Source organism: Lactuca sativa, chromosome 1 (genome assembly GCF_002870075.4).
Source record: "Lactuca sativa cultivar Salinas chromosome 1, Lsat_Salinas_v11, whole genome shotgun sequence".
Lineage (NCBI taxonomy): Eukaryota > Viridiplantae > Streptophyta > Magnoliopsida > Asterales > Asteraceae > Lactuca > Lactuca sativa.
In genome coordinates this window covers 3,464,146-3,536,234 of record NC_056623.2, presented here as the reverse complement: position 1 = coordinate 3,536,234, position 72,089 = coordinate 3,464,146, and the positions used below count along the sequence as shown (strand labels likewise).

The 72,089-nt window shown below is 39.4% G+C and overlaps 1 protein-coding gene across 1 annotated transcript; it reads right to left on the bottom strand.

Annotated features, from left to right (window-relative positions):
* Window positions 1–42,114: 42,114 nt before the first annotated feature.
* LOC111904699 (purine permease 3) lies at window positions 42,115–50,464 on the bottom strand. The gene is made up of 2 exons (XM_023900428.3): window positions 49,652–50,464; window positions 42,115–42,548 (listed from the first exon to the last, which is right to left on the bottom strand). Exons 1-2 carry the CDS (start codon window positions 50,411–50,413, stop codon window positions 42,198–42,200), a joined length of 1,113 nt encoding a protein of 370 aa, XP_023756196.1. The 5' UTR covers window positions 50,414–50,464; the 3' UTR covers window positions 42,115–42,197.
* Window positions 50,465–72,089: the final 21,625 nt, after the last annotated feature.

The following is a 72,089-nucleotide window of genomic DNA, read 5'->3' as shown; positions in this document are numbered from 1 at the left end:
CGCTCGATCTCAAATCGAGTATTCGGGCTGCATACTGCCACGTCGAAACTTCAGAAAATCATAACTTCATCATACGAAGTCAGATTTGGGCGTTCCTTTTACGCACGCTCTCGGTTTAACGAAATCTACGACTTTCGTTTAGATCGCTAAGGCTAAATATCGCTCTAACTTAAATTCATATTTTACGTCACTCGGCGTTGTGCCGGTTCCGTCGTGAAACTTCGACAGGTCATAACTTCTTCGTTATAACTCGGATTTTGGCATTCCTTATATCTCCGGAATCCTTGTTTCAACCACTACAACTTTATGCAAAGATATCGGGCTTATCTCACACTTTAATTTTGACGCTTATTTTATTCTTAATTTAATTACCTCACATAATTAAGCAAATAAACACATAACTCGCATAATACACAAATTCACTAATAATACATTTTATTATTTCAAATTGGGGTTACAATGGTTAACCTAGACTATTACATTGCTAAAAATGGCAATCCCAGAAACACGGGCGTTACAATTCTCTCCACCTTAGAATGATTCCGTCCCCGGAATCACACACCAGCAAACAAATGCGGATAGCGACTCATCATGTCACTCTCCGTCTCCCAAGTGAGATTCGGCCCATTCGTGTGTTTCCATTGGACAAGCACTAACTCAACCATCTTACGTCACAACTTCTTAGTCTTTCGGTCAACGATTGCCTCCGGTTCCTCAATCAAGCTCTTGTTCTCATCGATCCTCAACTCTGAAAGTGGAATTATGTCGGGAACTTCTCCCGTGAACTTCCTCAAGTAACACACATGAAAAGTGTTATGAATTCCATTCAGTTCTTCTGGTAGTTCGAGCTTGTAAGCTTGGTTCCCAATCTTCTTAAGAACTTTAAACGGTCCAATAAACCTTGGACTTAACTTTCCCCTTTTACCAAATCTTATAAGTCCCTTCTACGGCGAGACTTTAAGCAAAACCGAATCTCCAACTTCAAAAGTCATCGGTCTTCGCTTTTTGTCAGCATAGCTCTTTTGACGGTCCTGAGCTGCTAACATTCTTTCCCTAATTATCCTCAACTTTTCAGCCGTTTGATGGACTATCTCCGGTCCCATAAACTGCTTTTCCCCAGCCTCAAGCCAACAAGACGGCGTACGACACTTCTGTCCATACAATGCTTGATAAGGTGCCATCTTTATGCTCGAGTGAAAACTATTATTATAGGAAAATTCTACCAAAGGCAAATGTTCATCCCAATTACCTAGGAATTCCAAGGTACACGCTCTCAGCATATCTTCAAGTGTTTGTATCGTTCTTTCACTCTGACAATCAGTCTGCGGATGGTAAGTTGTACTTAAACACAACTTGGTACCCAATTCCTCTTGTAGACTTTTCCAAAATCGTGAGGTGAAACGACTATCACGATCCGACACAATTGTTAACGGAACACCGTGAAGCCTCACAATTTCCTTCACGTAAGAATTCGCAAGCTTTTCCATAGTCCATTTCTCCTTTGCTGCTATGAAATGCGCACTCTTAGTGAATCGATCGACGACTACCCAAATCATGTCGTGACCACTTTTTGTTCTGGGCAGTTTAGTGACAAAATCCATAGCAATGTCTTCCCACTTACCCATAGGCACAGGTAAAGGTTCTAAACTCCCGTATGGTTTCTGATGTTGTGCCTTGACTCTTGCACAGGTTACACACTCGGCCACATACTTCGCAATGTCGAGCTTCATCGTCGGCCACCAATAATAGGGTTTCAGGTCCCTATACATTTTTGTGCTACCGGGATGAATCGAGTACATGGTTTTGTGAGCTTCTTCCATCAGAAGATCCCTGACTCCTCCTGTCTTCGGTATCCAAATTCGATCTTGGAACACCTTTAGTCCGTGACTGTTTATGCCGAACACCAACGTTTTACCCAAACGTTCCTCCTTTCGGTCATTTTTCTCAGAAGCTTCGCTTTGAGCTTTCTTGATACTTTCCAAAATAGTCGAGACAACTTTAATTCTCAACGCTCTTGGCCTTTTCTTTTCAAGATTGACCTTCCGACTGAGAGCATCAGCAACAACATTGGCTTTACCGGGGTGGTAAAGTATCTCACAGTCGTAGTCCTTAAGTAATTCCAGCCAGCGTCGTTGCCTCATATTCAATTCTTTCTGACCAAAAAGATATTGGAGACTTTTATGATCAGTGAAAAGTTTGCACTTCGTGCCATAGAGGTAATGCCTCCATATTTTCAGAGCGAAAACTACCGCTGCCAACTCCAAATCATGATTCGGGTAATTCTTTTCATGCTCTTTCAGCTGTCGAGACGCATATGCTATCACCTTTTCTCTTTGGGTCAAAACACAACCCAATCCAACCCCAGACGCATCGCTATAAACAGCGAAGTCTTCAACTCCATCGGGTAGAGAAAGAATCGGTGCCTCACATAGCTTCTTCTTTAGCTTCTCGAATGCTTCTTTATGCTTATCACTCCAAGCATAAGTAGCTTCTTTTTGGGTCAAAGCCGTTAATGGACTAGCGATCGAAGAAAAGCCTTGGATAAACCTTCGGTAATATCCGGCTAATCCCAAAAAGCTTCGGATCTCCATGGGACTTTTCGGTTGTTCCCACTTCATTACAGCTTCAATCTTCGCTGGATCAACCATTATCCCTTCTTGGTTGACCACGTGACCCAAAAATTGGACTTCACGAATCCAAAAATCACATTTGGAGAACTTCGCATACAACTTCTCCTTCTTCAAGACTTCCAATACTTCTTGTAAGTGTCTGCCATGCTCCTCTTGGCTTTTTGAATAAATCAGAATGTCATCTATGAACACTATCACAGATTTATCAAGGAACGGATTACAAACCCTATTCATTAAATCCATGAATGCTGTTGGAGCATTGGTTAGTCCAAACGACATAACCAAGAACTCATAGTGTCCATATCGCGTTCTGAATGCAGTCTTCTCTATATCCTGCTCTCTTACCTTTAGCTGATGATATCCTGACCTCAGGTCTATCTTTGAAAAATAACTGGAACCTTGTAGTTGATCGAATAGGTCATCAATCCTTGGCAACGGATATCTATTCTTTATTGTTGCCTTATTCAGCTCTCGGTAATCAATGCACATCCTCATGCTTCCATCTTTCTTCTTTACGAATAACACCGGAGCTCCCCAGGGTGATGAACTAGGTCTAATGAAACCTTTGTCCAATAACTCCTGAAGTTGCATCATCAGCTCCTTCATCTCCGTTGGTGCTAATCGATAAGGTGCTTTTGCAATTGGCGTTGTTATGGGCAACAAGTCAATACGAAATTCTACTTGTCGATCGGGCGGTAATCCAGGAAGATCTTCGGGAAATACTTCCGGATAATCACACACAACAAGAATATTTTGCATCACCTTCTTTTCCTTTTTAGCGTCGATCACGAATGCTAAATATGATGTACACCCCTTGGTCAAACATTTTCTGGCTTTCATTAGAGAAATGATTCCAGAGTTTACTCTGCGTTTATCTCCGTACACCATAAACGATTCCTTCCCAGGCGGATTCACTTTCACTATTTTCTTCTTGCATAAAATTTCAGCATCATTGGCGCTAAGCCAATCCATTCCCAAAATGATGTCGAAACCGTTAAGTTCGATAGGCAATAATTCCTCGTGGAACTTATTCCCATTCAGATCAATTAAGATGTTTTTCATACGATGGCTAACAGGTACAAACTTGCCACTAGCAACTTCGACTAATAAAGCATTATCTAGTCTATCAACAGGCAAAGCTAGTTTTCTACCAAATTCATGCGATATAAAGGAGTAGTTGGCTCCAGAATCAAATAAAATTTGGGCAGGCAATTTGTTAACAAGAAAGGTACCTGAAGCGACATCAGCTTCATCTTTAGCAGCTTCCAGTGTCATCTGGAATGCTCTCGCCTTTGGCTTTGGCGGAATGTTGGGTCTTGCTGCTTCCTTCTTTTTCGGACAATCCCTTGAGATGTGCCCCTCTTCACCACAACCATAACAAACATTTTTGGTGAAGGTGCAGTCATTGGCATAATGCCCTGGCTTTCCACATTTGAAGCATGTGGTTTCCCCGCCACACTTCCCATAATGCTTCTTCTTGCACTTGTCACACCATTTCGCTTCTACCTTTCCTCCACTTCCCCTCGAACTAGACTTCGAGAATTTACTTTTCTTGCTGGACCCTGAAAATCCATCGATTTTCCTTTTCTCGCCAACCTCTGACCTTTCCAGACCTTTTTCCCTGATCTGGGTCTCAACATTTCTAGCAGCCCAGATGGCAGCTTTCAACGTGGTTGTTTGCTTAACCATTGGACCATAGTCCGCTGGTAGTCCAAGGGAAAACTTGTTGACCTTAGAGAGTTCTGTAGGCACCAAATATGGGATAAACTTCATCTTTTCCGTGAAACTTGTAGCGTATTCAGTAACGCTCAATTTCCCTTTCTTCAAATTCTGAAACTCATTACTGATTTCCAGAAGGTCCTGCTCGGAGCAGTATTGCAATTTTAGTTGTTCCACAAAGTCTTCCCAAGACATTTTGCTTGCTTCTCCCTTGGGCATAGAGTCAGCTAACAGCTTCCACCAACTCAACACGCCAGATTTTAGCAGAGGGATTGCAAGAGCGGTCTTCTGCCTGTTGCTGCATTCGCAACTTTCAAACATAGTCTCCATTTCGGAGACCCAGTCCATAACTTGCACCGGCGTCGGGCTTCCGGATAGACATGGTGGTTTGGATGCCATGAAATCCTTATACTTGCACCCACGACCATCATTTCCTCCATACTGATTATTGCGTCTAACCATTGGTTGTTCGTCTTGACCAATGATTCCACTAAAGTTTTCTCCTCCAGATTGCCCTCCATTTTCCTCGGGCTCTTCCGCTTGAATTGACGGTTCTTCACGATTTTGCCTAAGTAGGCGTCTTGTTTCTTCCATCTGACGATCCAACATCATTTGAATCATCATTTGTACACCAGCCATTGTTATCGGCTCGGGTGCATCAGCTACAACAGGTACTTGTTGAATTACAGGCGGTTGATTCCTGTTTTCATCAGCATTTCCAACTCCGCTTCTTGTTCTCACCATTTTTGATCTACACACCGAATAATTTCACCTTATTACTCCAAACGATTACATGCTAGTTCTAATGTCGCATACATACGCTTAGAATCCTAAACACATAAACCTTAAGATCCGGTTGGCAACAAACTGTAGATCCGAACAAATAATATCATATATGGCAACATATAACATTTAGCACATAAAAGCATTTTAGGCAACTTTCCTAAAATAAACTAGTGCTCGTGTCTAAAATTTATCAGACACACATCTCACAATCTCCACTTAGCATACTGAGTTTAAGTCTAGAAATCCTACAAATTCCTAGTTCGCTTAAACTAATGCTCTGATACCAACTGTGACATCCCCAAAATCTCGGCCAGAAAAGACCGTTTTCATTTATACTTTTTAAAACATTTTCAGAGTAAATCCATTTGATTTTTAAAAGAGATGCAGAATTTGTTCCCAAAAACAAAACATGATAAGATAGATATTTATCAAAACATTTCATATAGAAATATGATTTCGTTTCATAATCAAAAGTCGGGATGTCATGTTCCGATATAGATCACAAAGCATAAACGATGATATTACAAGTCGTTAAACAAATATATACATATGCAGACTTGTAAACAAAAATGACTTGATGATTCGCCCATCTTAAGCTCTTGCGCCACTTCCTGTAATACAATTAAACTGAGTGGGTCAGGCTTGGGAGCCTGGTGAGCATATAGGGTTTTCAAACCCACAATAATTATATTTAATTTCATCAATCAACAATAAACCCGATTACCCATTCCCGTTATCCTCACCTTACGTTCCTAAAAATAACGTCTATTATAAGGAACTTATTTCAGGATTTTTATCGGGACGGACATTACTGCAGAGGGGCTTCCTCAACAATAAGTGTCCTAAAGGCAACCATGTGGGGGATAGAGTACACCGGTGAACACGTCGTTCACAACACCTACAGGTAATGAGCCTGCTAGTGTTCCACATGACAGTCTAGAATAGTCCGTGGTCGTCATCCATACTCTGCTGAATGACTAGAATAACACCAATAACACCGAGGCCTCTCATCTGTTTATTTCACACCAATTATCCACTCATGTTCTACCCAACATATTAGTAGATAAAAATATACATTTTTATACATTGTTTAAAAAAAACCTGTATAGCATGCTTTAATCAATACATATTCCACATAACAAATGAGGCATATACACATAACACGTATTTCATAGAGAATATACATTCACACATATTACCACAAAATATATACACGTAGCACGTATTTTATATTAAATACTTCATAATATTGCGTTGGAGAGAAAATAACTACACACTCACTTGATCAGAAGATGATCCGACAGCACTACGGCTTATAGAAGTAGCGTCTCTCTGTAGATCTGGAAGATCTTCACAAAAACCGGCTCCTCGCGGGCAGGGCTTCGGCTCGGGAATAACGCTCTTCGGGATTCTCGGGGCTTCGGATCTCGCTTCGGGGCTCGGGAATAATACCGGGGCTTCGGGGTACAAACGGCACGCAAAACGAGGCAAAGGGCTAGAGAGAATGAGGGAATTTGCAAAAGAAAAGAAGCTGCTTCGGACCTCCTTTTATAGGCTGATCCTCGGGGTTACGCGGGGCGTAACTTCGGGGGTACGCGGGGCGTAATGCTTCGCAGATCGTCAGCGCTTACGTCACCGGGCCCTCTACGTCATCGCTTACGATTCACTACTCCGCAGAACTCGAGTGCCCTACGCTGTACGCGCTGCGTACTTCGGATAGACCGCCTCTCCTTCTCTTCGGATAATATCGGAGTTAAATTAAAATAAATATTAAATATTTATTAAACTTCAAAAATTCATATCTCCTTCATATGAACTCTGTTTTCGACGTTCTTTATATCCACGCGAAGGTGAGACTACGCTCTACAACTTTCGTTTAGACTCCGTCGGCTAATTTTGACTTTTATTTTTATTAATTATTTTTAGAAGGCTCGGACAGGAAAACTTCGTTATAAAATCATAACTTCTTCGTCCGATGTCCGTTCTCGCCTATCTTTTCATCGTTTCGCTACTAACAACGAGATCTTCGATTCTCATTTAGATTGTTTCGGCTAGAAATCGCTCGATCTCAAATCGAGTATTCGGGCTGCATACTGCCACGTCGAAACTTCAGAAAATCATAACTTCATCATACGAAGTCAGATTTGGGCGTTCCTTTTACGCACGCTCTCGGTTTAACGAAATCTACGACTTTCGTTTAGATCGCTAAGGCTAAATATCGCTCTAACTTAAATTCATACTTTACGTCACTCGGCGTTGTGCCGGTTCCGTCGTGAAACTTCGACAGGTCATAACTTCTTCGTTATAACTCGGATTTTGGCATTCCTTATATCTCCGGAATCCTTGTTTCAACCACTACAACTTTATGCAAAGATATCGGGCTTATCTCACACTTTAATTTTGACGCTTATTTTATTCTTAATTTAATTACCTCACATAATTAAGCAAATAAACACATAACTCGCATAATACACAAATTCACTAATAATACATTTTATTATTTCAAATTGGGGTTACAATGGTTAACCTAGACTATTACATTGCTAAAAATGGCAATCCCAGAAACACGGGTGTTACAAACCAATATCTTGGTGGTGATCACATGAACTTCGATTCGGTCTACTATAGTCCGTTTCAAGTTCAGAGTGACGAGGAGGATGATGCTCCAGTGACAAAGAAGCATCTCCGTGAGCTTAACGAGAAGGTTGATCTACTTCTCGCCTCCTCCACCAACCAGCAGTCATCTCTTTCTGAAGTTGCCCTTCAGAAGATTGTTGACGCCTTTTCAAGGGCTCAACATGATTCGGTGGCCTCAGCAACTGCTGCAATCGATGCCTCCACCCGAGCCTGTGAGGCTGCGACCGAAAAAGTCGATAAACTATTCTCCGACGCTTCCATCCTGATGAAGTCCCTGCAGGAAAGCGCCGACGCCACTAAGACAACTCTGGAACCGATTGTTCAACAATTGGCCAAGTTTGTCTCAACGGAGCTGTCTTCGTTCGCTACACTCCGACAACATCTCAGCGACGACAACTCGGCACTTCGTGCCTCCATCGATGCCCGCCTGGCAAAGCTACAAGAGGATCTTGCAGCTGAGAATTCTCTGATGGACGTTTTGGCGAGCAAGACTACCGCCCGCAAGATCAAGAGCTCGCAACTTTCCAATTCCCAACAACAATTGGAAGCTCTTCGATCCGAAAGGGAGGTGATAAGGACGTGTGTTTCGGATGTCCACGCAGCGTTATCAAACATCCTGGAAGCACACGACCCCATCCTAAACCATTCGGTGAGGCGTACCCTCGCTGAAAAACTCTCTCCGGCCATGGACCTTCTGAGCAAAATTGAAGGCCTACCGAGTTTCGTGTCCATTCCGAAACAAGGGGGAGATGAGAAGAAGGGATCGAAACCACCTCCTTCCTCCAAAGCTACTCACACAACCGAACCACCTCCAACTGGTCATGCTTCGGGTTCGGGTGTGAAGAACAAGGGCAAAAACATAGCTGAGGGAGGAGATGAAGATGAAGATGAAGACAAGGAGACCATTGCTGACATCTTAAAAAGAAAGAACGGTCGCAATGCTGAAGACGATGCCAGTCGTGTGGCGCGAGAGGCTGAAGAAGCCGAACGCAAGCAAAAAGAAGCCTACGATCTCCTTGAGAGCCGAAAGATGCTCTTCCCTGCCTGGACCATGGAACGTTTGATAAAAGAGGCCATAGAAACTCCAAGCATATTATGGCTCGAGCCGGTTATATCATTCGACTGCAACAACACTGTCGATTCGCAGTTTGATATGCCGCTGACTCGAAAGGCGTTCATCTTCCACGCCTTCTCTAACATTTTTGAAGTCCCGCATCCGAACGTCGAGCTTGACAGGGAGCTCATTGACTTCTACCTGGAGGCCGCTCGCCCTCAATATCTTACCTGGAGCGCCCAGAAGATAGTAAATGTTCGGGTGCTGAAGCCTTATGCCGTGGGGAGATTCACAAACGTCAAGTTCAAGCTCATTCGAGGATCTGCAAGAACTGCTCCCATTATCTCCCTGGCGGATCTGCCCAATCTAAATCCTCATGATTGGATTGTCTTATACAATATCCTTTTGACTGATGAAACCGAATATGGTCCCATCATAGACCATGTCAAAAGGATGTTGGCCTGCTATATCATGGAGGTTGCCCTAATGGATCAGGAGGTCGCCACAGTTTTCAAAAAGAAACCGAAGATCGCACCTGTGGGATCGGCCAGTGATCTAAATCAAATGCAAATGGGTAAGATTGATCCGAGGCGTAACTCAGTAATGTTCACCAGAGCCGAAGGACAGAAATGTCTCTTCGCTTTAGCTGACAAACACCTTTACACCACAGCTTGCTTGGAGCACGTCTTATCAATTATCAAGCGGTGTAAAGAGAATTCGGCTAATGACATCAAGTACTTCAATGATATGATCAATTGGTACATCCGGTTTAGACAGACCATCCTCTCCATAACCAAGTGTCTGTTTAACACCGTGAAGAAGAAGGTACCAGCTTCAGTTGCCGGCCCAAGTAAGAAGTAAAGGTCTCGCTCCAAATTGACGCAAAGGGGGAGATTGTTGGGCTGAAGTTTTATTTTGATGTTGCGTCTTTTGGGCTCGTTAGTTTAGCCATGTACACTCCGGTTTGGGCCTGTCCAACCGAGAGCCTTTTATGTATTGTATATAAGTTAATGCTTGCATGCATATTAGAAAAACAAGGAGATATAGGTTTACGATTATAGAGATTTACGAATAGCGATTCATCTAGAGCACTGCAGGTTTCTTAATCGTTTTGTAACCTATCAATCCTCTACAGTTGATGTTCTTAATCGAGCTCTTTTGAGGATTTTGTTTTAATCATTCGACTCGTTTGATTCAATCTTGTCTTGTTCTTTTTATTGCGTTCTTACTGTTTTTATATTCATACACTTGTTCAAGATCTAATCGATCTTCATAGATTAAAAGTTATTTTAATCCCATCAGTTCCGTTAGGGTATGTAGGCTATAAAACCCTCTTTATTTTCTGAATAATAGATGCAACAATTTTGAGTCAATAAACAAGCCTTCTTCTTCTTCTTTTCTCACATAACACACAAAGATATATTTTAGTGATTGTTGCTGCAGTGAAGTGCATATAAAGGGCCTGATATTCCAACAGATGATGCCATCAAAATTCACCAAGAAGCTGAATTTGATAACAACAATGAAGCTATACATATTCTACACATGAAGCCCCTGATATACTATGCAAAAATCATTCATCCCAAATTCATTTTTTCTCTCTGTTTTTGTTTTTCGTCTATTTCTGATTAATATGCTCAACTCCTTGGCCTCGATCAACCCGTGTTTAGTTCGGCCATGATGGCATAAATCATCAATTCTTTATACTAGTTTGGTAGTTTCAAGTTATATTTGCTTTTGGTTTCATTTGTATTTAGAGTTTTAGGTCTATTTTCGGTTCATTAAGATTCATTTTTTTGTTTGGATTTGGTAATCGGAAAATTGGTTGCCGAAATAAGATTCATTTTTTCTACGCTTAGCATACTGAACCCCTGAGTTGTACACACTGTGTACACTACACTACGTCCAACGTACAAACATATTAAGCACTTCTTCTATTAAGTGCATAATAATTGATGTTCGAACGTCCAACCTTTAGATCTGAGTCCATTATGACGTCCTAAGGCATAAAGTTGGCAACTTTATGCCTTTGCATGTTTTATATGCTCCCAACAACCCATTAAGACCTTTCCAAGAGTCTTAATCCATGCATGAGATCAAAACACCCCTCAAGACTCCATTTTTATTAGGCCTGACAATCGTGTCGTGTTCGGGTTGGCGTGTCGCGGATTGGCGGGTCAAAATATGCTAACCCAAACACGACCCATTTAAATATACAGGTCACGGGTTGGCAGGTTTGGAACATAAACCCATATATGACCCGCCAACCCATTTATTTATACGGGTTCACAGGTTGGCGGGTTCGTGGGTCAGATTTGGGTTCGTGGGTTAGATTCCTTAAATAAAATTGAAAATGAAACATGAATAAACTCTTGATGGTTGATGCAAACATATCTGAATTTTACACACTTAAGTCTTAAACATCCAAATGAAAATTAAAAACATTCATAGAAATATGTTCAAACTAAACATTAATAGAAACATAGATAATTCAAGTACTAAAGTAATAGCCACAATTCCCATTTTTTCTCCCAAAAAACAAAGTTAATTCTCCAACACCATTTAGATACCTGGTTTCGATCATAGAGTAACAGATGGGAGAGTGTGATTGTGGGAGACCGGGAGACTGGAAGTTTGGAAGAGGGAGATACGCTCCTACGCGATTTGATTTTGAGATTATTATTTTGGGCAAATAGGCAAAATGGTTACAGACATAGCCTTACAGGTTACGACTTAATGGTATATATTATATAATACTTATTAAATATTAATACTTGATAGTTGATACATGATAACATTTAAAAATAAAATAAATTTTTTATTAAAAATATAAACAGGTTGGCAGGTCAATCCATTTATTTTTGAGAAACCCATATATAACCCGTTTAATAAATGGGTTGGCGGGTTTGCGGGTCAGCGTGTTGGCGGGTTGAAAAACTCAACCGAAACCCATTTATTTCGTGTCGTGTCACGGGTCGTGTCGAGAATTGTCAGCCCTAATTTTTATGCTAAGAATGGACCAAAGGACTTTGGATCTATCCTCCCCAAGCTCTGTAGTTGCTCAAACTCTCAAGAGGTGGTCCAAGAACACAAAAAGGGACTAAAGAGAAAACCCTAGCTCTAGGAATGAAAATGATGACCAAGGTGAAAGCTTTTTACCTCCTCAAGCTTCTTAGGCTACTCAAAATGTAAGATCCAAAAGCTCTTCCTCGTTCAAGCTTTTCCTCCTCTTCCTTGTAGCTAACACACCAAATGGATGGAGTTTAAACACTCACAAGCTCACGAACACACTCTCTAACGATTTTAGGCTTTTAGGGATGTTGAGGGTGAAGGAGGCTGGTTAGGTTGAAGCTCAAATGAGATAAGGAGGCTTATATAGGTCTTAAGTCCAAAAATTAGGGTTTGAACCTTCGTCACGTACACCCCGTGTACACTTTGGTACACCCAACGTACATGCTAGCCCTCCGCGATCATCCATGCATGGTACACAAAGCGTACTCCTGAAGTACGCACAACGTACTTAAGGGAACATTATGTAATATTTATAATTTCAAGGGTTCCAAAGGTAATACCTGATTTGGAGTGTTACAACTCTCCCCACTTGAACTAGGCTTCATCCTCAAAGTCTGCAGATGCAAACAGATCGGGGTAATGCTCCCGCATCTCATCCTCTATTTCCCATGTCCATTCGGAGCCTCTTCAGTGCTGCCATTGCACCTTTACCAACTTCACCTCCTTGTTACGAAGAACCTTAGTCTTCCTGTCCAAAACCGGAACGGGTCTCTCAATGTAGTTCAGACTCTCATCAACCTGAATGTCGTCCAATGAAATAACTGCGGCCTCGTCAGTGACATACTTTCGAAGCTGAGACACATGGAAGGTGTTGTGAATCTGGCTAAGCTCGTCTGGCAGATCCAAATGGTAAGCTACCTTGCCCACCCATGCAGAAACGTTGAACGGACCAATGTATCAGGGCCCTTACTTGCCCCTCTTCCGAAACCTGATGACCCCTTTCCATGGCGACACTTTCGGTAAAACAAAGTCCCCCACCTAAAACTCAAGATCCGATCGAAGCTGGTCAACATAGCTTTTCTGATGGCTCTGTGCGACTTGTAGTCGGTCGCGTACCTGTTGAATCAAATCGGTGGTATTGAGCACCATCTTAGTGTTTCCCATAACTCGGTGTCCAACATCGCCCCAACAAACTGGGGTTCTGCACCTCCGACCATACAACATCTCAAACGGGGTCGGTCGATACTAGCATGATAACTATTGTTATATGAAAACTCTGCTAGTGAAAGGTATGTATCCCAACACCCACCAAAGTCCAGTACGCATGCCTGAAGCATATCCTTTAGTGTCTGGATCATCCTCTCACTTGGCTGTAACAACCCAATTTTTCAAATATATATTTTTTTTCATTTTTAATTCACCAAAACATTACCATAAAGTATGACATAACAATGACAATTGTTTTCAAAATCCATAACATTAACATTTGATTTCAAATTTTAGAGTGTCCCATCAGATCAAATGTCGAAGAGTGCATGTTATGCCATCAATCCTTGCCCTTTCCCTTAGCCTCAGATGTACCTGAAACAAATCAACAAACTGTAAGCTAATGCTTAATGAGTTCCCCAGAGCATACCCTATACAAGCCAAATAATCACATAATCCTTATTAGCTATAAAAGCTACATAAACCACATAAGCCATGCATACAACATATAGGGATGCCGTGGGCTCCCCCCAACGTCTTTATCCAGGATGCCATGGGCTCCTCACATGGTATTACACCTACGTGCCATGGGCTCCCCCATGGTCTTTAATAGGAAAGCCATGGGCTCCCCACATGGTCTTACATCCAAGTGCCATGGGCTCCCCATGGTCTTTAATAGAAAAGCCATGGGCTTCCCACATGGTCTTACATCCAAGTGACATGGGCTCCCCTATGGTCTTTAATAGGAAATCCATGGGCTTTCCACATGGTCTGACATCCAAGTGTCATAGGCTCTCCCATGGTCTTTCATACAAGTATACCACATATACAACTAGCATACCCCTAGCATATAACCAACTAACATGCCACATAACACTACATCAACTAGTGTACCACATTTCATAAAATGGGTCGACCTTGGTGCCTTAAACCCATTGGTATGGTAAGGAGACTCGCCTCAATGCACTGTAGCTGAATAAGTCCAAGCTCCGACTGTCAGCTCTGCCAACTCCCTAATCATAAACAATTCCTTAGTATGCAACTCAACCCTTCAGATCCTTAAAAGTCCAACATGGTCAACCATGGTCAAAGTCAAAGCCAACGGTCAAGGTCAACCATCCATGTTTCCCAACTCGTCGAGTACATCTAGCAACTCCTCTAGTTCCTTCGGTGTTCATAAAACTGGGGAAAACCCTAGCCAACTCGCTGAGTTATCTCATCAACTCGTCGAGTTGCTTAGCATCCAGAAACAGGGAAACCCATCCCAACTCGTTGAGTCGTTAGGGAAACTTGTCGAGTTTCCCCTGTCTTCATGCATTCAGTCCTTTCCAGTCGAATCTAAAGCTCCATACAACATATCCTTAACCATAGAGACGTCTAGAAGGGTAAAGTTTCTAACTATACCCCTAAAGACCATCTAATATGCCTTAAACTCAAAACCTAGCTTATTTCAGGAAGGTCTTGACTCATTAAGCTTTTAAACCCTCATCCCATCGACCCAAAACACAGATCTAATGTCCAAGGGTGGACAAATCACGTAAAGTTTCTAACTTTACGTCCATGCATGCGTGAAAGACTTTTCAAGATCCATTTTATCCTTCATTGTGGATATAATGCATGAATGGGGCATGGAGGCTATTAAAGTTTGCAACTTTAATCCTCTAGAGGTTTTATAGAGGCCAAATCTACACTCCTAACATATGGAAACCTCTTATCTTGGGATATCCAACCCAATGTTCTAAAACAGGCCCTAAACTACCAAAAGATGAGATCTAAAACACTACATGTCAAGGTTATGACTTTATACATTCAAAATGCAGCCCTTGATGTAGAGTTTCTGGATCCAAGATCACTTCTCCAAGATTTCTACTTTTCTCTCCAAGAATTCCTTCAAAAATCAAACCATAATACTCAAAACTTCAAGGAATAAGAGGGGGAGGCGGTTCTAAGGTTTCTCTGAGTAAGGAAGCTGGTAAGGAGGCCAACCCTAATGGTTAAGTTCTTTAAATAGGGTGCTAAACCCGGAAAATTAGGGTTTTCCTTTACAGTGCCTACTCGTCGAGTTGGGCCTTCCAACTCATCGAATAGACCCTGAGTCCCGCGTCCAATATTGATCTCTACACGTCGAGTTGGGCTCACCAGTTCGTCGAGTCCCAGTGCAAAATCCTAAAAACTTAAAAATAAATGATACCTGGAACAAGCATTACAAATCTCCCCCACTTGAATTAGACTTTTTCCTCGAAGTCCACTGATGCAAACAAATCCGGGTAGTGATCTTGCATATCCTCTTCCGGCTCCCATGTCCATTCAGAGCCTCTGCGGTGCTGTCATTTCACCTTCACTAACTTCACCTCCATATTCCAAAGAACCTTAGTCTTCTTATCCAAAATTGCAACGGGACTCTCAATGTAGTTCAAGCTCTCATCTATCTCAATGTCGTCCAAGGAAAAAATTATAGCCTCGTCTGTAACACACTTCTGAAGCTGAGACACATGGAAGGTGTTGTGTATATAGTTGGGCTCGTCTAGTAGATCCAAACGGTACGCCACCTTGCCCACCCGGGCTGAAATCTTGAACGGGCCAATATATCGGGGTCCTAACTTGCCCTTATTTCGGAGCCTGGTGACTCCCTTCCAGGGCGACATTTTCAGTAAAACAAAGCCGCGCCACCTGGAACTCAAGGTCTGATTGACATCGATCAACATAGCTTTTCTGACGGCTCTGTGCGACTCGTAGTCGGTCGCGCACCTACTAGTCAATTTGGTAGTCTTGAGCGCTACCTCGGTGCTCCCCATGACTCAGTGTCCAACCTCACCCCAGCAAACAGGGGTCCTACACCTCCGACCATACAACATCTTAAATGGAGGTCGGTCGATACTAGCATGATAACTATTGTTATATGAAAACTCTGGTAGTGGGAGCTATGTATCCAACTTCCTCTGAAATCCAACACGCATGCCCGAACCATATCCTCGAGTGTTTGGATCGTCCTCTCGCTCTGGCCATCTGTTTGGGGGTGATATGTAGTGTTGAAGTATAACTGTGTGCCCAGTTCCTCAGGGAACTTCCTCCAAAATCTAGAGTAAACCGAACATCCCGGTCCACAACCACTGGCACTGGCACCCCGTGCCTAACCACCACCTCTCGTACATAAATATCCGATAATTTCTTAGCGGAGATGCTCTTGGAGATCAGAATAAAGTGGACACTCTTCTTCAATCTATCCACAATAACCCATATGGCATCCACACCTCTCGTCGTCCTTGGTAACTTCGTGATGAAGTCCATGGTGACCTCTTCCCACTTCCACATAAGAATTGGTAACGGTTGAACCTTGCCATGAGGCCGTTGATATTCGGCCTCCACCTTCGTGCAGGTCAAGAACTACTCCACAAACCAGGTAATCTCCTGTTTCATGCAGGGCCACCAGTACCTCAACCTCATATCTCCATACATTTTTGTAGCTCCCGGATGTATAGAGAAGTTGGACTTATGTGCCTCCTCCAATATCTTCTGTCTCACCCCCAGTCATTAGTACCTACATCGGGCCACATTGTGTCAAGAGTCCCCGACCATCCCGTACAAACAAGGGAAACCGACCCCGAATCCGCTCTATCTTCCAGTTCTCTTTCTTCAAACCCTCCACTTGAGCCTTCTTGATCATATATAACAGTGGAGAGACCACCTTCATCCTCAAACAAACGTTCCTGATCGGAGAACCCGCCGCCTTGTGGCTCAAAGCATCGGTCACCATGTTGGCCTTCCCTATATGGTATATGTAACGCCCGTAGATCCAGGCTAGTCAATTTAGAGATAATAGATGTCGAAAACGAATTTTCGACAGAAGATTATTTAGAATGAAGAATCTTAACCAGTTTTTAGTATATGTTACAAAGTTTCCATACATATAAAGAACGCCGAAATCCGAGTTATAACGAAGAAGTTATGACCCGTCGAAGTTTCACGACGGAACCGGCATGGCGCAGGGAAGCATAAATAGTGAATTTACGATCGAGAGAGTTTTAGCCTTAGCGATATAAACGAAATCGTAGAGTATGTTAAACTAAGAACATCGATAAAAAGAACGCCCAAATCTGACTTCATATGAAGAAGTTATGATTTTTTGAAGTTTCGGATTAGCTGTGTACAGCCCGAAATTCGAATTTTAGATTGGTCGATTTTCAGCCAAAATAATCTAAACGATAAATGAAGATATCATTAATAGGAGTTAAACGATAAAAAGACAGTAAAAAACGGAGCTCGTATGCGAAAGTTATGGACGAAGCTTAGCCTCTACTTTTCGAGCGCGGCAAATTCGATACAGTTTTGTAAATCCGAGATAGATTGAGAATTAGCCAACAAGGTCTAAATGAAAGTTGTATTACTCGTAAATACCAACGCATGGATATAAATAACGTCGGAAACGGAGCTCGTATGCGAAAGATATGGAAGAAGCTTAGTCGCTAGTCTTCAAGCGCGATAAATTCGATACAGTTTTATAAATCCGAGATAGAATGAGAATTAGCCAACGGGGTCTAAATGAAAGTTGTAGTACTCGTAAATACCAACGCGTGGATATAAATAAAGTTGGAAACGGAGATCGTATGCGAGAGATATGGACGAAGCTTAGTCGCTACTCTTCGAGCGCGATAAATACGATACAGTTTTTGTAAATCCGAGATAGAAGGAGAATTAGCCGACGAGGTCTAAATGAAAGTTGTAGTCCTCGTAAATACCAACGCGTGGATATAAAGAACGTAGAAAACGGAGCTCGTACGCGGAAGATACGGACGAAACTTAGCGGCTACTTTACTATAAAATCCCTATAAATAAAGGGTGAACCCTTCATTATTTCTTCACACCATAAGCATTTCTTTCTCTCTCTAACTTCTCTCTAAGCTCCCTAAACCCCTCATGAGTCTAAGGAACCTACCTAGCACGAGAAGAAAGCGCCGGAGCGCCTGACGGCTCCGAGAAGAAAAGCTTTCGGCTCGGAAACGCTGCTCCAACGAAGCCCGGTTTTTAATAAAAACCCGTTGTAAGTGAGCTACGCCTATACTATATTTAATATAGCTTTTATTTAATTATAGTAACATTGTTAGGACCTTAAAATAATTATTTGGGCTATTATTATGAGTTATATTGAGTGTTATTTAACGCTTATATAATAGTAATAATAGTTAGACTATTAATTAGTCTCGGCGAATAATAGACTAAACTCGACTTGTAATAATACTAGGTTTCGTCGAAGGAAATTATTTTTTTAAAGAAGCGAAGCATTGTCTGAGTTCGGAATCACCACCGTTTCAAGTGAGTGCATAGTTACTTTCATCTTACACATAGATATGAAGTATTTTATATAAATTACGTGCTATGTGTGCATATTATCTGAATACTTGCTGTCTATGCTGGATGAACGATTTTATACATGTTTTAAATGATTTAAACTGTATATGTATTTTATATCTACGATAATGTTGGGGTAAAACATGGATAGATGTAATAGATGGAATATGAGAGGATGATGAGTTGAGAGGTGTTATACACCACGAGGTGAGGGTGAGAGGTGGACGATGTGAGAAGCCTTTTCCCAAACGATGGCCTCGTCATTCAGTAGAGTATGGATGACAACCACGGACTATTCTAGAAAGTCCAGTGGAACACTAGCAGGCTCACAACCTGTAGGTGTTGTGAACGATGTGTTCACCCGGTGTACTCTAAACCTAGGTGATCATGCAGACTTGATGCCTAAACCCTGGTGATCATGCAGACTTGATGCCTAAACCCTGGTGATCATGCAGACTTGATACCTAAACCCTGTTGATCATGCATACTTGATGCCTAAACCCTGGTGATCATGCAGACTTGATACCTAAACCTTGGTGATCATGCAGACTTGATGCCTAAACCCTGGCGACTATGCAGACTTAGTGCCCATTGTGTAAACCGTGGCAACGATGGACTTTGTGCCGATTCCTTAGGATGATCCTTAGGAATGAATGAACGAGGAATAGTTTATTCTTAGGGTAGATCCTTAAGACTAAAGAAGATAATGGGGATGGGTAATTGGGTTGTTTGTTTGATTGTTTAAACATAATAATTATATTATTGTGGGTTGAAAACCCTATGTACTCACCAGGTTTCCAAACCTGACCCACTCAGTTTATTTATATCACAGGTGTCGATATGAAGTTACATTACACTGAGAGATTAAGGAGATACAGATCACTAGTGTAAATCAATGTAAGTTCTGTTTATGCTTATGTTTCTGTATTGACGATGACATCCCAAATGTTTTTAAATGAATAAAATACGTTTCTTCGGAAATGCTTTGATAACGTATTTATCGTGTTTTTCTGGGAACAAATTCTGCAACATTTTTATTAAAAGAGGTACTCTGATTTTCATAAAGCATAAACACAATCGGTCTTTTATGGCCGTGAAAATGGGGATGTCACAGTATAAGATCTCGCAGTCATAATCTTTCAGTACATCCAGCCACCTCCTCTGTCGCATGTTGAGGTTCTGCTGATCCATCAAATACTTCAAACTCTTGTGATTAGTATAAATGGTGCACCGCACTCCATACAAATAATCCCTCTAGATTTTGAGGGCAAAGACAACCGCCCCCAATTCCAGGTCGTGAGTTGGGTAATTCGCCTCATGAGGTTTCAACTGCCTTGAGGCGTACGCGATCACATGTCCCCTCTGCATCAAAAGAACGCCTAACCATGTGATAGATGCATCACAATACACCACCAAATCATCCAATCCATCAGGTAGTGCCAAAATCGGGGCCTCACACAACCTCTATCTCAAGGTCTCGAAAGCCAACTGCTGATCCGGGCCTAACCAAAAAGTTACATTCATCTGGGCCCAATGAGTCAAAGGTACGACTATCTTGGAGAAAGCCTGGATGAATCTCCGATAGACGGTAGTACCCTGCTAAACCCAAGAAGCTACGTATCTCTGATGCATTCTTCGGCACTTCCCACCGCATCACTGCCTCAATCTTGGCTGGATCAACCAGAATACCCTCTTGGTTGATGATGTGCCCCAAAAACTGTACCTCTCGCAACCATAAATCATACTTCGAGAACTTGGCATAAAGCCTTTTCATCCTCAGCGTCTCCAATACCTCCCTCAGATGCTGCTCAAGCTACTCTTTAGTCTTAGAATAGACTAAGATATCATCAATAAAAACAATCACCGACCGATCCAACCTCGGCCTACATACCTTGTTCATGAGATCCCTAAACGCTGTTGGGGCATTGGTGAGCCCGAATGGCATCACCACAAACTCGTAGTGCCCGTACCGGGTCCTGAAAGGTGTCTTCGGTATATCCCCATCCCGAATCTTCATCTGATGGTACCCCGACCGAAGATTAATCTTGGAAAACTAAGATGAACCCTATAGCTGATCGAACAAATCATTGAACTTTGGGAGCGGATAACGGTTTTTCACCGTTAACTTGTTCAGCTCCCGATAATCAATACACATCCTGTGTGACCCATCCTTCTTTTTCACAAACAGGATCGGTGCTTCCCACGGGGAACTGCTCGGATGAATGAACCCTCAGTCTAGCAGCTCCTAAAGTTGTGTAGACAACTCCTACATCTCAGGCGGAGCTAGCCAGTATGGTGCCTTATCTATCGGAGCGGCACCCGACACCAAATCAATGCAGAACTCTACTTGCCTCTCTGGAGACACTCCACGAAACTCCTTTGGAAAGACAACATGATAATCCCGTACGACCGGCAAACTGCCCAAATCTGTCGTGGTCTCAACCCTCGTATCCTCAATATAAGCCAAAAAATCCTGAACAACCCTGATGAAGAAGTCTACTAGCCCTCGCAGCTGAGCAGAGGGTTGGGCCCTATGAGACCCTCTCTCCATGAATAACCAGTTCTACCCTACTTGGGGTTCGAACTCTCACTAGCTGATGCTCGTAATCTATCATGGCCCCGTTGGCCCCCAACCAGTCCATCCCAACAATCACCTTTAACCCTCATAACGATATCGGAACCAAATCAACCTGGAACCTCTCCCCAAATACATTCAGAAAACATCTCTGAAATACCCTCACAATACTCACGGTGCGGTCATCAGCGATCTCCACCTACAGCGGGGAATCCAAAGTCCCCGGAGGATCCTGCAACTTCTTGCTAAGCGCAAGAGATAAGAACGATCGGGTAGCTCCCGGATTGAAAGAACATGAGATGACATACCATTGAGCAAAAAGGTCCCTATACAAGTATACACATACATATACATATAAGCATAATCAAATAATATCAATCAAGAAAATAGAATGCGTACCATCCATGACGTCTGGCGCAGCTCGATCCTCCTCGGTGGTCAGCTGAAATGCACGACTCTTCACCGCCGGAGCTTCCACCTTTATAGGGCAGCCATCAGTGATCCTCATTGTGGCGGGCGCAGGCGCCGCCACTGCTCCTCCTCCTCCCTGCAACCTTGGATAGTCGGTCCTTTTATGGCCGGTTTGGTTGCAGTGGAAACAAATGAAGTCCTTTTTGGGGCAATCCCTACTCATGTGGCCCTGCTGTCCACATGTGTAACATCCCGAGCCCGCTGCTCGACAAGCCCCACTGTGCGGCTTACCGCACTTGGAGCACCGGCCACGTCCCTGCTGGCCCCTACTGGAAGAATCATAGGTCTTAGGCCTTTTAGCCTTATCCATAGCTATCTGTGCCTGCAATAGTTTCCGCTTGGTGCAGAACTCCAACTCCATCTCCTGTTCTCGGCCCTTCTCCACCATCACATTTAGGGTTTTGCACCCCGAGAAGCTCACAAACTCGCGGATATCATCCCTCAGCATGGAATGATACCCATTCCTCCTCATGTCCTCATCCGCAGCATACTATGGAATCAATAGTGCTTGTTCCCGAAACTTGGCAGTGATCTCCGCCACAGTCTTGGTGGTCTGTTGTAATTCCTGGAACTCCCTCACAATATGTTGCACCTCGATGGATGGTGCAAACTCCAACTCAAAACGCCTGACAAAATCCTCCTAAGATATCTCAGCGACTTCGGTAAATCCCACCTAACGGGTCACCTCCTCCCACCAATCCCTAGCTCGATCCCTCAATATACACGAAGCAAATCCCACCTTTATTGCTTTGGGGAAAGAGCTCGTGCGTTGGGCATTCTCTATGTCAACTACCCAGCGTCGGCTAACTATGGGGTCTCGGTCCCCAAACTCAGGCGCTTCGCACGCCTCGAGTTCTCATATAACATCAGTTATCACACCAATATCAAGGCTGCTCCATTTGAAGCCCTCTATGGCCGCAATTGCAGATCACTAATGTGTTGGGCGGAAGTGGGTGATACACAGTTAGCTAAAGGACAATTTCCTGACAACACTTTCACTGGTCCAGAGATCATCAGGGAAACGACCGAGAAGAGTGTTCAAATCCGAGAACGACTAAAAGCCTCTCGAGACAGACAAAAGAGCTACACAGACAAGAGACGAAAACCATTGGAATTTCAGCTTGGTGGCCATGTTCTGTTATAGGACTCACCCTGGAAGGGCATGATACACTTCGGAAAGCATGGAAAACTAAATTCAAGGTACACCGGACCATTTGAGATCCTCGCAATGATTGGTCCAGTAGCTTATAAACTCCAACTACCACAAGAACTTCGTAACATACACCCTACCTTCCATGTGTCCAATCTCAAGAAATGTTTGTCAGATGAAACTCTGGTTATTCCACTTGATGAAATCGAGATTAATGAGATTTTACACTTCGTGGAAGAACCCATTGAATTCTTGGATAGAGAAGTGAAGAGAACGAAGCAGAGTCGCATACCGAGAGTGAAGGTCCGCTGGAATAATAAGCGGGGACCTGAATTCACTTGGGAACGAGAAGATCAAATGAAACAAAAGTACCCACACATTTTCCCTAGTACATGACTACCACGTTAGAAAACAATTCCGGGACGAAATTCCCTCTAACGGGGGGACAATGTAACAACCCGTAATTTCAAACCAATGTAAATCACACATGTTCAAATAAAAGTTTAAACTATCACCGTGTACATGTGAATTCAATGTAATTCGGTACAATAAGAATATGATTTTCATGAACCATAATCATATGGGTTTTATTTAAGCATGTGTGGTGATAACCCATGTTAGTTTAAGTTATAATAAGCTAATGCAAGTTAACCAAAACATTAAGGAGGAAAATGGGTCAACAAAAGTCAAATGAAAAACATGATTATAGTAAACTCGATTTTAGACATTCCATTCTTGAGTTTGAAGTCACATATGGCTGAAAACTCCTGCATGGACTCACATAGGACCGTGAACCCATGTCTTGAAACCCATTATGGCCAAAAACCAAAACCAAGTAGACCGGAAACCCATCTTTTGGGTCCATTAAGACCGAAATCTCCCTTTTGAGGGTGATTTGGGTGATTTCGGTCATGTTGGCCGAAAACACCTTCATGAAGGGGAGTAAACTCTCTTTTGGGGAGTAAACACTTGCAACTTGACAGTAAACTCCTTATATATCTTGCTATCTTATCCTAATTCAGCTTCCCAATGTGACTTGATTCAGTTACCAACGAAAACATTACCTCCTCATATTTACTTCCAACTTAAGATACCTCAATAGAAAACCCTTTCATTATTCACCTCCAGTAACAAAAACACTTTCATTTCCCTCTCAAATTGCAAGAATTATTCATTCCATTTACTCTCAAGTAGCAAACTCACTCCCTTTCATCTCAAGAACAAACAACTCTAGGAGATCATTTTTGCTTCCAGATATCTATAAGTTTTGGTAAGTTTTCTATAGAAATCTTGGGTTTTCACAACCATCTTTTAATTTTTATCATCATAATCACACATTAATATGTGTTTAAACATTAGGATACAACTATCGTTTCGTGTTCTAAATCAAAAATTCACCGTCTTCTATCCCGTTATAAAAAACGCTAACACACTCAATGTGAGTTCATACCCCTTCATTTTCATAACTTTTTCTATGTTTTAAGGGGGAGAATACAAGTAAATCACAAGAGACTTGTGTTAATATACAAATTATGGTTTATATTTTATTAAGTTTAAATAATAAATATTCACATTATTTTACTCTTTAGGGAAAAGAAACGATTATATAAAAATACGGTTGTTTTTATATACATATTAAATATGATGAAATGGGTAACAGTTTCACGCATGAATATTTTCATTAACAAAACACATATCTCATTGGAAATTTATGAGTCATTCGTCTTCATTGTACCTACCAAAGGTATCCATGGAAGTCCTGTTTTATAACTAGAGTCTCCTCCCGGAGAGCATGATACTTGTGTATAGATCTATACGAGACTGATGATCCCGCACCATGGCTGTTAGCTACAACACGACCGACATGTTATGGGTGACAAACGTCATATCTTTTCGACGCATGAAGAACGTCGAGACAGGAAATTCATTAATAGCATGGTTATGAAAACTTACATGATAAACGGCAATATGTTATTTTTATGTGAAATCGATAGTACACTTATTTTACGTAAATACCCAACTCTTCAAACGGTTTTATTCACGAATAAAACTACATGTTATTAAATTAAGTATGGCATTTATACTTGTACTTTTTGGTCTTGGAAAATATATGACTACAGTTCAATTTTATGGAAAAATATAGGATTTTTTAGGATAAATTTGATTACTTTACAAAATAATAGTTTACAAATCAACTTATTGGAAAATATAGGATTTTCTGGGATAAACACTCTCATTTTTATAAACAAACATTACAACTCAACTTTATAGAAAATAATGGATTTTCTAGAAACAAACGTGATTTCATCTCATTGAATGACATATATTCATTCATGCAAATGCTTATGAACTCACCAACTTAAATGTTGACACTTTTTCTCAAATAACTTGTATTCTCAGGAAATCTTGCAACCCTTAGAGCTGATGCCCAAACTAAAACCTTAGCAATGGACCACCTTCTTGGTCGCCCCTAAACGCCAATCAACATGCCTAGAAAGACTATTGAATCCTAACGATACAGAAGAGTTAACCCACTGAATACTGACCATAAACCCTCCACACAACACCCCTGAACCGATTTCGACTACCACCTAACATGCAACCCAACACTTGGAGCTTGCTATACGAGAAATGACCCTTCAATAACCCACTAATGATTCACGGCATGCAAAATACGTAAGATACTCCTCGAAGATACAGTCCAACGATGACATAATCACAACCCAAAGATAACGCGAACCCAACATATTATAAGATTTCAGGCAACAAGAAACCGATAGTAACTGAAAGAATCGTAAACAATAACACACCCTCCGAACCACCTGTTGGAGCACTGGCTTCCTTTGGCTCCCTTATAGAATAATCTCTATTGCCATGTTCAACCTGCTAGGCTCGTAGCAACCCCTACTTTTGGATTGGCAAGCTCCATTATGCCTTTCTCGCACACGCTACACTGACCCCGACCATGCTGGCCTCTCCAACCCTGTTCAGAAATCTTATGTCTTTTCCCAAGTCCCTCCACTAAATGCACCTAACCTGAACCTCTCTCCCTGAGGTACCCAAACTCGATCTCCCGCCCTCGGACTCTGGGTTTCATATCATTCAGGGTCTGACACCCTGGCACCCGCACCAGCTCAATCGTTAACAACTGAACTGCAATGGCTGCAGCAAACTCTGCCCTAACCCGAGCTACAAACTACTCCCAAGACATAGTCCCCAATCATGAATGCGCAATAGATCGAAAAATCAATCCCCAACAACTCCTAGCCGCCCAATACAAGATATCTAAGGTGAAACTGAACCTTAGCTCCTAAGGGGTAGGGACTAGTGTGAAAAACACTCTTCATCTCCTTAGTCTAATGCGAACTCAAATCCCTAGCATTCCTTCCACTAACTGGCTCAGCAAAGAGCCAGGACCAAACCCTGGTCCTTCCCCATGCGTGCTCATCCTCATCCTGCAAAGCAACTACTCCCACACTCCAAACATAACAAAGAATTCTCCTTCCCATAAGCTTCTTAGATTCTTCAAGACTCTCACCGATTTGAGTATGGATCATGTGCTTTCAGTAATATGGGCCCAATACTGTAGGATAGGATGTCTAAGTTGATAACTATATTTGAGATGCACTTGGCCCGACCCGGCATAGTCCATTTCGGTTGCACTTCACCCGAACAATTTATATGAATAATCTTTTGAGAATAGTATAAGTTATGATTTATTAATATATTATAAGTTCTAATATATTAATATGAAATCATATTATTTAATTAGTATTGTTCCAGAATTAATTTAGAATTCATTTGGTGATAAAAAGGTGACTAATTAAATGTGGGCCCTTGTATTTATATATTGTCGGCTATTGCTTATTTAGAATGGGCTAGGCTTGCATGCAAAGTCCATGGATAGTCCATGGAACTTTAACCTATGGATCTCATGGAAATGAAAGGTCATGGGTATTAGGGTTTACATGGATGTAAACCTAAAGCACCACACCATATAAAGCACTCATTGGCACTTGAAATGGCACTAGTTGTGTGTGAGCAAAGGTGGTCGATTTCTACAAGTGTTCATACTCTCTCTAAAGGTTTGAAAGCTTGTGGTGATTTGTGACTTACATTTGAGGCATCCACAATATTGGTGCTAGGCTCTCAAACTCCAAGCAATCAACCATTACTAAAACTTATGTAATTCTACTAGTGTTTTATGATTCAAGTATCCCATAACATGCTAGTTAGGAAGTAAACCTTGTAAAGTTATTATTTGCATGTATCTTAGAGAAAACATTGATACAAGGTTTCTAGGGTTGCATGTACACCATAGGAGTGTTAGAATGCTCAAAACCCTTCAGTGGTATCAGAGACTAGGCTTGTTTTCTTGATACTTGATGCAAACTTGTTTTTCAAAACCAAAATCTGCCCAGACTAGAAAACTTGACGAGTTCTAGCCTAAAACTCGCCAAATTCATGAGTTAACACATAAACTCGATGAGTTCCAGATAGAACTCGACGAGTTTGTCTTCCAGTTTGCAGTTTTTCAAGTTTTGCTGCTGGAAATGGACTAGAAACATCACCCTAAACTGTTTTGGTCTTATGAAACTTGTTTTAGATGGTGTAATGATTATGCTAATCCATTTTCAATGGCGATTATCAAATTTTCAAGTTTTGCATGGTTATTTATGATTCTTGAAATTGTTGATATGAATGTTCATGAACTTATAAGTTTAAAAGATCATAGGAATTATTTGCAACTTGCTTGGTAGTTTAATTTTTGATCTTGATGTGTTTTAATGGAAGATCAAAGATGAAAAGTTTTGAAAGTTACAAAACTTGCCCTCAAGTTTTGGAACATGTAAAGTCTCAAACACCTTGGTAAAACTTTAGTTCCAACCCATAGAATTTTAAAAGTTAAAATTCAACCCTTATACTTTATAATATTATAAGTTGAATAATATTTATATATGTATAGAACAAGTCGTTTTACCATTAGTAGGCCTCATTCACGAAGCCGGTCTATAAGGGGGTATAAGGTTGTTGCCTATAAAATGGCAGCTTAATGGGTGTCCACTCTCACCCACCTCTTCCTTGACTGGTGGAGGGTCGTTAGCCGAATGGGTAGGACAATGAATTTAATCCTCATTAAATGTATGATGAATGTAATGTAACTAAATGTTTTTATAAATTCCCAATCTTAGTTACTTTAGGAAAATGTGAATATGGTGCTAACCCATGAAAATTACACTTTGCACTTTGATTAAGTCGTTAGTGGAGCGTGTGTGGTTAACCGGCACACTAACCTGGACTTAACAAGGTAGGCAAAGGGTGGCTTAAGGTTTATCATAGATAGGTGGAGCGTGTGTGGTTAACCGACACATCGGTTGAGTGATAAACATTAAGAGTACCAAGTAATTTGCATGGTTACTTCACAACTTGTTTTGTGATTCTCGGCATCCCAATCACAAAACTTGAAGGGCACACTCGAGATTGAAGCATGCCATTGAAAAGTTCAATGAATCTCAAATAATCCAGGAGTTTCAAAACCAATTAAAAACTAATAATTTATTTTGTTTTTCATTGTGGAAATTGGTGAATCGTCATTCACCTACCTTCAAATATTTTATAGTTTGGATTACGGCATCCCTCTTCTAAGTTATAAAGTATTATGTTGGATCCTAGCCTTAATATTACATTCGGGTGTCTTATTAAGGACTATATTTATATCTAATCTAAACTAGTCTTTCGTCCTTTTCATATGTCTTCCAATAATTCCGCTTTAGGCTCAAACCCTACTGACTCCTTCTCTCTCATGAACCTTTGTGGGAGAGTCATTTGTGATGAATCCACCTTTATGGATTGGATCAGGAACATCAGGATGGTCACTCGGTATGAGGACAAGGAATATGTCCTTGACAAGGAGCTTAAGGAACTTGATGATTCGTCTGCTACTCCTGAGGAGATCGCTGAATACCAGGCACATGAGAGAGATTCCACTAAGGTGACATGTATCATGTTGGCCACAATGACAGCCGAGCTCCCAAAGTCCTATGAGGACTATTACCCTTTTAATATGCACCAGGACTTGATGGACCGCTACCATCAGAGTGCTCATCAAGAGCAGTATGAAATCATCTCCTCCATGATAACAACCCGGATGAAGGATGGTGAACCCATCACGGGCCACATGCAAAAAATGCAAAGGTATGTGGACTGTTTGTTGAAACTGAATGTGAAATTCCCCAAGGAGTTGGCAATTGACATCATTTTACACTCCTTACCTTCATGTTATGATCAATTCCGAATGACATACCACATGAACAAAGAAGAAGTTACACTCACTAAACTTCAAGGACTTTTGAAGACCGCGGAAAGTGGTCTTAAAGGTAAGTCGGTTGTTACTACTACTACTCCTACCGCGACCCCTGTCTTGGTAATCAGGAAGGCAAAGGAAAGATGAGGAAGAGCCCTTCGAAGGGTACCAACGGAAAGTCCCTTGATAACTCATCTTCAAGTGGAACCAAGAAAGTTTTTGTCACTCCTTCTGCAACCCTAAAGAGGTTGAATGCTTCTATTGCCATGAAAAGTCGCACTGCAAGCAAAACTACCCAAAGTACCTGCAAGATGTAAAGGATGGGAAAGTAAAACCCAACCATGAGGTATTTACACTATATTGTCTAATAACTCACCTCATTCTAATTCTTGGGTCCTTGATACAGGTTGTGGTATTCACATATGTTATGATATGTAGGGACTAAGAAGAAGTGAGAAAATGGAGCATGGGAAGATAAACTTGATCATGGGGAATAGGAAAGCTTCACATGTCACCAAGATTGTAGTTTATTCTTTGTTGCTAAGTAGTGGGTTAGTGTTAGATTTGAATAAGTGTTGTTACTCGTCTGAAATGGCGAGAAATATTATTTCCTTTCATGGTTTGTACAGACAAGGTTTTACCTTTTCGTTTGATAATGAATGTGGTGGTATTAATGCTTTCTTTAATAATGTTCTTTATTTTAAAGCGTTACCTTGTGATGGTGTGTATGAAACTGTGTCGGTTGTTGATAACCTAGGAAATAATGTATTGTGTATCGATTCTTCCACTAGCTTGGATAAAGCATCATTATGGCATTGTCGTCTTCGACATGTAAGGGTTTGTTGGACCTCATACATATTGATGTGTGTGGACCCTTTAGAACCACCACAAGAGATGCTAACCACTTCTATGTGACTTTTACTTATGATTTTAGTAGATATGGATATGTCTACTTAATCAATCATAAGTCAGAAACCTTTGAAAAGTTCAAAGAGTTTAAACAGGAAGTGGAGAATCAGTTGGGCAGGAACATTAAGATGCTTCGATCCAATCGAGGTGGTGATTATCTTAGTACAGAGTTCCTTGACTATCTTAAGGAATGTAGGATTGTCTCACAATTGACACCTCCCAGAACACCACAGCTTAATGGTGTGGCTGCGAGGCGTAATCAAACCTTTTTGGATTTGGTTTGTTCCATAATGAGTTGAACTTCACTACCAATCTCATTTGGGGGTATGCCTTAGAGACTGCTGCCCATATTCTTAATTTAGTCCCTACAAAGAAGGTTGCCAAAACACCTCACGAAATGCGGACTGGTAAAGTTCCCAATCTATACCACATCAAGATTTGGGGTTGCGAGGCATTCTTAAGGCACGAGACTCACCGAGAACTAGAACCTCGAAGTGAGAGGTGTATTTTCATCGGCTACCCACAAAAATCCTTTGGTTACCTCTTCTACAGACCCAGTGATAATGTGGTCTTCATAGCAAGGAGAGGAGTATTGAGAGAGAGAGAGAGAGAGAGTTCATGACCGAAGGAAACAGTGAGAGGCAAATTGACCTTGAATAAATTCAAGAGTCAAGTGGTGAAGGAACCTCAAACCCTAGCAATCAACCTGAGGAGGAAAATCCTATTGATATGAAAGAAGAGTCTGTACCTCTGAACCGTTCAACGAGAGTTAGGAATGTACCTGAGCATTACTATGGTTTCCATTTTATTACGGAAGGTGATACACTTATCAGTGATAGCACACTGGTAAGTCTGGATGAACCTAACAGCTACACAGAAGCCATTGCAGGCCCTGAGGTTGCTAAATGGAAAAAGACTATGAACAACGAGATACATTCCATGTATGATAATCAAGTTTGGAACTTGGTTGACAATGTACAAGGTGGTAAGACGGTCGGGTGCAAATGGATTTTCAATAAGAAGACCGACATGGATGGTAATGTACACACTTATAAGGCGTGATTGGTTTCAAAGGGCTTTTCTCAAACTCCGGGAGTTGATTATGATGAGACCTTTTCACTAGTACTGAAGATTGCGTCTATTAGGGTTATTTAGCCATTGCTGCATTTCATGATTATCAAGTATGGCAAATGGATGTCAAAATCGCCTTCCTTAATGGAAAGTTGGCTGAGGATGTTTACATGAGTCAGCCAGAGAGTTTTGTTAGTACAGAGTACCCTAATAGATTGTATAAGCTAGAGAAATCCATCTATGGATTAAAACAAGCACCTCGCAGATGGAATCTTTGTTTCGATGAGAAAGTCAAAGAGTTTGGGTTTTCGAGGAGTGAAGATGAATCGTGTGTATATGCCAAGGCTAGTGGGAGTATAGTTAGCTTTTTGGTACTGTATGTGGATGACATACTACTCATAGAAAATGACATTTTGGGCGTGTTTGGCACGGAGCTTTTGGAAGCGTTTGGGAGCTTCTAGCTTTTAGCTTTTGAAAAAAACCCTCTAGTTTAAACAAAAAGCTTCGTTTGGCAGTACAAGCGTTTAGCTTTTAGTTTTAACAAAACGCTCCGATTCTAAAAGCTACTTCATGTAGCTTTTAACAAAACGCTACGGAGCTTTTGAAATAAATTTCCATAATTACCCTTAAAAATATATTTATATATTTTTTTATTTTTAATCAATTGTCCTTTTATGTAATTTTATATATTTCAAAAGCTTCCAGCTACTTTTGCCAAACATTCATATAACAAATAAAAGCTACAGCTACCCGCTACCAGCTAACCGCTACACGCTTCCAGCTAACAGCTACTTTTGCCAAACACGCCCTCTAACTCTACAGGAAGTGAAGTCCTGGCTTGGGAAGTGTTTCGCTATGAAGGACGTTGGAGAAGTTGCCTATATCCTAGGGATAAGGATTTTGAGAGACAGGAGTAAAAGACTAATCGGACTCAGTCAGAGTACTTGTGTGGATAAAGTGTTGAAAAGGTTCAACATGCAAAACTCCAAGAAAGGTAAGTTACCGATCCAGAGTAACGCCAGACTGAGTAAGACTCAGAGCCCGAGTACAGAGGCTGAGATAGCAGAGACGAGTCGAGTTCCGTATGCTTCCAATGTAGCTCGATCATGTATGATATGAATTGTACTCGTCCTGATGTGGCCTTTACATTGAGCATGGTCAACAGATATTAGGAGAACCCTGGCAAGGCTCACTGGACTGCGGTAAATAACATTCTCAAGTACCTACGGTGGACTAAGGACTGGGTCCTTACCCTCGGTGTGAGTGATGACTTGAGAGTAGTACGGTATAGTGATGCTAGCTTCCAGACTGATAGGGATAATTTCCGCTCTCAGTCAGGCTGGTTCTTTACCTTAAACGGAGGAGCAATTACTTGGAAAAGTTCCAAGCAGGAGACAGTGGCTGATTCAACTTGCGAATCAGAGTACATAGCAGCAAGTGAGGCAGCAAAGGAGGCGATATGGCTGAAGAACTTCATCGGAGACCTTGGAGTTGTACCATCTATAAAGTAGCCTATGGAGATTTTATGTGAAAGCAATAGTTCAGTTGCCTTAGCCAAGGAACTGAGAGATCATGGCAGATCCAGACACATTGACAAAAAATATCACTTCATCAGACATCGAATATAAAAGAAGGACTCCTCGTGGCAAAGATGGTATCATCGGATGAGAACCTAGCAGATCCCCTCACGAAGGGACTGAGTAGGGTTTAGCATCTTCAACATGAAAGGCACATAGAGCTAAAGGATGATATTAGTTTTGGAAATTAGATAGCTTTGAAATTTGTAAAGTGTAATTGACATTCGATGATAAATAAAAGTTGTTGTTTATTTATAAGTAAATGTGTTGCTATCTTTTGTCAATTGTTTACTATCATTTCAATTTTCATGTTCTGACTTCCAAAATAATTATGTTATCGTATATCATATTATTCAAATTCTCCAAAGTCGGTCATATGTTGGAAGTAATATGAAGCAAGATTGGCATGAAGTTGGATTGTAGATCTCTAAGTTGTTGGACATAGCAAGAGTTGCTACAACACTCATGAGGACTCATAAGTAGAGATGGAAATGGGGCGGGTTTGACCATCCTTGTCCCCATCCTCGAGTGTCTAACCTCGTCACATCCCCACCCCCATCCCCGACAAATGTGTGGAATTAAATCCCCTCCCCTTTGTATTTTAGGCTTTTCCCCAGCCCATCCCCGGCCCATTCCCAACCCATCCCCAATCTATCAACATAATAAACTTAACTTACACAAAAAAACCAAGTTTAATAAGTGATCAAAACCATATTCCATAAACAGATTTTGTTTACATCAATCATAAAGTTTAACAAGCATCAAAAAAAAAAGTGACAATTCGGTATACAGATCGATAAACAAAGTGACGATTGATGAACTCTTGAAATTGGGAACATAATTTGGTATATGGACTCTATCTCTAATGGTCTAATATAGATCAATTCATTTTAGTGGACTTAATTCAAATTCAATAAATGACATATATATATATATATATATATATATATATATATATATATATATATATATATATATATATATATATATATATATATATATAGTCATCAAATTGGGGGGGGGGGGGGTGGGGATTGTTATACCCGGCCCCGGCCCCATCCCCCGTTTCAGCATAATAGGGATCCCCGGCCCCGTACCCGGTACCCGTTTTGGCAGGGAATACCTGTAACACTCGTGTTTCTAGCCTAGGCATTTATATTGAGGTGATAGTCTAGTTTAGCCTTTGTAACTCATTTTGAAGAAATTAAAAAGGAATTATGTGAATTCTACGTGTTTTACGTGTTTTATGTTTAATTATTAGGGCTTAATTAATTAAGAATAAAAATAAGCGTCAAAATTAAAGTGTGAGATAAGCCCGCTATCTTTACATAAAGTTGTAGTGGTCGAAACAAGGATTTTGGGGATATAAAGAATACCAAAATCCGAGTTATAAAGAAGAAGTTATGACCTGTCGAAGTTTCGCGACAAAACCGACATGGTGTTGAATGTCGTAAAAAGTGAGTTTTTGATAAACTACTTTTTAGTCTTAGTAATCTAAACGAAATTCATAGTAGTCATTAAACCAAGAAGTTCGATAAAAAGAACGCCCAAATCGGACTTCGTATGAGGAAATTATGATTTTTCGAAGTTTCAGCTTAGTAGTAGACAACTAAAAACTCGAATTTTAGATCGAGCGATTTTTAGCCGACACAACCTAAACGAGAATTGAAGGTCTCATCATTAGTAGCACAACGGTAAAAAGTCTGACGAAAACGGACATCGGATGAAGAAGTTATGAATTCTTAATGGATTTCCTGTCCCGGTCTGTTAAATATAATAATAAAAAAATTAAAGTCAAAATTAGCGGACGAAGACTTAATGGAAGTTGTAGAGCGTAATTTTAGCTACGCGTGTATATAAAGAATGTCAAAAGCGGAGCTCGTATGCGAAAGTTATGGATTTTAGAAGTTTTGGCGCGAAAAACGAGAAAAACCCCCAAAACCGAGAAATTTCGCACACGTGGACTTCGGCCACGTGTCCTCGCTTCGCATACGCCACGTGTCCTGCTGAGTTACCCGAGCTTCTGAGTCATCCAAGCACATGACCTTATCCGAAGTGGTCCACTGAGAAGGCAACACGTACCCTCTTGCACGAGACCGAGCCCTCGCAGCATGCCACGAACCCTCTACTTCGGACCCTAGACCTCGGTCCAATCAAAAGCTGCCAGCGAGACCCTCACAGGTGCGAGCCATGTGCGAGCGCCACACAGCCACGTGCAAGCCTTCCCTGCGAGCCCTCAGATCTGCGAGGTGTGGCTTCCTCTCAGCCGTCCGATCAGAAGCTCTCCCCTATAAATACAAGGGTGCGAGACCTCCCGGGTATACTTTGGAAAATTGTCAATTTTAACCCCTAAACCCATATTTCTTTCATCTTAACGTCCCAAGAAGCCCCGATATCGATTATAAACCCCGGAATACTCCACGAAGTGCCCGTGAAGCCCGGAAAATTTATCTTTTCGGTTTCGAAGCCCGACTTTTACAAAGCCCGGTTTCTCAATAAAACTCCCGGTTTTATTAGAAACGGTCGTTTTAGGAAACGAATTGCTGTCCGATTATCATCAAATCATGTGAGTGTATAGTCACTTTCATTTTACACATAGATATGAAGTATTTACCTTATAATACGTGCTATGTGTAAATATATTAATTGTTTATTTGAGGTGACTGTTGTGTTGATGTTTTATACAAGTTTTAAACTGTATAAGTATTTTTATCTACAAATATGTTGGGTAGAACATGGGTAGATAGTGATGTGTGACAAAATAAAATTGATGAGACGCCTCGATGTGTTTTGAGATCCAGTCATCTAGCGGAGTTTGGATGACGACCACGGACTTTCTAGACAATCCAGTGGGAAACATTAACAGGTCCGCAACCTGTAGGTGTTAATGAACTAGAGTGTTCATTCGTTGTACTCCATCCCCCTCATGGTTGACTTTATGACATGTATGGCTGAGGAAACCCCTTAGCAGTAGTGTCCATCCTGATGATATTCTTTAGGCTAGGTCCCTTGTGAAAAGTGTTTAGGGACGTAAAGTGAGGATAACGGGAACGGGTAATCAGGGTTATTGTTGATTGGTGAACTTAATAAGTTTATTATTATTGTGGGTTGAAAACCCTATATGCTCACCAAGCTCCCAAGCATGACCCACTCACCTTTTTATGTTACAGGTAGTGGACCCCGATCATAGTTGGAGGACGACGAGAGATTTTTGGATTATAGGCCAGTAGATGTAAATAACTGTTGAAAGGCTTATAATGTCTTGTTTATGATTTTGATCTGTATCGGAACATGACATCCCAAGGTTTTGATATATATATATATATATATATATATATATATATATATATATATATATATATATATATATATATATATATATATATATATATATATATATATATGGAAAATATATACCTTCTTAATGAAGGGTTTTGATAAACTTTTATCATATGTTGTTTGGGGACCAATTCCGCAACATCTTTTAAAAAGATTTCTCTGATTTTATTTTAAAAAGCATAAATTAAATCGGTCTTTTCTAGCCGAGAAATTAGGGGATGTCACAATACCCGTCCCCGATTAGGGCGGGTCAGTCGGGTTCCCCACCGGGTCGGGTGGAATTTCCATCCCTACTCATAAATTCTGAGTATTGGTGTAACGATCCAAAAATCACGACTAAAAATTTCTTTTAAAACATTACTAAAACCATATTTACAAAACTATATCATAAGTCATAACATAATTTTTAGAGTACTAATTCAAAACATAATCTCATTATCAGAGTAAAACATTCCCAGGCTAACTGACTGTGGTGTGTGCACTGCAATCTTCCCGAGCTCCTCCTTTAAAAATTGAGTACCTGAAACCAAAACTGAAAACCGTAAGCACGAAGCTTAGTGAGCTCCCCCAAACTACCACATACCATACAACATATAAAGCACATACTGGGCCTTGCCCACTGCATCGGACCAAAGTCCGGAAACTGCATCGGACCGAAGTCCGGAAACTGCATCAGGCCGAAGCCTGGACTAACTGGGACCATGTCCCCTGCATCGGACCGAAGTCCAGAAACTGCATCGGACCGAAGCCCGGACTAACTGGGACCATGTCCCCTGCATCAGACCGAAGTCCGGAAACTGCATCGGACCGAAGCCCGGACTAACTGGGACCATGTCCCCTGCATCGGACCGAAGTCCGGAAACTGCATCGGGCCGAAGCCCGGACTAACTGGGGCCTTGCCCCCTACATCAGACCGAAATCCGGAAACTGACTGGGACCTTGTCCCATGCATCGGACCGAAATCCGAAACTAACTGAACAAAGCATAACATGAACATATCAACTAACATGGACACACATATACGGCATACTGCATCGGGCTGTGACCCGGAACACATAACACATAAATCCGGTCTGAGCCACGAAGGCATCAAACATACTAACTACTGCATCGGACCGAAGTCCGAAAACTACTGCTAGCTAAACGGTCCGACATTGTGGCCTTAGACCCGTTCCTACTAGAAGGAAACTCACCTCACACTGCTGAAGTCCCGCAGACACAATCCCACACTGTTGAAGTCCCGCTGACTCCACCCCAGCTGCTGGCTAACAGATTCCCGAACTATCAACACCAAATAACACCCAATTATTAATTGGGTTCTAACACATACTATAAATACATACTTTGGATAATTACTACATTACCCCTAACTTGGCTTACCCAAGCCCAAGGCCCAATTCCATAGGCTCAAAGTCAACTAGGGATCAAGCCCAACATATGGCCCAATTTTCCAAATTGGGCCCAAACATCTACATGGACTTCCCTTAAGGCCCAATTGCTCAGTCTGGTCCAACATGTCTCATTCTAAGGGCCCAATATCATACAACCATCTAGGCCCAAACTATGGCCCAATTTTCCAAATTGGGCCCAATCCTTCATTAGGGCCTTACCCTAAAGCCCAACTAAATATTCTAGTCCATAATTATTCTTGGATGGTCCATTATTGGCCCAATTACCAATTACCCAATTAAAAAGCCCAACTCAAGGCCCATGTGACATTAGGGTTTCACATAAAATGACAATTAGGGTTAAGTGTTTCTCACTTAACCCATTAAGGGCTTAACTCACTAAGGACTTAATCCATTAAGTCCATTATCACTCAGATTAATTTCTACCAATGATTGTTATTTAATATTTCACTTATTAAATAAGTCTCGTGTGTGTGTCTTGATAAATTCTCAAATATTAGGATTTTCTCAATTAGTCCATTAAGGACTTGATCCATTAATTTCTTTACTCTACTAGATAAATGGCATGGAATAGTTTGGGCTTAATTCACAATCCAATCCCAATGGCCCATAATTGGGCCCAGTAAGTCTTAGGCCCAATACTTATAATTAGGGTTTTCCACCCAAACATGGCCCAATAGGCCCAAAACCAATCTCTAAGCCCATTATGGTTTGCTATAAGGGCACCACCCACTACCACCTTGGGTAGTGGTGGTTGATGGCAGCTCACGGCGGCAGCCACCACCTTACGGTGGTGGTTTGGTTCATTTTCATTATTCCAAAAATCAAATTACATTTTACAAGGCTAAAATCACAATAACCACACACACACACACACACTAAACTAATCACACACACATAGCCACACCATGGCGGCCGGCGGTGGCTCGTGGTGGCGGTGGCTATTCCCGGCTTTCCAACTAAACAAAACTACATACAACACATACAATATCATAACTGTCGGCGAGGGATGCGCACGATTCACCGATCGGGAAACGACGATAGCGACGTCGTGGTTCTTTCTTCATCCTTTTCTGTCCCGACACCCAACAACCGGATCTTCGTACCTTCAATCGTCGGCGTCTCCGGTATCGACATTGGGGCTCTTCAATGGAAAAGGACGGCGGTAGCATCCTCGACACGCAACTGCGGCTGGGTGGCTTCCGTTCCTCGGTGGCGCTAATGGCCGGAGCTGATATAGGCGATTGAGAGGGGTAGAGAAAGGAAGTGGCGGCTGATGAAATCTCATAGGGTTTCAGGGTTTCGGGGAGTAATGACGGGTTATATACCCGGTCCTTATTACAACTTTCCCATAAGTACAATCATGGTCCCTCCTTCCTTCTTTTCTTTCAAAATAAGTTCATATTTTACACTTTTAACCCTACCTTGCGAAATTCCTTTCAAATCAAGCCCATGACTTACACTCTAGCCCCCAACCCCATAAAATCTTCTCAACTTAAATCCAAAACATACCAAACAGACCCTGACCTCCGTAATCCTTTTCAATTTAATCTCGAACATACTCTTTTAAACCCTGACTTCCAAAATTCTTCACAAATTAGTCCGGGACTCACATTTACTAATTTTATTTAAATAAACGGGCGTTACAATTGGATTCAACCCACGCTCGCTTGTATCACTTCATGTAATTTAACTCGAGTGATCGTGAGACGGTAATATCATATAAGTCTTCAAACCTAGAGATATGAGTTGTTGCCTATGAGTTGGTTATACATTGATTGTACGAAAACGCATTGGTAACTCGATGTTATAAAACGTGCATTTTTGTATGATTCAACAAGTGGTAGAACAAGCATATGAGTCGAATTTTATATGTTCCTTCTTGGATTAGAAGCGATATCTGGGCCTTTCGATGATTTTGTGTTGACCCATGTACCGGGCCTGGTCAGAACTAAATTGATGTGTTCAATTAAGTTCTATGTCAAACAAATCGGAAATCGGGAAACAAATTGTTGGACAATAAGTAAGACGTTGTTCCATTTATTTTTCCGGTTGATATCTAGAACAGAGGACTATATGATCCCTTATCTAAAATGGCGCTTCATAGTTCAACAAAGTTTTAAGAGCTACAATTGTCGGTCGGTTCCTGAAGTCATGCTTGCAATTATAGTCATTAGACATATCCAAGTGGGAGACTGTTGGATAAGGTGTCCAAGTCCATAACTATATTTTAGATGTACTTGACCCGACCCGACACGGTCCATTTGGGTTGCACTTTACCCAAACAATTTATATGAATAATATTTTGAGAATAGTATAAGTTATGAATTATTAATATATTATAAGATCTAATATATTAATATGAAATCATATTATTTAACTAGTATTGATCTATATTTTAATTTAGAATTAATTTGGCGATCAAAAAGGTGACTAATTAAATGTGGGCCCTTGTATTTATATAGTGTGGGCTATTGCTTATTTAGAATGGGCAAGGCTTGTATGAAAAGTCCATGGATAGTGCATGAAGCACTAAACCATGGATCTCATGGAAATGAAAGGTCATGGGTATTAGGGTTTCCATGGATGTAACCCTAATCCACCAAACTATATAAAGGAGTCCTTGGCAGTTGAAATGGAACTAGTTGTGTGTGAGCAAAGCTGGCCGATTTCTACAAGTGTTTATACTCTATCTAAAGGTTTCCAAGGTTTGTGGTGATTTGTGACTTCCATTTGAGGCATCCACATTATTGGTGCTAGGCTCTCCAACTCCAAGCAATCAATCACTACTAAAAGGTATGTAATTCTACTAGTATTTTATCATTCAAGTATCCCATAACATGCTAGTTAGGAAGTAAACCTTGTAAAGTTATTATTTGCATGTATCTTAGAGAAAACATTGATACAAGGTTTCTAGGGTTGCATGTACACCATAAGAGTGTTAGAAGGCTCAAAACCCTTCAGTGGTATCAGAGACTAGGCTTGTTTTCTTGATACTTGATGCAAACTTGTTTTTCAAAACCAAAATCTGCCCAGACTAGAAAACTTGACAAGTTCTGGCCTAAAACTCGCCAAATTCATGAGTTAACACATGAACTCGATGAGTTCAGATAGAACTCGACGAGTTTGTCTTCCAGTTTGCAGTTTTTCAAGTTTTGCTGCTGGAAATGGACTAGAAACATCACCCTAAACTGTTTTGGTCTTATGAAACTTGTTTTAGATGGTGTAATGATTATGCTAATCCATTTTCAATGGCGATTATCAAATTTTCAAGTTTTGCATGGTTATTTATGATTCTTGAAATTGTTGATATGAATGTTCATGAACTTATAAGTTTAAAAGATCATAGGAATTATTTGCAACTTGCTTGGTAGTTTAATTTTTGATCTTGATGTGTTTTAATGGAATCCATAATTTGTCCTCAAGTTATGGATTACCAAAAGTCTTTCTTTTAAAGTCTATTAATAAACACATAGGTTACATAAAATGAAAAGTCTCTCATTTTAATAAACCATTAACTCATAAGTTATGAAAGATGAAAAGTTTTGAAAGTTACAAAACTTGCCCTCAAGTTTTGGAACATGTAAAGTCTCACACACCATGTTAAAACTTTAGTTCCAACCCCTAGAATTTTAAAAGTTTAAATTCAACCCTTATACTTTCTAATATTATAAGTTTAATAATATTTATATATGTATAAGAACAATTCGTTTTACCGTTAGTAGGCCTTATTCACGAAGTCAATCTATAAGGGGGGTATAAGGTTGTTACCTATAAAATGGCAGCTTAATGGGTGTCCACTCTCACCTACCGCTTCGTTGATTGGTAGAGGGTCGTTAGTCAAACGGGTAGGACAATGAATTTAATCCTCATTAAAAGTATGATGAATGTAAAGTAACTAAATCTTTTTATAAATTCCTAATCTTAGTTACTCTAGGAAAATGTGAATAAGGTGCTAACCTATGAAATTACAATTTGCACTTTGATTAAGTCGTTAGTGGAGCGTTTGTGGTTAACCGGCACACTAACCTGGACTTAACAAGGTAGGAAAAGGGTGGCTTAAGGTTTATCATAGATCGGTGGAGCACGTGTGGTTAACTGCGCATCTCAACACTTAGGTGAGTAAAATGTATTTATGGGGAGTTTGACTTATTTTTTGAGGGGTCAAATGTTTTTTTTGGAAAAGATAGAATGCAAAAGATGTTTGGTAAAAGCATTTTAAAATTTATTTTTGGATTTTGGATATAAGGAGAAGTGACTTTTCAGGAAATCCTGATTTTTTGTAACTTTTGCCAAAAGAACTTTTGTCTCCAAAAAGATAAGTCAAACACCCCTTAATTGTGCAAAAATTGTGATGGGATGAACAATCTAATTTTCATAAGAATTTATGATAGACATAGCATAACCACAAATCACTTCATTATCCCGTCAATTCTGAACGAACATATCATAAAATAACTCTATAATAATTTGTTTATCAAATAATTGATACCAAAAAAAAAAACCAAACCAAACCAAACCAACTCCTCATAAGCACACAATTATTTGATAAAGAAACGAAACCATCTATGCACCAACTACATTTGCAATGTCTTTACCTTCAAAAAGTGAAGGCCCCGGTCCAATCGAACAAAGGCTAGCCAGTGTATTTATTACTAGTATTTTATTTCATGCCGGAGAATTTGTACGCATCGGGATCTTAGCCGGTTCTTCTCAAGTTGCATTAAGATGCATATAAATTCGTTGATGTAATTATCCATTGTAAGGTATAATACATGAACGATTACGATTATGACAACAATATATATATATATATATATATATATATATATATATATATATATATATATATATATATATATATATATATATATATTTTCATATCATTGAATTTTAACTGTGCATAGAAAGTGCTTCAATATGAATCAAAATACAACTACAATACTAACTGAAAATGTATAAACATCTACGATTACATTCGATGGATAATTGGGTTGGACATCTACGGATAATTAGGTTGAGACATCTCCATTTGTTCTTGAGAAGATTTTTGGTAGCTTGACCTTTTTTTGAGCTTATATTCCCCATAAAAATAAGAAGCAAATCCCCATAGAGATAAGACAAGCGCAACACCTTTCTCGGCTTGAAACTTTTCTTTATAAAAAACTACAGCTAATATCTCAGTCACAGGAAGTAGAGCTGCAATTATGATCCCTGATAACAATGATGATGCACAAAATATTACTCCTATGACTCCCAAGAAGAAGCATTGCCAAATTAAAGCGCTAAGACATAATATTGTGTAATATTTAGTCCTTCCTAACTCAAAACTCGCTGCTTCCCTTGGAATCACCTACAAAAGAAACAATTGCAAAATCAATAATCCATAAACCAAAATATAACATTTTCTTCGTCTTATATACCAAAAAAAAAAAAACACACACAATTTTCTTCATAAAAGCAACAAAAATAGTCAAAACCATACCCCAAATCCATCATACCAATATGATTGATTCATCCTTACACTGCAACTCTTGGATAAAAATTTAGTATCACATCGTTTTAACATCAGTTTTAGTTGGTTATTATATTGCAAGTTTAGAAGGTGAGAACTGAGAAGGAAATCCTTGTATAAGTTAATTTGGTCTCAAAAGCATAGAGGCTTAGGGAAACGACCATCTCCCTTGGTGAATACAACGCTTTGGCCCAAAACTGTATCCACGATGAAGCATTCAATTTGTGAATTTCTACCAAAATCTATCAATGCGTCTCTTGCTAAAGGACACCAAAACCAGCCGCAATTAACTATCCCGCAGATACGTCTATAGGTTTTTAGTTTTGCAGAGATTACATTTTTTTTTACGAATTCTTTCTCTCGTAAAACTAAAACAAATCATATATTTTGTGTTTGGTCTTGGTTTAACCTGAAATTCGAAAGAGTGATTTAATGAATTTTATTAAATTTGATTGTATAACTCTTGTAGATTGAAATTATAAGTTAAAGAAAGTATAAATACACAATTTCCAAAATATCTCATTTCTTTAATATTCGATATCTTTGACATTCATTATCCCTATTTTCAAACAATTTCTACGTCTTATCTATAACATGCAACTCACATAATTTTTGTTAGTTGCACAAAAATATACAAAATAATGGAAATAGATATAAAACATCGATGGTTGATCCAAAAGCGTGCAGTAAAGTCGATTGTCTTTGGCCCAAAATGTTAAATTGCTCACAAACATTTTTCGTACAAAAAATAAAAATTAACACTCTATCATCTTCTAACGCATTATGTCATATGTTTTTTTTTCACATGTAATTTTATGATTTTTTTATTTTGTTAAATTCTACATAGTATTTAAATGTAATAAATAATAATAAATAAATACATATCAATTTCATTAATAAACTTTCCTTCTAGTTTCAAAATTACTAAAATAAAACCTCATTAGTTTCTTTTATTTAAATTATTTGTTTAAATTTAAAAAAGAAAAAAACACTTTAATTTTAATAATTAAAATTTTTTTTCACTTTTCTGATAAATTCAAACTTTTCAAATGTTTAGAATTTCATATTTATTTTTTTTGAAGTAAACATATGTAATACACGTATCTCACATCAAATCAAAAATCAATAACATATCAACTATCATCGTTTTGTAAAAATATAAGAAAGCATTTATTTTTTGTCAATCCGTATGTAAATTATTCCATAAATTATAAGACAAAATATGATCTAAAATTGCAGCCATTGCGGTTAGAGCATCTCCAATCCACCCCCAAATGTCATTTTTTCCTCCATTATCTCCCCTATTCTTCTCCAACCCTACTCCATTTCTCCCCCCATATTTGGAGATATGAATAGTATTACCTATGAGGTAATACTATTCATATCTCCAAATATGAGGATGAAGTTTCAGTTGTCGGGTTTAGTCCCTAATTCTATATATTTATACATTTGTAGTTTATTTTATCTATTAGATTTAATTTAAATATAATGTTTAATATTTATAATATTATTGTAACGTCCCGTTTATTTAAATAAATTAATAAATGTAAGTTCCGGGATGATTTGTGAAGAATATTAGAAGTCGAGGGTTAAAAGTGTATGTTCGGGACTTACATTGAAAAGATTGAAGGCTTAAGGGCTTGTTAGTAATTTAAGGATCTATTATGAAAGAGATTTTTGTAGAGTAGGGGTTGATTGGTAAATTTCAGACTTTAATTGTAAAGAATTTCAGAAGATAGGGTTAAAAAGGTAAGTATGTGTTTTATTTTGAAAAAAAGATATCATGGGGAGGGACTAGAATGGTTAAATGGACAAAGTTAGAGCATGGACACGGGACAACTCCCATCACCCTCCCTTAATCCATGTATATATGCATCTTAAATCACTCAAAACCCTAACCCTAAGGGATATGCCTCCAGCCGCCACCCCTCTTACTCTCTCATCCCTGGACATAAGAGGTCGCCGCCATGCCATGGAACTGCCACCATCAAGACGAGCTGTCGGCAACAACGCCAGTCACCGAGAGTCCGTCGAAGACCGGGAAGAAACCTCCAGTCGCTGCTGCCATGTCAGACGAACATCGCCATTGCGACGTTGGCTGCCGGAGGTGCTGGCTGCCGTTATTCTGTCGTTGTGCAAGTATTGGGCTGCCGAGAAACCTTCAGTCGATTCTTCTCTTTTTCCCTCTCGTTCCTTTTGTTGGGTTAACGCCATGTATGGCGGCTGTGGTCACCGGTGGGCCGTGAACCACCGTTTCAAATTGCTCCGGCGATAGCAGCCTCCTAGTCAGCTGTTTAAAGCTTGGTTCTTGGGTCATTTCATGTGGACCGCCACCACCATTGGGAATGGTGGCTGCCACCGTTGTGCTGTTGCTGTTGCTTTTCTAGTGCTCCTGCCGCCACTATGAGCCACCAAGGGAGGGTGGCTGGATCTTTTGAGAAAAAAAAGAAATCGTGTAGGTGTGTATGTATGCGTGTTGGATGTTTTGTTTAGCCGGAAAGTCAGAAGTAGCCACTACCACCACCGTGAGGTGGTGGCTGCCGCCATGTACCGCCGCCGACCACCATGGTGTGGTTGTGTGTGTGTGTTAGTTAGTGTGGATTATTTTGGATAAAGTTTGTAATTGTAATTAGCATTGAATAATAAAAAATAATAACCACCACCGTAAGGTGGTGGCCGCCGCCGTGAGCCGCCATGGACCACCACTACCCAAGGTGGTAGTGGGTGGTGCCCCACTAGCAAACCCTAATGGGCTCAAAGATTAATTTTGGGCCTATTGGGCCATGTTTGAGTGCAAACCTTAATTAGGGTTTAGAAAACCCTAATTATGAGTAATTGGGCCTTAGACTTATTGGACCCATCTTTGGGCCATTGGGATTGGAGTGTGTGTTAAGCCCAAATCACTCCATATCACTTATCTAGTAGAGTAAAGGACTTAATGGATTAAGTCCTTAATGGGTTAAGTAAGAAACACTTAACCCTAGTTATCATTTGATGTGAAACCCTAATTTCACTTGGGCTTTGTGTTGGGTCATCCAAGAATAATCAAATGGACTAGAGTAATTAGTTGGGCTCTAGGGTAAGGCCCATATGAAGGATTGGGCCCAATTTGGAAAATTGGGCCATAGATGGGCCATAGTTGGGCCTAGATGGTTGTATGGTATTAGGCCCTTAGAATGAGACATGTTGGACTGGACTGATCAATTGGGCCTTAAGGGAAGTCCATGTAGAGGTTTGGGCCCAAATTTGGAAAGTTGGGCCATGGGTTGGGCTTTGATCCCTAGTTGATTTTAGGCCTATGGATTAGGCCTTGGGCTTGGGTAAGCCAAGCTAGAGGTAATGTAGTAATTATCCAAAGTATGTATTCATAGTTTTGAGTTCGAACCCAATTATTAATTGGGTTTATTTTGGTGTTGACAGTTCGGGAATTTGTCATCCAGCAGCTAGGGTTGAGTCTGCGGGACTTCAGCAGTGTGGGATTGTGTCTACGGGACTTCAGCAGTGTGAGGTTAGTTTCCTTCCAGTAGGAACGAGTCCACGACCACAATGCTGACCCGTTTAGTTAGCAGTAGTTTCGGACTACAGTCTGATGCAGTAGTTCATTATGTTTGGTGTCTTTGTGATACAGATGAGTTATGTGTTCCGGACTATGGTCCGATGCAGTATGCAGTATATGTGTTTATATTATATGCTATGAGTATGTTATGCTATGTTCAGTTAGTTCCGGACATCGGTCCGATGCAGTAGTTAGAGTGCTTGATGTCTTTGTGATTCAAGCATGTTTTGTGTTATATGTTTCGGACTCTGTTCTGATGCAGTATGCAGTATATGTATTCGTGCTAGTTGATATGTTTATGCTATGTTATGTTCAGTCAGTTCCGGACTTCGATCCGATGCAGGGGGCAAGGTCCCAATCAGCTCCGGACTTCGGTCTAATGCAGTCAGTTCCAGGCTTCGGTCTGATGCAGTTAGTTTCGGACTTCGGTCCGATGCAGAAGGCAAGGCCCTGGTTAGTTCCGGACTCCGGTCCGATGCAGAGGGCAAGACCCTGGTTAGTTTCCGGACTTCGGACCGATGCAGTTTCCGGACTTCGGTCCGATGCAGTGGGCAAGGCCCAGTAGATGTGTTATATGTTATTATATGGTATGTGGTAGTTTGGGTAGCTCACTAAGCTTCGTGCTTATGGTTTTCAGTTTTGGTTTCAGGTACTCAGTTTTCAAAAGATGAGCTCGGGAAGATTGTCATGCACACACCATTTGTTCAGCCTGTGATGTTTATACTCTGATAGATTTGACAGTTGTTATGATATTTTGAGATATATTGTTTATGATTCTTATATGACGTCGATGAATATGGTTTTATTACTGATTTAAAACGAAATTTTCAGACTGTATTTTTGGGATGTTACAATTATGAAATATAATAAATTATATTAATTAATCAAAAATTTAAAATTTATTTTTATTTGTTAAAACTAAATTAGTAGAGGGGTGTGTTTGACAATCTATCTAAGTTGAAATAATAGAATATACTTGGAATATACTTTTTGGGGTTAAAAAATGAAGTAGGGTTGGAAATGAAACACTATTTACCCTATTTTTTACTCCATTTTTAAAGAAAAAAATAAAGATGGGTTGGAGATGGTCTTAGATTGTTACCATTTTTGGGAATTAATAATTAACATTAAAATTACATAAATAACAATCTTCTTTGAATAATTTGTAACTCTATAAATGTGGTTGATTATTCTATCAAAATCAACTACATCTCTCATTTAAACATTGAGTTTTTCTTGTATTGTTGAACTCTATAAAACTCATTACTTATTACCTTCATTGAATTAGTTGATTCGTATGTGATGTTTCCAAGTCAAAGAATGAAGCATAAAATGGTGCGAGCTATCAAGATTTTTCAATTTTTATTTGATATGATATTCTAGTAGTGGAGGTTAGTATGTGTTAAAATCGTTTTGGTGTATATATATATATATATATATATATATATATATATATATATATATATATATATATATATATATATATATATATATAGGGTTAGGTTATTTTGTTTTCACTATCTATTGTGTGCATGTATGACTGATTCTGTACCAATCATTTTAGTTATTTTAAGAAAGTAATTAATACATATTACATGTTGAAGATATAATAGGTATTAATTACATCTTCAGCATTTAATATGCATTAATTACTTTCTTAAAATAACTAAAATGATTGGTCCAAAATCAATTATACAGGCACACAATAGATAGTGAAACATTTGAACCTCTCTCTCTCTCTCTATCTCTCTCTCTCTCTCTCTCTCTCTCTCTCTATATATATATATATATATATATATATATATATATATATATATATATATATATATATATATATATATATGTGTGTGTGTGTGTTACTATTTGATTGATTATAGTATTTTTGTAGATGGTACTGTTTATCAAGTTTTTTAATGTAAATTCTGTGATAGATTTTATAAGGGATAAAGTTACAAATGAAAGAAAATGAAGCATTAGAAAATCATCTTAAAGACTTTTAGCATCTTCTTTTGGAGGTGGATAGCTTCCATGGTCAGGTCCTCCTTCACAGCTGTAACAATGAATGGCTTCCATGCCATCATGTGTCATGGACCTCCTTGGTTCCCAAAACTTCATTATATTATTTTTATGATAGTTATTTATAAAATAATTTTCAATTACATTCTTGTTTTTTACTTTTAAATATATCTAGTATCAAGAACATATTATATTTTCATAACTTATACGTTTTGATATCATTAGTGCTTTCAAAAAAAAAAGTGACATTCAATTTATTTTTTTAACGTCACCAAAAGAGAAATAAAAATCGTTTTTCTTGTTATTTTTCTATTTTATAGCTATAACTTCTTTGCAACTTTAGATTCTTCTAATTTGTAACTTACTTTTACAGTTTATTGTAAAAGATACAAAATATGAAATACATTTAAATTGATGATTGGGATGCTCTAAGTCAAAGTCACTTGGTTTTTATTGCAAATTGGAAAGACAAAGTTGTGGGGTCAAATGTTGAATATACGAATCGTGAGGGCGACTTTAGTCCAAACGATGCTGACATAATTAATAGCTTTATAGTTTAGACTTTAGACCAGAAGGAAATGTAGTTCAGATAAGTTATTACTCTGAAAAAGTTCAGAAGAATTCTAAAAATAAAACTAAACATTATATGCTGTGCATAAAGTTGTATGATACATCCTTTAATCGAAATTAATTTGTGGGTGTCATACAATAATATAAATACTATTGTATTTTCACATCATCATTATATCATTTTCCCTTCGCCCCATAAAAATGGTAAGTGTGATACCTCATTTTATCATATTTTTTAATTGAAAAAAATGTGATTATATAAATTAATAAAAGGAAAATACTTCATCATTTTAAAAAAATCATGGTAAATTAAAATATAAATAAATAACATCATGAAACATAATAGAATAGTACATGCCTAATTATTTTTGTTCACCACGTCATCAGAATATTCGTTGAAATGAGAGTGTTAATTTATAGTAAAAATTTATTAAGAAAAATAAATAAATAAATAACCGTTTGAAGCCAACAATATAAACACATTAGACACGTCAAACGTATGTTAGATTTTTCTCCCATCATTATAAGATTGATAATACATTAACTCAAAATGTGACAGATTATTAATTATTTGAAGCATACGATATTATAGGGGTAATCTGTTCAATTATTTAATAGATAAACCATATGACAGATCGGTCTCCTTGTTTCTTTGTTAAGATAATCATTTGTCTCTAGATAGACATATTAGATTATACTAGTTAGAACTTTCAGCTGATGTCAAATGTAGTTGTGAAAATAATCTAGTTTAATTAATAATAAAATTCTAATGTTGTGTGAAGGAAAAAACAGTTTGTACCTCAAAGTCGTTGTTGGCTATCATCCCTACCGTACAAAATAAGGTAGCAAACAAACATATAACTATCTGGATCTCCACCACCAGTGTATACGTTATCTCCTGTTTTGCCTTGTTGTACGTTAGCTCTATCAATGGCAGCACAAACCCATACAGCAACGCCGCCGCCACCGTCATAACAAAACCCATCGCGTACTCTTTCTTACTCTCTCCCTCCGGCCGGTCACTGCTTGTATGCAACGCCAGAACCGCCGCCCCGACAGTCAGAAGCACCACGGCGTTGATGGAATACGGTGTAAACTTCTGTTTCACGAGGAGGTATGCAAAGACCGCCACAAAGGCGAGATGGGGGGCGAGGATGAGGGCGGAAGTGGAGATGGGGAGGCGGGCAACGCCGTAAGCGTAAAGGTAGTCGTCAAGACCAGTGAGCACACCGATAAACGCCACCGCGAAGAATAATCTTGGACGCATGTAGATAAATGTCGTGTGTTTATTATCTCCATCTTTTCCGGCTGCACGGCGGTGGAAGTAGAGAATGATGAGGACGACAAGGATAAACGGCCAGCCACCCGTTTCTAGGAACGATGACAACCAGACGCGGTTGCCACCGTGGATGAAGTAAAGCCGCATGATCAAAGGTCCACCACAGTTTCCGATGGATAACAAAATACAACTCAGGATTAAAAGCGCCTTCTTGGCCGCCGGGTTCACTTTGGCCGGCATAGGTATGGAGCTGGTGGTGGTTTCTTCATGGTTATCCATCATATGCAAATCTAAATTACTAAAATTGATGTTCGGAGAAATAACATAAATATCGTTGAGGATTTTGATTTATTTTTCATTTCATTTTTAGGTAATTAAAGTTTCAAAATAATAATTAAAAAATTTTTTTTTGGATTTTTTTTTTAATTTTGTATTTTTAAATTTGGTCTTACGATCTCATAAAATTAGCATGGTCTCAAATATATATATATATATATATATATATATATATATATATATATATATATATATATATATATATATATATATATATATATATATATATATTATTCAGAACTCATAGTTTTTCGAAAATCCAAGAACTAAATATGAAGTGTTAAATTAAACTTAATTCATTACAAGAATGATCGTCATCTTTTTAATCTCTTTTAATGTTTAATTTTTTGTGTTATAGGAAATATTAATAAAAAAGTTTAAAAATTAACATTATACATCAAATTTTCGAATATTTTTTATATAAAAAATACTTTTTACATGTAATTCATATGTGATTCATTTGTGATTTATATATGAATTGCATGTGATTCACTTGTGATTTACATGTGATTCATTTGTGATTTATATGTGAATTGCATGTGATTCACTTGTGATTCATATGTGAATTACACGTAATTCATATGTGATTTACTTGTGATTTAAATGTGAATCACATTTAATTCATGTGTGGTTCACTTGTAAGATTTATATTATTACAATGTAATAATCACATGTGAGTACCATGTATTATTCATATGTAAGATTAATATAATGTAATAATCACATGTGAATACCATGTAAGATTCACATGTGAATAACATATATAAGTATATTCAAATGTGAATATATCAAGTAATATTGGTAATAATACATGTTATAAGTAAACATGATAGAGAAAAAAAAGCGTTAAAAGTGAAATGTGAGCTTTAGATTTATCGATTAATGATGAGAAACGAGCTCTCCAAATATTGAGATGAGAATTTGCATTTGAGCAAACTTCCACAACTTCAAATGCAATGTTTTCTCCTTCTCTATCACAATCAAGCCACAATACAACCCATTGACACTTTATGGCCTTCAACAAGCTCTCAGTTCTCATATATCTAAACCAAATATATCAATCATCAACATTCATTTAAAACTTAATCCACTACCATGAAAAAACAAACATATACACATTATATTATCACTTGTGTTTAAAAACAGATGAAGGTTTGTATCGATCGAATACAATTCAAGTATAAATAACAAACATAAAACTAATTTAAGCAAAATAATAAACAGAAAGTAAAAGACACAGAAGTTCTCTAAATTGTTCTTTCACCAAGAAAGAATTTTGTCTTCACCAAGAATGCGGGTTTGTCACAAAGACGATTGACACAAAGCCACGATCACAACATTAGGGTTGGCCCTAATATTGTATATATATACTAATCTATACATGTATATCCCTTGATTGAAGGGATTATGTCTAATCTATACTAAGAACCGATCTTGTCACAAAGATATCGGATTTGTGATCTTTTCTATAATTATCTATATCATTACCTAATATACAAAATACTACAATCGGATAACTAAACTATAAGTTGACGCTGATAAGTTTGATATGTTGGCATTTTCGATGTTGTAGACATTAACATTGATCTATCAATGTGTCGTGTGTTTGACTCATCAGATCATAAGGTGTGACCTTACATTCTCCCCTATCTAAAGATGTCAAAACTAAAAAAAATTTATATATAAGTGAAATGTTTTTGGCTCGTGCTGCCCCTGAGAGTAAGAATGAAATCTTGACTCTTGTAGTTTTAATAAATGCCCCCCCCCCCCCTCTCTGAGAAGATGAATGACTTATCAAACATTTATGAATTGCAGCAAACGACGGACGACTATATAATGAGCTTGAATGTTGGATCATCTTGCCTCAACTCCCCCTTAGAATGTGCTTGAGATTTTCATCTTTACCAAAAAAGATTTTCTCCCCTTTTTTGACATCAGCAACTAACGTTGAGCTTTCATGATGTCTCCTAATAGCGTAGGCTTAAACTACCATTCACCGACATAGTATTGCAAAATCTCATCAGCATATAGATTTATACGTTGAATCATAAATCTCTTTTATTAGAAGAAAAAAAGGGCAAGAGTGGATAGGTGTGTGTAATGTATCACGGATAGTTATATACCCATCGGCACAATTTGTCAAGCTCTCATCAGCGTATGGTACATTACACTAAATCATAGAACTTTAAGGAAGAATGTAAGGAAAATAATAGATTGGTGCGTATGATAGCCTACAATACATAGACTAACCATCAGCACAGACTTTTGAACTTTTATCAGTGTGTGGTTTTACATGATGAATGATCAAGTTCTATATTAGAAGAGTTGTGGAGAGAATGGATTGTTTTAGTCACACTGAGGTGACATCAGCGTGAATCATTAACAGTTTAACTCATCAACAAGAAGTGGTTTAAACTTTCGTATCATGGAGTAAGTTGAAATCTAGAATCAAAGATTCACCGTTAAATCATAATCGTACCATGTCATACCTCAGACTAGGAGGTCAGGAACATAAACAACCCTTTGTCATATAAGGATCAGACAAGTAACTCTTATGATGATGACTATGCAATCAAGGTAAGTCTTTGGGTTATGCTCAATGTTTCAGCAAAACATGATACTTGATGCATATAGTAAGCATGCTTATAGGGACAGGGTCAGGTAATAATGATTAAAATTTTAAAAATAAACACCATAACCATTTTATCAATGTTTTATTTGGACCAAGCAATCTCACTTAGAAAGTTTAGATAGTGTTAGACAATCAGCATGAGGGAGTGACTCAATGTTCTCAGTAGATGGTCTCGCTGATGAGAAACTTAGAGAGATTTTTTCATAAAAGTGATAAAGACTCTTTCCATCAAATCTTTGGAATTGAATGGTCATTAATGCATTTCCATTTCTCAATATATCCAAGCATTTAACCTCCTCCTGGAGTGCTTTTACGATCAATGTCACACCCGCCATGATCGGAGTCAGTGTGTCCCACTAGCTTGAACTTAGAGTCACGAGAATACCATAACCCAAGCTTGGGTGTATGTTTTAAGTACCAGAAAATCCTATTGACAGTGTGAAGATGAGATGCCTTAGGACTGACTTGATAGCGAACACACAATATGGTGGCGAACATAATATCAGGGCGAACACACAATATGACAGCATGACTACGAGATTCCTTAGTTCATCCATCATGCTCATCTTGAATTTCTTGGGCATGACCTCTGTGAATTCTAAACTTAGCTTTTCATCAGTGTATCCAAAGATTATATCATCCATATACACTTGAGCAAGAATGATATCGGATCCTGATTGCTTTATAAACAAAGTGTTATCGATCTTTCCTCGCTTGTATCCACTTGAGTGAAGATAGCTTGCCAACGTGTCATACCATGCCCTAGGAGCGTGCTTGAAACCATAGACAACTTTATCAAGACGATACACATGATCTGGAAACTCTTCATTTTCAAACCCTGGAGTTTGTTTTAGAAAGACTTCTTCTTGAAGATCTCCATGTAGAAAGGCAGTCTTGACGTCCATTTGATAGGCTTTGAAGATTTTAAAAGAGGCAAAAGCTTGAAACAGACGAATGGCTTCAAGTCTTACAACCAGAGAAAATGTTTCATCATAGTCTAACCCTTCAAGCTAACAAAATCCTTGAGCTACAAGGCTTGATTTGTTTCTTATGACAATTCCATCTTCATCCATTTTGTTCCTGAAAACTGAGTGAGTCCCAATGATAGTCTTTCCTTGAGGTTTGGGAACAAAAGTCCACGCATGATGACATTTGAATTCATTTAACTCATCCTGAATGGCCTTAATCCAGTCAGCTTCTTTCAAGGCATCAAGAATATTGTTTGGTTCGATCATTGAGAAAAAGTTTACAAACATGCAAAAGTTGTTGCTATGTAACATCCAAATGATGAGATGCTTCCAATTTTAACCCTATAATTTAATTATGTTGCATTTTGGTCCCTAAGTTCAAGGAAGAGTGCAAAAAGGGCCCTAGTGGCATTTTCGTAATTTTGGCCTTTGGGGAGTATGCCATACGTACGCATGTACACTGAGCGTACTAAGGTGTGCCCTAGTACGTTGGGTGTACTTACGAGATATGGAAACCCTAATCTTTTGGGGTGTAGCTCGTATTTAAACATCATTATAGCCTCTTTTCCCTTCATTTTCATCATCCCCATCCTCTTAGAATGTTTTGCAACCCTATTTCACCTTGTGAAGCCAATCCAAGCTTAATAGAGTGTGTATTTTGTGCCTTGAAGAAGAAGGAAGGAAGTAGAGCTCATATTGGAGGAGTAAAGCACTTTGGATCTGGGATTTCTACCTCATTTGCAACCTTTTGAAGGTATAAATCTTTCAACTTTACCCCTCCATCATATAGATCTAGAAATAGGTGTTTTAATTATGCTTTTAGTCTCAAAATGTTAGATCTTGAGCTTGGCATATTCTCGATTCATTAAGTTGTATTTCAAACCTTAGTATAGGTCTTAAGTCATAAAAATGGAATCCCAATGGTTGGTTTTGTCCCATGCATGTTATAGAGAGTCTTAAGTAATTGTGATGTTGGGTTATCATGGATTAAGCACTTATTGAGCACGCAAGGTCATAAAGTTGGAAATTTTATGACTCCTAATGACATTTTGACCTTGGATATGCATTTGGACGTATTAATTCGTTATATTAAGCACTTTATAGGAAGAAAATGAAGTGTGGTAATTACACCCCACGTACCTGGGAGTACGGCCACTGTATTGTAACGCCCGCAGATTAGGGCTAGTCAATTTAGAGATGATAAGCGTCAAAAATGACTTTTTGATAGAGGATTATTTAGAATAAAGAATCTCAACTAATTTGTAGTATATGTTACAAGGTTTCCGTACATATAAAGAACGTTGAAATCCGAGTTATAACGAAGAAGTTATAACTTGTCGAAGTTTCGCGACAAAACTGGCACGACACCGGGAATTATAAAAAGTGAGTTTATGATAAAATACTTTTTACCCTTAGGGGTATAAATCAAAATTGTAGAGTACGTCTCCACCTACACGTGGATATAAATAACGTCAAAAATGGAGTTCGTATGCAAAAGTTATGACCTTCCGAAGATAAAATTGTCTAAGAGCATGACACGTGTCAAAAACCCTAATCTGACTGGACTCACGACATGAGCCTCTTTACTCACGATGTGAGGAGTCAAAACGCCACATTTCGAATCTAGAAGTCTACGGAAATGATAACTCAAAAGATCACGGCGTGAGCAATGAATTCTCATGACATAAGGAGTCAAACGGACACTATTCAAGCCTAGAACGTAGATGTCGAAGCTACGAGGTGATTCAGCCATGGATCACGACGTGAGCAATGAACTCTCACAATGTGAATGGGCCGAAATCAGCCTATAAATAGCAAGTTCGACGTCATTCACTTCTTACACCATTACTTTTCTCTCTCTCTCTCTCATTTGCTGAAGGCGTTTCGCATCCCGAGCCCGACGATCACGAACCGCTGACCGTTTTTAGTTAGATTCTATCAACTCACGCTAATAAGGTGAGTGCATATTATTTTCATCTTACACATAGATATGAAGTATCTTATATAAATTACGTGCTATGTGTGCATATTATTTGTATACTTGCTATCTATGATGGATGAGCAATTTTATACATGTTTTAATTGATTTAAGCTGTATATGTATTTTATATCTACAAATATGTTGGGTAAAACATGAGTAGATGAATTAGATGATGTGTGATGAAATAAAAATTGATGAGAGGTATCGATGTTTAAGATGATCTAGTCATCTAGCAGAGTATAGACATAGTTATTTGTTATTAATCCGGGAGTATGGATTAGGTATTTTTGAACTATGTGTTCATCTGATAAGTATCATGTACAAAGTTCTTTTTTACACTATTGTGTGTCAAGGTACGGGAGCGTACGGGAGTAGTTTATTAGTATTTTCCCCATACTTTTTATTTTGAAATAGCTTTGGAGTCATCGTTTCTTTCATTTATGAAGTGATCGGACGAGCTTCATATGTCAACGTTTCTTTTCACGAAGTAATTGAGGGAACTTCGTAGACTGCCTAATAAAGTGTGTCGGAAATAGACCACTAATAGGTATGTCTGGTGTTATATTGTTGGATAGGGTGAGTCTGGGGGTAAAATACCTCGCGATATTCAGACCACTGCTAGGCAAAGTTCGATGCTGGATAGGCTGAGTCTGGGTGTAAAAGACCTCATGATATTCGGACCACGGCTAGGCATTTTTATCTAGATAACTAACCCTGACTTAATTGTCTTGTGGTTCTTTCTTTTACGAACGAAGGTTCGTGGTGAAACGTATTCCATTCCCCTCATTTTATGTCTTTATCGATCCTCGTTTGCTGCTAGGTAATTTCCGAAGCAGCTTCTTCAGTTTGTTGTTCATATCGATCCTTTAGGCTAGATCTTGTAAGATCATTGTATAGGATCAGTACGTGGGGATCGACGTTCGTTAGTGCTTGTAGTATAAACCTCGGGCAGCGATGGACTTCGTGCCTATTCCTCAGGATAATCCTTAGGAATGAAGGATAGATGATTATTAGGGTAGATCCTTAAGATTAAAGAAGATAATGGGGATAGGTAATTGGGTTGATTGTTTGATGATTAAATATAATAATTATAGTATTGTGGGTTGAAAACTCTATGTACTCACCAGGTTTCTCACCCTGACCCACTCAAGTTTATTTGTATCACAGGTGACGATACGAAGCTACTTTACACTGAGAGATTTAAAGGAGATGTAGATCATTAGTGTAAATAATAAATGTAAGGTTTGTTTATGCTTATGTTTCAGTATTGACGATGACATCCCAAAGTTTTAATATGAACAAAATACATTTCTTCTGAAATGCTTTGATAATATATATATATATATATATATATATATATATATATATATATATATATATATATATATATATATATATATATATATATATATCATTTTTTTCTAGGAACAAATTCCGCAATATATTTATTTAAAAATATACTCTGATTTTCAAATAAAGCATAAACAAAATCGGTCTTTTCGGGCCGTGAAATTGGGGATGTCACACGTATGCAGTCAACAACCTCGATGTTGCTCTTCGGAGGAGTATGGCCCACATACGCTCGTTGGGTTGAATCGTAGGATTGAATCGTAGGAACGGATCGTGGTATTCTCGGATTTCTTCATTTCAAGAGATTTTTGCCTCATTGTACCGTGGGTCAAAGGCACCAATATCGGCCCATAATTTCCAATTATCTATTAGTAAAGGGATGTCATAGGGACTGTATATAGTCATGTAGGATAGACTGATGACTTTTGATCTAGGCTCTAGTACATGTTCCTCGTTTGGTTATGGTTTTAGGGTGGGGTCATCTGTCCGGGAGGCTATCTCACCAATGATTATATACGGTCAGGCATTTCTTAAATTGTTGCTACTTAGTGTGACACCGTGCTATAGTGATCTGTTAGATCTGTATCCTGGTGTCGAGTATGTTGTTATGTTGTAGTGATCTGTTAGATCTGTATTCTGGTGTTTTGTTATGTTGTAGTGAACTATTAGATCGGTATCCTGATATGTAGGATGTTGTTATGCTTTGGTGGACCATTAAATATGTATGTTATTTGTACTTACTGGTTATCATCTGGTGGAGTGCCCTAGGGACTGTCTGTGGTTATGTTGGATAGCCTAAGAACTCTTGGTCTACGCTCTCTTGCATGTTCCTTGTTTGGTTGTGGATCTAGAGTATGATCTTTTGTCCAGGTGGATAGCTCACCTCTGGCTACTTATGGTTATGCATTTCATGGAGGTTAGCTAGTAGTGGGACTGTGTGTTGTGGGATGACTAGTAGGCAGTAGTGATGTAACGTCCGTAGATCAGGGCTAGTCAATTTAGAAACAATAAGCGTCAAAAATGACTTTTTGATGGAAGATTATCTAGAAGGATTAATCTTAACCAAGTTGTAGTATATATCACAAGGTTTCCGTGCATATAAAGAACGCCAAAATCCGAGTTATAACGAAGAAGTTATGGCCCGTCGAAGTTTCGCGACAGAACCGGCACGACGCAATGCAACGTAAAAAGTGAATTTACGTTAGAGCGGTATTTAGCCGAAGCAATCTAAATGAGAATCGAAGATCTCATTGTGGGTATCGAAGCGATAAAAAGTTAGGCGAGAACGGACGTCAAACGAAGAAGTTATGAAATTATAACGAAAGTTTATGTCGCGGCCTATTAAAAATAATTAATAAAAATAAAGTCAAAATTAGCCGACGGAGTCTAAACGAAAGTCGTAGAGCATGGTCTCACCTTCGCGTGGATATAAAGAACGTCGAAAACGGAGTTCGTATGAAGAAGTTATGAATTTCCGAAGTTTATTAATCATTTTATATTTATTTTTAATTCAAAATCGGAAGCATTATCCGAAGCCGAGTCACCGGTGTGATCCGGAGTACGCCCCGCGTACGAGGTTACGCTACCGCGTACTCAGCATAGTGTCGACACTTCGGATGACGCATGCAATGACGATTTCGGACGCGTACGCGCTGCGTACACCTGTACGCCCCGCGTACTCCGAGGCTCCAGCCTCTATAAAAGGAATCCGAAGGCAGCCGAGTCATTTGCTAATTTCCTCTCGTTTTTGTGCCGAAGCTCTGCGCGTAAACCCCCGAAGCTACCCCGAAGCCCCGGTATTATACTCTATCCCCAAGGCAAGTCCCGAGACCCCGAAGATCCCAAGAAGTGCGGTTCCCGAGTCGAAGCTCTGCCCGCGGGAAGTTCGATTTTCGAAGAGATCTTCCAGATCTGCTGTGGATTACTACTTTTATAAGCCGTAGTGCTGTCCGATCATCTTCTGATCAAGTGAGTGTAAACTACCTTTCATAAACACAATAATAATACGAGTTTGGTTTGAGTGTATTAAGAGTATTGTTGTTTATAAGTGTGAGTGTGTGGTTACTTTCTTCTAACGCATAATTATGAAGTATTTTATACGAAATACGTGTTATGTGTATAGTTTTGTTGTTATGTGTGTGAATGTATATTCACTTTCTTCTATCTCATAGATCTGATTTATTCTCTATGAAATACGTGTTATGTGGGTGTGCCTCATCTGTTATGTGGAATAGGTATTGAATGAGAATGTTATACAGGTTTCAAACTATGGATAAAAATATATATTTTTATCTACTAATATGTTGGGTAGAACATGGGGAGACAGTTGATGAGTGATAAACAGATGAGAGGCCCCGATGTTGTTGTTGTTGATCTAGTTATTCAGTGAGTAGGGATCAAGAGGTTAGTTTAGATCCGTGAGTAGGGATCAAATCAAGAGGTCAGTTTAGATCCGTGAGTAGGGATCAGATTTAGAGGTTAGTTTTAGATCCGTGAGTATGGATCAGGTAAAGAGATAAACTTGCTATTAGTCCGGGAGTATGGATTAAGACTAAGTTAATTGTCCCTAGTCCGGGAGTATGGATTGGGCACAGTTATAGATCCGGGAGTATGGATCAGATATGGATTAAGATTAAGATAATTGTCCCTAGTCCGGGAGTATGGATTGGGCACAGTTATAGATCCGGGAGTATGGATCAGATCAGGATTAAGGTATAGTTAATTGTCCCTATTCCGGGAGTATGGATTGGGTACAATTATTGATCCGGGAGTATGGATCAGATCAGGAGGTAGTTTTAGATCCGTGAGTATGGATCAGGAGGTAGTTTTAGATCCGTGAGTATGGATCAGGTAGTTTTAGATCCGTGGGTATGGATCGGGTAGTTTTAGATCCATGAGTAGGGATCAGGTAAAGAGGAAAAATATTAGATGCGAGAGTTTAGATCGTGTCATTGTGAGGATCAATGGGGTGGGTTAAGAGTTGTCTTTATATGGTGAAATTGTGCAGGTTTGAATGTTCTATATTTATAAATATATGATATAACATTGTGGGATGAAAACCCTATATGCTCACCAGGCTCCCAAGCCTGACCCACTCAGTTTTCTTTGTATCACAGGTATTAGTACGAAGACATATTTCACAGAGAGATTTAAAGGAGATATAAATCAATTGTGTAATTAAATGTAAGTTCTGTTTATGCTTATATGTCTGTATCGGAACATGACATCCCGAGGTTTTATTATTAAATGAAAATAAATTCTCTTTGAGAAATGTTTTGATAAGTTATTATCATATTTTGTTTTGGGAACAAATTCCGCAACCGTTTTCTTTAAACGATTACTCTGATTTATAAAACAAAGCATAAACAAATCGGTCTTTTCTGGCCGTGAAAAATGGGGATGTCACAAGTGAGTTGTATGATTGTTGTGTATTTTATGTGTCTGCTTTATCTTTGTTTGTTTATATGTCAACATATGGTGGTGGTGGGTTGAGGTGGTCCTGCTTTGTGCTACACGCCAAGATACCATGTGCGGACCGACTGTAATCCACAGGCAAAGAGGCTCGGGAGCAGTGGTTGGGTTGAGTCGGATCGGTATAGACTAAAGGTCAAGAGACATAGAGCTTGGTGAGGCATACCAGATAGGCTGAAGGCCCAAAGGACGGTCCAGATATAGTGTAGGCCAGGTGAGGCGTTCCAGTCATGTTGAAGGTCTAGTGAGTGTTCAAGATAGTTTGTATGCCAGTGCGGCATTCCAGTCAATCTGAAGGCTCTGTATGCATGTTTTTTGATATTATGTTTATATGGTGGTATTTTGAGGGGAAACTCACTAAGATTTATGCTTACCCAGTTGTTTATGGTTTCAGGTATCATCAATGATCGCGGGAAGGCAAAGGTAGGACTGTACACACTCATCAACAACATTGAAGATTTCGCGTTTCTACAATACTCTGAGTTTAATAAATATAATTCAGAATAAATGGTTTTCTCAAAAAATGAAAGAAAAATTCTGGTTGTGAAAATGGGACATTACAAGTTGGTATCAGAGTCTTGGTTTGAGTGAATTGGACGAACATTCATGTAAATCTAGTGTCAAACTAGGATCCAAAAGTTTTTGAAAAATGTTTTTGAAAGAAATAATTTGTAATAAAAAGGGTTGGGCTAAGGACATGGGCTCGGTGTCTTGTCATGTTCTTGTTTGATTGTTGGCTCAGGATCGGGAACATGGGTCTTGGCTTAACCTTGAATTTTCAGGAGGATGCAATGTGTACAGTTAGCCAGAGCCCGAACTGGAGAGTGACTCCCAAAATACCCATATTGGTTATGTTTGCTGAGTTTTGATTTTTCTGATATATGAATTGTTAGAAAAGCATGCTAGTGGATAAGGTTCTTTTTGAAACTATTATATAGAAATGCCTAATTTCTATGATGCCTTATAATATAGAAAGTTGTTTGTTTGATGTATATTAGTTGATTGTGATTGTTACGTGTATGTTGATTAGTTCGGATTGGATATCCCTAGAATGATCGACTTGGCCTTTCTTCCTGTATCTTTTTTGGTTGTGGACTTATACAAAGTCGATTTTTTGACAGTCTATTTGATCTTATGTTGTGTACAACAAGCATGCACAAAAGCAACCGGTAGTGCGAGAGCGTGGGTGATCCTAGGAAGTCAGTGGTAGCTCGTAGCAGAAGTGGAATTGTCATATCTAGGGGTGGTCTAGTACGATGACTTAGGACCTTGTGATGAATTATGAATCGACTACGGATAGGTGTGGAAGGTAGTATGAGCTTGTACTACTGGAAGCACAGGATCCGTATGAGATTCAGGAGGAAGTCCGAGGCTGCTAAGTGACTAATAGGAGTAGGTCCTAGTGTGCAGTGCTCTGCATTGTGATGTCTGATCTTTTCTTGGTATATTTTAGTATGGAAACTATTGGAGGTTTAGGATCAGGTGGCCAGGATGGGCCAGAATTGACTGAGGACCGAGTCAGGGAGATCACTTGTGAGGAGGTTGTTTCTTTTGTCTGGGGGAAAACACCAAAGTTGGTTGGGCTTGTCAAGACGGTATTATGGAGCACTTCGATGACCGATATGCTACCCTTTCTGATGTTGTTGTTGCTGCAGTTACCGCAACTGTTGTTGCCGTAGGGGTTTGAGGAGAACGAGCTTTCCAGTACTAGGACTTCAATGATACGAAGCCCCCGGTGTTTAACGGTGTTCAAGACTCGATCATTGCAATAAGGTGGATATCAGATGTGAAGGGATGTTTCTTTACCTGCACTTGCCTAGCTGAACAAAAGGTCCAGTATGCCCTAAAACTTCTTCGGTCGGCAGTAAAGGAATGGTGGAGGCTGGTTACTACTTCATACACCCCAGAGCAATGAGCTGTAGTATCATGGGAGCAGTTCTTTGGGATGTTCCGCTCGAGAAATGTTCCATTGGTGGAGCAGGAGAGGCTGACCCATGAGTTTTTGGATTTAAGGCAAGGGTCTGAATCGGTGACGGAGATCACCAAGAAGTTCACAGAGAGAGCAATGTTTGTCCCTGATTTTGGTGCTTTTGAGCAAGCTCAGATGACCTGATATTTAGGCATGCTTAGGTCCGATATTCGTCATTTTTTATCTTCACAACATTATGGTTCATTGGTGGATTTGCAGGAGGTCGTTGGGCGGCGGGAGATTGAGATGGAGCTCCAGGCGAAGGAGTAGAGGTAGGCCATGTTTCCGTCACAACTGGTGGCGAAGCGATTCAAGCCCATCAGCTAGAGTTTGGGATCGTTTGAAAGGAGGTGCAAATCTCTTGTGTGTTGTAGGTGTGGTGGGAAGGGACATTTAGACAGAGATTGTAGGCAGGGTACACGAGCTTGTTTCCATTGTGGTCAGGAGGGCCATTTCAGAGCTGGTTGTCTTTTATTGCATTCAGTAAGGTGCTGAATCCTACACCCTTAGCTTGGCAGCTGGCCGACGGTCGTAATGGGGCAGCTGGAGTACCAGGGACCAAGAGCTGAAATTGGCAGTTTTTCTTTTTAGCATTTGGGACAGTATTGGTATTTATCTATAATTTTTGTTTATGCTTCTAAGTTTTGTTGTACTCTCGGATGATCAGTTAAATGGAAGTATCTTAGTTGGTCTTGGTAAATTAAACTGCTTTTGTGAATGAATTAATTGTCTTTATGGTCAGATTGTGTGTGTATTGGGGTTTATGAATGTCGTACGGGTTCAAATTCTCCGTGTAATTGGATGTCGGTGTTTGGGATCAAGTTGTCAAGTTCCATCATGTTTCAAGTGGGGGAGAGTGGGATCTGGCAGTGGGACTTCGGTTCCTAGTCATATTTCTCCAAGTTCAAGGCTTCCACACAGTTGCTGACTTCTTCAGTTCGCATCAAGAGCATTGTCAGTTATTGTACTTCTGGAAAATCTTTGAGTTTAAAACAAATACATGGTGGTTGATTGGCGGGTCGGAAATGACCAAGATTGATTAATTCTTCTGCCAAGGGTTCATGTGGGGTTGGTGCATGGTAGGAAGTCGAGAGGATCATGAACCAGCTGATGTGGTAAGTGATCGATGAAGGGTTAATAGAGGTATCGATCCTGGAAAAACTAGATTTTGAAATCTAGATCTGGTGGGTTCTCGACCTCAAGAATTTATGGAATTGACTCGGTGTTGGTAGTTTCAAGAGTCCCCAATGTTGCGGTTCTCATGAGAAGTTCGATTCACTAATTAAGAAGTTGTAGAATATGTTGGCATGAGGCGAAATTATTTCGGTGATTTTCTTCCCGAGGCTCATATTGGGGTGTTGCCTTGCTCCTGGAAGAATGGTTCGCCAGCGGTGATTGGTCAGGAGTCTTGGACCTCAGTGGCTATCGGGTGTTTGTGCTCAGGAAATACACAAATTGTCTCATAACGAGAAGTAGATGGTCAGGGAACTCATCGTAGCCAACGATTTTTCTGTCGACGATGCCAATGAATAGTTGAGGGAGCTTTATCCCAAGTATTCGTTGTAGCAGACTTCGAGGACGAAGACTAAGTCAAGTGGGGGAGAATTGTAACATCTCGATGATGAGATACTTCTAATTTTAACTCTATAGTTTAATTATGTTGCATTTCGGTCCCTAATTAAAGGAAGAGTGCAAAAAGGACCCTAGTGGCATTTTCATAAATTTGGCCTTGGGGGAGTATGCCATGCCTACTCATGTACGCTGATCATACTAGAGCGAGCCCTAATATGTTGGGCATACATCTCCTATGTTGGGCATACTTACCAGACATGGAAACCCTAATCTTTTAGGGTGTAACTCGTATTTAAACCTCATTATAGCCTCCTTTCCCTTCATTTTCATCAGCTTCCATCCTCTTAGAATGTTTTGCAACCCTATTTGACCTTGTGAAGCCATTCCAAGCTTAACAGAGTGTGTATTTTATGCCTTGAAGAAGAAGTAAGGTAGTAGAGCTCATATTGGAGGAGTAAAGCACTTTAGATATGGGATTTCTACCTTATTTGCAACCTTTTGAAGGTATAAAGCTTGCAACTTTACCCCTCCGTCATATACATCTAGAAATGGGTGTTTTAATGATGATTTTGGTCCCAAAATGTTAGATCTTAAGCTTGGCATATTCTTGATTCATTAAGTTATATTTCAGACCTTAGTAGAAGTCTTAAGTCATAAACATGGAGTCCCAATGGTTGGTTTTGTCCATGCATGTTATGGAGAGTCTTAAGGCATTAAGATGTTGGGTTTTCATGGATTAAGCACTTATTGAACATGCATGGTCATAAAGTTGGAAAATTTATGACTCCTAATGACATTTTGACCTTGGATCTGCATTTGGACATATTAAGTCATTATATTAAGCACTTTATGGGAAGAAAATGAAGTATGTGACTTATGCCTCGCGTACCTGGGAGTACGCCCAACGTACGCAGTCAACAGCCTCGATGTTGGTCTTCGGAGGAGTACGGCCCACGTACCTCAAGAGTACGCCCCACGTACGCTCGTTGGGTTTACTCGATGGGTTGACTCAGCTGGATCGACTCGGTTGGGTTGACTCAGTTGACTTATGGATCTTTGACTAGTTTGATCTTGGACTTTGACTCTTGTTGACCTCATTGACTTTTGACCAAGTTTGACTTTAATTCAAACTTGAGGTTGTAACGACCGAAAAATACAACCAATTTTAAATTTTTCAAAAACAGCTCGATTCCATTAAATCTTTACAAAAAGGTTTTCAATACAAAACATTTAACGTATTCCCAGAATCACATTACTACAAAATCAAGAGGAGCGGTACGATCACGCCTTCGCCTTGCCACGGTCTCCTGAAGAACCTGAAAAACATAAAACCACAACTATAAGCCCGAAAGCTTAGTGAGATATCCCCAAAATACCAACCACTTATACCATACACGCATAACATGCCACAACATATCTGATCACAGAACAGCCATGCACTTCGGGTCTACTGTGTGACTGGTCCGCCACACCGGCCTACAGTCCACCTGGTCCACCCTCTGAGTCTAGCCATAAACCTCGAGTCTACAGTGTGATTGGTCCGCCCGCATCGGGCCTTCAATCCACCTGGTCCACTCTCTGAGTCTACAGTATGACTGGTCCGCCCGCACCAGGCCTTCAGTCGGCCTGGTCCACTCTCCGAGCCTCGACACGTCTGGTCCGCCCTCTTGGGGCCTACAGCCTATCCGGACCGCTCGCTGGGCCTTCGGAACAACCGGTCCGCCCTGGGTATCTTGGCCTACAGCACAAAGTAGGACCCGCCTCAACCCAACTCCAGTCCAAACAACCATGTGCACATATACATACAATCATATAGCAATTCACAGTCAAGAAGCAGATCAAACAGATCACATAACATATCATCATCCTAACCAGGATACTGACCTAACAGGTCACTAGCATTGCATCTCTCTATCTCTCAAGATACCGATCTCAATCAGGTCTCTAACATATACCATCCTAACTCTCGGGATGCAAACATATCAAAATAAAAACATAACAACAACTACCCGGATCTCAATCCGATAAGGGCCGGCCTTGGTGCCTTAGACCCTGTTGATATAGTGAGGATAACTCACCTCACACTACCGAAACTCTGAACTGAAGAAGCAGACTCTCGAACCACCAACTCACCGCAAATCCCGAACTAACCAACATAACAAGCATAAGCATTAGGTCAAACATACTTCCACATATCGGACCAAGACCAAAATCCAAATCTCATACAAAGTCCAACATTGGCCCAATTTACCAAATTAGGCCCACTTCACCAAATGGGCCTAGAACCAAAGTCCATCACAATAATTGGGCCCAAAACACTCTGTCCATGAATTCCCAGACTTGGCCCAACAACCAACTGTCCACCAACGGCCCAAACTCAAAGCCCAAAAATGAAAGTCCAACAGGAGGACTACGTTGGGCGTACCCTCCTTGGTACGCGGGGCGTACAGCATTGACTCGCAAAGGGAATCGGGGCACTGGCCCGCTACGCGGGGCGTACTCTAAGGCTACGCGGGGCGTAACCCTGATGCTCAACAAATCCACATAATGACTTAATGGCTTAAGCTCTTAAGCCCAAACTCCAGATCCATAGGCCAAATCTGATTAGAACTCATAAAGTCTCAGACTTTATCACTTGGGACGTCCTTAAGCTCTTAATCCAAGGTCTTAATCCATTAAGACCTATATATCTCTCACATGGAACAACTACAGCCCTTGGGACCTCCTTTTTCTCACTCAAGACCTCCCCAAAGGTCTGAAAGGACAGATAATCTTGACCAATTCGAAATATGCAACAAGGTGAGGACTTTAGGGACAAGAATGGGGACAAAGCTTCAAAATACATAGATCTATACAATATGAAGGTCAAGCAAGAAGCTTTATACCTCAAACAAGCTCCAAAGGATGGTATCTCTTCAGATCTACAAGCTCCAATCGTCCCTCTTCTTCCTTGACAACTTCTCTTTTCTCCTTCAAGCCTTTCTTTTGCCAAAATAAGCTTTCCAAGGTCAAACACACCCAAATAATGGAGGGAATACGAGATCTAGGGTTTTCTGAGGTTAAGGATGAGCATAAGGAGGCTAAGGGATGAACCAACATGTTCCTTATATAGTGGTTGACCCAAAATTAGGGTTTGGAGTTTCTGAGAGTACGCTGGGCGTAGTCACCCGGCCATCCCGCGTTCATCACCCCATTACGCTGGGCGTACGTCCAGCTTACGCTGGGCGTACCCAGCCAGACTCCAAAACACATGCATGCCATGCATGCATGGGACCCTTCTTCCACTTATACCACAACGAGCTATAAACAATGATCAACTTTAAAACACCACAAGTCCTCCAATCTAACCTGCTCCCAAATAACTTTACATTTATACGGGGTGACGCAAAGCCCAAAGCTTCTAACACATACGCCAGCCCGAAACCTTCTCAGATGAAACTCATAATTACACACTTAAAGAACGGGGTGTTACAGTGGTTTAGATTGGTGATTAAGATTTTATATGATTTTGATGTTAGTGGATCCGCAGGAGCAAGCAGTGTAGCAGGGAACAGAACGCGGTATTCTTGGCTTTCTTTATTTCAAGTGAGTTCTGTGTCATTGTATCGTGGGTGGAAGGCATCAATGTTGGCCCAATAGTTTCTTGTTATCTATTAATAGAAAGATGCCATAGGGACTGTATATAGTGACGTAGGATAGACTGAGGACTTTTGATCTAGGCTCGAGTACCTATTCCTAGTTTGGTTGTGGTTCTAGGGTAGGGTCATCTGTCTGGGTGGCTATCTCACCTCTAATTATTTACGGTTAGGCATTTCTTAAATTATTGCTACTTACTATGACACGGTGATGTAGTGATCTGTTAGATATGTATTCTGGTGTCGAGTATGTTGTTATGTTGTAGTGATCTGTTAGATCTATATTATGGTTTCGAGTATGTTGTTATGTTGTAAGCCGAAGGCACATAGGCTCGGGAGGAATGGTTGGATTGAGGCAAACCAATGTAGACTGAAGTCCAAGAGACCTAAGGCGTCCCGGATAGATTGCAGTCCCAAGAGGCGTACCAGTCAGGCCGAAGGCCCAGAGAACAATTCAGATAGGGTGTAGGACCGGTGAGGCGTTCTAGTCATCTTGAAGGTCTGGTGAGTATTCCAAATAGTCTGTAGGTCTGTACGGCGTTCTAGTCAGGCTGAAGGCTCTGTATGCATGTTGTTTGATATTATGTTTATGTGGTGGTATTTTGCGGGGGGGGGGGGGGGGGGGGGGGGGGGGACTCACTCAGATTTATGCTTACCTATTTGTTTATGGTTTTAGGTATCGTCGGTGATCGCGGGAAGGCAAAGGCGGGACTGTACACACTCATCACCAACATGGAAGATTTCATGTTTCTATAGTATTCTGATTTTAATAAATGTAATTCAGAATAAACAGTTTTCTCAAAAAAATGAATGAAAATTTTGGTTGTGAAAGTGGGATGTTACATGTTGACTCTGCTGTGAGTGAGAATCCTAGAATTTACATCTCTAATGATTTGAGATTCAGGATGATCTCGAAGTATTCTTGGATTAGAACTTTCATTTGTATTGCTGTCGTCAGAGACTTCCTGATTTTAAGATTCAGCTTCTTCAGGGACAACAAGCTAATCTTTAGAGATAGGGTGAGAACTGATTAATTGATCAATTGATAGTTTCATTTTATTTACTTCTTTTTATAGTTTATTTTAGTATATTTCTTACATAATTTAGTTAATTTCCATGCATATTTTCCTTCTTGTTATTTTATGACCATTTCAGGTACTTTCTAGTTTCGTGAGCATAATTGTAGATTTTAAGGAGACTCGTGGAGCGGTATCTTTTGGAAGCGATTGGAATTTGTGGAAGACAAGAATTTTGGGCTTAATAGCTAATGTACTTGATGCATGGAATGGGCTTGCTGATTAATTGTAGGCTTGGAGGAAATAAAATTTAAATTTGCAAGATACGGGAGAATTTTTGAGCGTGCGTAGATTATTGATCGGCCAATTACGTGAGTTGTGGATCATTTGGATAATCTAAATTGGGCTTAAAATGAAGAGAAATTGGAGAAAATGGGCTAGAAGCTGATCGGACTCGAACTAGGCCAATGGACTAAGATGTGGATGCCCAAAACTCAAAGAAGCTCACAATCAGATACCACCCGCGCAAGGCTACACGACCCTGCACGCCACTGCAGGGGTAATTTTGGAATTTCATATGGAAGGCTATTTGAGGAAGGTTGGTGTGCATATTTTGCACACTCTTGCACATCCGAAAATTCATAATTCTTTGGAGATTTTGGATCATTTTGAAGACCAAGAACACCTCAAGAAATTCATGTTTTTGCTCTTGATTCTTGCTAAATGTTAGGTACAATCTATCCTTACTTTGTTTTCTTGTGTTTATCCATGTTAGGCTAGACTAAAGTTGGTTGACTTTGGTGAAATTACTTGAATGTTGGTTGAATGTTGAAGAACTCCATGAACTTGTTCTTGAATCTTTATGAGAATGTTTTATGTTTTAACATCTTCTTGCTACTTTTATGTTTTTATTCACGAGTTTAAATGTATTTGTAGTGATTAGTTGGCTAATTTCTTGATTAAGTAAAGGATCCTCAAATTAGCAATCAACAAGTGATTCTTGTGTTGGTTTACTTCACACAATCATAAAAACATTTTCTCCACCATGGAAGTGAAAGCATTTGGCTCCTCTTGGATTTGGTGACTTTTTGGTTCTTAATGCTAGTTGACTTTCACTAATTACATGCTTAATGAAAATTGTGACTTTGACTAAGGAAATTGTTATGAGCTTCTCTAACCATTTTAACAAATAAGAAGAGTCTAGGTAATATTGATATGTGCATATTAATCATATAATTCACACAATATCTTAATACTTTTTACTGTTTTTGTCTCAATTTATGAACAAAAGGTTCTTAATTAGTTTAAAATTTCATTTTCAACCTTAAAGGCATGCTTGGATGAAAAAGAAAGTGGATTGAGAAATTAGAAGCTTGGAATTTGGAGATTGTAGAAAGAATGCAAGAATGAAGAAAAACTCGTCGAGTTTGTCTCCACTCTACGAGTTCCCAAGAGTTTTCCCAACAAATTTGTGACTCGCCAGACACGCGTGTTTAAAGAAAAACTCGTCGAGTTGGGTCATAAAACTTGACGAGTTGGAGTTGATTTTTGGAATCTATTTATAGATCATTTCTCACCGGTCTCTCTTTCTTAGGCAAACCAATAACCTCTTTTTCCCCCTCTTCGGTCTTTGGTCTTATTGTTCAAACAGTCGATCGATTTGCAACTGTCACGATCTTCCTTTCTATCATTCTTCTTTCTTCTAACTGGAGAAACTCTTTTCCGGTGACGGTCTTTGCTGCTGTGACAACCAGTCTTTAGATCTTCATGTAATTCACATGAAACGAGCCTAAGCTCTGATACCAAGTGTTGGATAACGGGCCCTCTCTTTGTCAATTGCAAAACCAAAGATTCAACCTCTGTTTGTTAAGTGAGAAATAAGTAGGAGTAGAAGTAATCGTGATGCAAAAAACGACTGCACTTATTATTCAGAAAATAAAAGGCTTTTATAGCCTACATACCCTTAGGAGTGTTCGTTTGAATGGATCGGTTTGATCCGATCCAATCAAGTAAATCCAAATTGATTTCGGTTTTCAAAACATGAATCCGAATTGTCCAAACTAAATTCAAATCCGATCCGATCCAATCCAATTACAATTCGGTTGGATCGGTTTTTATAATTCGGTTTTCAAAACCGAAACATTTTAAAACGACATATAATTATAATATTATCCAACTTTACACAAGAAGCAAAAACAAATAATTTAGTTGTGATTTGAAATTTATAAACAACTAACAAAGATATATTATAGTTAAATATTTTATAGATATTGCATATTAATGTTTTTTTTTATCGGGTGAAACATTTTGAACCTATTTAAAAAAATATATTACAAAATTAATAAATAACTATAGATATATATTATAAATAGATAAATAATAAATCTTTATTCGGTTTTTTTGGACTATTCGGTTCTTATTTTAAAAACCAAAACCAATCCGAAATCCAAAATAATAATTCGGTTTTGTTGAAAACCAATCCAAAAATCCGAATATCCGAACCAAATAGTCCAATCCAAATTGTCCAATTGGATAATTCGGTTTTATCCGAATAGTGAACAGTCCTACATACCCTAATGAAACCTAAACAAACTAAAGTCAACTAAACGAGAACAAGCCCACGTTTTCCTTCTTTTATCACTCCTAATACTTGGTCCACATGACCCATTCAATTGAAGACCCAAACTATTTATTTTATAAATAACAAAGACTTAATATACTAATTAAATAAACCTGTCAAGATTAAATAAAACCCAACAAAATCTTCTGCCAGTATAAGCCATTTCGCCATCACCATCATTCGTGTTTTAGCTCTTACGACCAACCGAGGCCAAGAGACCCAGCAGATGGGTCTCGTTTCCCTTTATTCGAATGTGAATTATATCCAAGAACGAGGAAGACGAATTGTGCAAACATTGATACATTTTATTTAAATCTAACCCTAAACTATGTTGATTTTACGAGTCTAGTCCCCCTTGTGAAATAATTCACATTCAAGTCAAATTGTCATATAATATAGGCAATATTA

Coding starts and splice junctions, on each gene's coding strand:
- LOC111904699 (XM_023900428.3), bottom strand. CDS start 50,413: ATGATGGATAACCATGAAGAAACCACCACCAGCTCCATACCTATGCCG. Junction 42,549..49,651: donor TAGCCAACAACGACTTTGAG/GTACAAACTGTT, acceptor TTTCTTTTGTAG/GTGATTCCAAGGGAAGCAGC.